Raw genomic sequence first — 72,089 nt, 5'->3', positions numbered from 1 at the left:
CTCAGAAAGTTTCTTTCCAGATTTCATCTGAGGATATTTCCTTTTTCACCATAACCCTCTCTGGGCTTCCAAATATCACTTTGCCAATTCCACAAGAAATATCTTAGCGAAAGGCTTCTTGTGGGGAAAGCTGTAACTCTGTGAGATGATTTCACCGAACACAAAGAAGTTGCTCAGAAAGCTTCTTTCTCTTTTTTATCGGAGGATATTTCCTTTCTCCCTATAGTCTTCAAAGGGATCCGAAATATCTGTTCTCAGATTCCACTGAAATAAGGCTAGCAAAGAGATCCACGAAATACAGATGTAACTCTGTGAGATGAATTAACAGAACACTAAGCATTTTCTCAGAAAGCTTCTTTCCAGATGTCATCTGAGGATATTTCCTTTTTCACCATAGCCATCTACGGGCTTCCAAATATCACTTTGCCAATGCCACAAGAACTGTCATAGCGAAAGGCTTCTTGAGGGGAAAGCTGTAACTCTGTGCGATGATTTCACAGAACACAAAGAAGTTTTTCAGAAAGCTTCTTTCTCTTTGTTTTCGGGTCATATTTCCTTTGGCCCTATAGTCGTCAAAGTGATCCGAAATATCTGTTCTCAGATTCCACATAAATAAGGCTAGCAAAGAGATCCACGAAATACAGATGTAACTCTGTGAGATGAATTAACAGAACACTAAGCAGTTTCTCAGAAAGCTTCTTTCCAGATTTCATCTGAGAATATATCCTTTTTCACCATAGCCCACTATGGGCTTCCAAATATCACTTTGCCAATTCCACAAGAACTGTCTTAGCGAAAGTCTTCTTTAGGGGAAAGCTCTAAATCCGTGCGATGATTTCACAGAACACAAAGATGTTTCTCAGAAAGCTTCTTTCCCTTTGTTATCGGAGGATATTTCCTTTGGCCCTATTGTCTTCAAAGGGATCCGAAATATCTGTTCTCAGATTCCACAGAAATAAGGCTAGCAAAGAGATCCACGAAAAACAGATGTAGCTCTGTGAGATGAATTAACAGAACACTAAGCAGTTTCTGAGAAAGTTTCTTTCCAGATTTCATCTGAGGATATTTCCTTTTTCACCATAACCCTCTCTGGGCTTCCAAATATCACTTTGCCAATTCCACAAGAAATATCTTAGCGAAAGGCTTCTTGTGGGGAAATCTGTAACTCTGTGAGATGATTTCACCGAACACAAAGAAGTTTCTCAGAAAGCTTCTTTCTCTTTTTTATCGGAGGATATTTCCTTTCACCCTATAGTCTTCAAAGGGATCCGAAATATCTGTTCTCAGATTCCACTGAAATAAGGCTAGCAAAGAGATCCACGAAATACAGATGTAACTCTGTGAGATGAATTAACAGAACACTAAGCATTTTCTCAGGAAGCTTCTTTCCAGATGTCATCTGAGGATATTTCCTTTTTCACCATAGCCATCTACGGGCTTCCAAATATCACTTTGCCAATGCCACAAGAACTGTCATAGCGAAAGGCTTCTTGAGGGGAAAGCTGTAACTCTGTGCGATGATTTCACAGAACACAAAGAAGTTTTTCAGAAAGCTTCTTTCTCTTTGTTTTCGGGTCATATTTCCTTTGGCCCTATAGTCGTCAAAGGGATCCGAAATATCTGTTCTCAGATTCCACATAAATAAGGCTAGCAAAGAGATCCACGAAATACAGATGTAACTCTGTGAGATGAATTAACAGAACACTAAGCAGTTTCTCAGAAAGCTTCTTTCCAGATTTCATCTGAGAATATATCCTTTTTCACCATAGCCCACTATGGGCTTCCAAATATCACTTTGCCAATTCCACAAGAACTGTCTTAGCGAAAGTCTTCTTTAGGGGAAAGCTCTAAATCCGTGCGATGATTTCACAGAACACAAAGAAGTTTCTCAGAAAGCTTCTTTCCCTTTGTTATCGGAGGATATTTCCTTTGGCCCTATTGTCTTCAAAGGGATCCGAAATATCTGTTCTCAGATTCCACAGAAATAAGGCTAGCAAAGAGATCCACGAAAAACAGATGTAGCTCTGTGAGGTGAATTAACAGAACACTAAGCAGTTTCTCAGAAAGCTTTTTTCCAGATTTCATCTGAGGATAATTCCTTCTTCACCATAGCCCTCTATGGGCTTCCAAATATCACTTTGCCAATTCCACAAGAACTGTATTAGCGAAAGGCTTCTTGAGGGGAAAGCTGTAACTCTGTGCGATGATTTTACAGAACACAAAGAAGTTACTCAGAAAGCTTCTTTCTCTTTGTTATCGGAGGATATTTCCTTTGGCCCTATAGTCTTCAAAGGGATCCGAAATATCTGTTCTCAGATTCCACAGAAATAAGGTTAGCAAAGAGATCCACGAAATACAGATTTAACTCTGTGAGATGAATTAACAGAACACTAAGCAGTTTCTCAGAAATATTCTTTCCAGATTTCATCTGAGGATATTTCCTTTTTCAGCATAGCCCTCTATGGGCTTCCAAATATCACTTTGCCAATTCCACAAGAAATATCTTAGCGAAAGGCTACCTGTGGGGAAAGCTGTAACTCTGTGAGATGATTTCACAGAATTCAAAGAAGTTTTTCAGAAAGCTTCTTTCTCTTTTTTATCGGAGGATATTTCCTTTGGCCCTATAGTCTTCAAAGGGATCCGAAATATCTGTTCTCAGATTCCACTGAAATAAGGCTGGCAAAGAGATCCACGAAATACAGATTTAACTCTGTGAGATGAATTAACAGAACACTAAGCAGTTTCTCAGAAAGCTTCTTTCCAGATTTCATCTGAGGATATTTCCTTTTTCACCATAGCCATCTACGGGCGTCCAAATATCACTTTGCCAATTCCACAAGAACTGTCATAGCGAAAGGCTTCTTGAGGGGAAAGCTGTAACTCTGTGCGATGATTTCACAGAACACAAAGAAGTTTCTCAGAAAGCTTCTTTCTCCTTCTTAGTGGGGGATATTTCCTTTGGCCCTATAGTCTTCAAACGGATCCGAAATATCTGTTCTCAGATTCCACAGAAATAAGGCTAGCAAAGAGATCCACGAAATACCGATATAACTCTGTGAGATGAATTAACAAAACACTAAGCAGTTTCTCATAAAGCTTCTTTCCAGATTTCTTCTGAGGATATTTCCTTTTTCACCATAGCCCTCTATGGGCTTCCAAATATCACTTTGCCAATTCCACAAAAACTGTCTTAGCGAAAGGCTTCTTGAGGGGAAAGCTGTAACTCTGTGAGATGATTTCACAAAACACAAAGAAGTTTCTCAGAAAGCTTCTTTCTCTTTGTTATCAGAGGATATTTCCTTTGGCTCTGTAGTCTTCAAAGGGATCCGAAATATCTTTTCTCAGATTCCACAGAAATAAGGCTAGCAAAGACATCCACGAAATACAGATGTAACTCTGTGAGATGAATTAACAGTACACTAAACAGTTTCTCAGAAAGCTACTTTCCAGATTTCATCTGAGGATATTTCCTTTTTCACCATAGCCCTCTATGGGCTTCCAAATATCACTCTGCCAATTCCCCAACATCTTTCTTAGCGAGAGGCTTCTTGAGGGGAAAGCTGTAACTCTGTGAGATGATTTCACAGAACACAAAGAAGTTTCTCAGAAAGTTTCTTTCTCTTTGTTTTCGGGGGATATTTCCTTTGGCCCTATAATCTTCAAAGGGATCCGAAATATATGTTCTCAGATTCCACAGAAATAAGGCCGGCAAAGAGATCCATGAAATGCCGATATAACTCTGTGAGATGAATTAACAGAACACTAAGCAGTTTCTCATAAAGCTTCTTTCCAGATTTCTTCTGAGGATATTTCCTTTTTCACCATAGCCCTCTATGGGCTTCCAAATATCACTTTGCCAATTCCACAAGAACTGTTTTAGCGAAAGGCTTCTTGAGGGGAAAGCTGTAACTCTGTGAGATGATTTCACAGAACACAAAGAAGTTTCTCAGAAAGCTTCTTCCTCTTTGTTATCGGAGGATATTTCCTAGGCTCTGTAGTCTTCAAAGGGATCCGAAATATCTGTTCTCAGATTCCACAGAAATAAGGCTAGCAAAGAGATCCACTAAATACAGATGTAACTCTGTGAGATGAATTAACAGAATACTAAACAGTTTCTCAGAAGGCTACTTTCCAGATTTCATCTGAGGATCTTTCCTTTTTCACCATAGCCCTCTATGGGCTTCCAAATATCACTTTGCCAATTCCACAAGAACTGTTTTAGCGAATGTCTTCTTCAGGGGAAAGCTGTAACTCTGTGAGATGATTTCACAGAACACAAAGAAGTTTCTCAGAAAGCTTCTTTCTCTTTGTTATCGGAGGATATTTCCTTTGGCCGTATAGTCTTCAAAGGGATCCAAATATCTGTTCTCAGATTCCACAGAAATAAGGCTAGCAAAGAGATCCACTAAATACAGATGTAACTCTGTGAGATGAATTAACAGAACACTAAGCAGTTTCTCAGAAAGATTCTTTCCAGATTTCATCTGAGGTTATTTCCTTTTTCACCATAGCCCTCTATGGGCTTCCAAATATCACTTTGCCAATTCCACAAGAAATATCTTAGCGAAAGGCTTCTTCTGGGGAAAGCTGTAACTCTGTGAGATGATTTCACAGAACACAAAGAAGTTTCTCAGAAAGCTTCTTTCTCTTTTTTCTCGGAGGATATTTCCTTTGGCCCTATAGTCTTCAAAGGGATCCGAAATATCTGTTCTCAGATTCCACTGAAATACGATTAGCAAAGAGATCGACGAAATACAGATTTAACTCTGTGAGATGAATTAACAGAACACTAAGCAGTTTCTCAGAAAGCTTCTTTCCAGATTTCAACTGAGGATATTTCCTTTTTCACCATAGCCATCTACGGGCTGCCAAATATCACTTTGCCTATTCCAGAAGAACTGTCATAGCGAAAGGCTTCTTGAGGGGAAAGCTGTAATTCTGTGCGATGATTTCACAGAACACAAAGAAGTTTCTCAGAAAGTTTCTTTCTCTTTGTTATCGGAGGATATTTCCTTTGGCTCTATAGTCTTCAATGGGATCCGAAATATCTGTTCTCAGATTCCACAGAAATAAGGCTAGCAAAGAGATCCACGAAATACAGATGTAACTCTGTGAGATGAATTAACAGAACACTAAGCAGTTTCTCAGAAAGCTTCTTTGCAGATTTAATTTGAGGATATTTCCTTTTTCACCATAGCCCTCTAAGGGTTTCCAAATATCACTTTGCAAATTCCACAAGAACTGTCTTAGCGAAAGGCTTCTTGAGGGGAGAGCTGTAAGTCTGTGAGATGATTTCACAGAACACAAAGAAGTTTCTCAGAGAGCTTCTTTCTCTTTGTTGTCGGAGGATATTTCCTTTGGCCGTAGAGTCTTCAAAGGGATCCGAAATGTCTGTTCTCAGAATCCACAGAAATAAGGCTTGCAAAGAGATCCAGGAAATACAGATGTAACTCTGTGAGATGAATTAACAGAACACTAAGCAGTTTCTCAGAAAGCTTCTTTCCAGATTTCATCTGAGGATATTTCCTTTTTCACCATAGCCCTCTAAGGGCTTCCAAATATCACTTTGCCAATTCCACAAGAACTGTTTTAGCGAAAGGCTTCTTGAGGGGAAAGCTGTAACACTGTGAGATGATTTCACAGAACACAAAGAAGTTTCTCCGAAAGCTTCTTTCTCTTTGTTATCGGAGGATATTTCCTTTGGCACTATAGTCTTCAAAGGGATCCGAAATATCTGTTCTCAAATTCCACAGAAATAAGGATAGCAAAGAGATCCACGAAATACAGATGTAGCTCTGTGAGATGAATTAACAGAACACTAAGCAGTTTCTCAGAAAGCTTCTTTCCAGATTTCATCTGAGGATATTTCCTTTTTCTCCATACCCCTCTATGGGCTTCCAAATATCACTTTGCCAATTCCACAAGAACTGTCTTAGCGAAAGGCTTCCTGAGCGGAAAGCTGTAACTCTGTGAGATGATTTCACAGAACTCAAAGAAGTTTCTCAGAAAGCTTCTTTCTCTTTGTTATCGGAGGATATATCCTTTTGCCCAATAGTCTTCAAAGGGATCCGAAATATGTGTTCTCAGATTCCACAGAAATAAGGCTAGCAAAGAGATCCACGAAATACAGATGTAACTCTGTGAGATGAATTAACAGAACACTAAGCAGTTTCTCAGAAAGCTTCTTTCCAGATTTCATCTGAGGATATTTCCATTTTCGCCATAGCCATCTACGGGCTTCCAAATATCACTTTGCCAATTCCACAAGAACTGTCATAGCGAAAGGCTTCTTGAGGGGAAAGCTGTAATTCTGTGAGATGATTTCACAGAACACAAAGAAGTTTCTCAGAGAGCTTCTTTCTCTTTGTTGTCGGAGGATATTTCCTTTGGCCGTAGAGTCTTCAAAGGGATCCGAAATATCTGTTCTCAGAATCCACAGAAATAAGGCTAGCAAAGAGATCCACGAAATACAGATGTAACTCTGTGAGATGAATTAACAGAACACTAAGTAGTTTCTCAGAAAGCTTCTTTCCAGATTTCATCTGAGGATATTTCCTTTTTCACCATAGCCCTCTATGGGCTTCCAAATATCACTTTGCCAATTCCACAAGAACTGTTTTAGCGAAAGGCTTCTTGAGGGGAAAGCTGTAACTCTGTGAGATGATTTCACAGAACACAAAGAAGTTTCTCAGAAAGCTTCTTTCTCTTTGTTATCGGAGGATATTTCCTTTGGCCCTATAGTCTTCAAAGGGATCCGAAATATCTGTTCTCAGATTCCACAGAAATAAGGCTAGCAAAGAGATCCACGAAATACAGATGTAACTCTGTGAGATGAATTAACAGAACACTAAGAAATTGCTCAGAAAGCTTCGTTCCAGATTTCATCTGAGGATCTTTCCTTTTTCACCATAGCCCTCTATGGGCTTCCAAATATCACTTCGCCAATTCCACAAGAAATGTCTTAGTGAAAGGCTTCTTGAGGGGAAAGCTGTAACTCTGTGACATGATTTTACAGAACACAAAGAAGTTTCTCAGAAAGCTTCTTTCTCTTTTTTTCGGAGGATATTTCCTTTGGCCCTATAGTCTTCAAAGGGATCCGAAATATCTGTTCTCAGATTCCACATAAATAAGGCTAGCAAAGAGATCCACGAAATACAGATGTAACTCTGTGAGATGATTTAGCAGAACACTAAGCAGTTTCTCAGAAAGCTTCTTTCCAGATTTCATCTGAGGATATTTCCTTTTTCACCATAGCCTTCTACGGGCTTCCAAATATCACGTTGCCAATTCCACAAGAACTGTCCTAGCGAAAGGCTTCTTGAGGGGAAAGCTGTAACTCTGTGAGATGATTTCACAGAACACAAAGAAGTTTCTCAGAAAGCTTCTTTCTCTTTGTTATCGGAGGATATTTCCTTTGGCTCTGTAGTCTTCAAAGGGATCCGAAATATCTGTTCTCAGATTCCACAGAAATAAGGCTAGCAAAGAGATCCACTAAACACAGATGTAACTCTGTGAGATGAATTAACAGAACACTAAACAGTTTCTCAGAAGGCTACTTTCCAGATTTCATCTGAGGATCTTTCCTTTTTCACCATAGCCCTCTATGGGCTTCCAAATATCACTTTGCCAATTCCACAAGAACTGTTTTAGCGAAAGTCTTCTTCAGGGGAAAGCTGTAACTCTGTGAGATGATTTCACAAAACACAAAGAAGTTTCTCAGAAAGCTTCTTTCTCTTTGTTATTGGAGGATATTTAATTTGACTCTATAGTCTTCAGTGGGATCCGAAATATCTGTTCTCAGATTCCACAGAAATAAGGCTAGCAAAGAGATCCACGAAATACAGATGTAACTCTGTGAGATGAATTAACAGAACACTAAACAGTTTCTAAGAAAGCTACTTTCCAGATTTCATCTGAGGATATTTCCTTTTTCACCATAGCCCTCTATGGGCTTCCAAATATCACTTTGCCAATTCCCCAAGATCTGTCTTAGCGAAAGGCTTCTTGAGGGGAAAGCTGTAACTCTGTGAGATGATTTCACAGAACACAAAGAAGTTTCTCAGATAGCTTCTTTCTCTTTGTTATCGGAGGATATTTCCTTTGGCCCTATAGTCTTCAAAGGGATCCGAAATATCTGTTCTCAGATTCCACAGAAATAAGGCTAGCAAAGAGATCCACGAAATACAGATGTAGCTCTGTGAGATGAATTAACAGAACACTAAGCAGTTTCTCAGAAAGATTCTTTCCAGATTTCATCTGAGGATATTTCCTTTTTCACCATAACCCTCTATGGGCTTCCAAATATCACTTTGCCAATTCCACAAGAAATATCTTAGCGAAAGGCTTCTTGTGGGGAAAGCTGTAACTCTGTGAGATGATTTCACAGAACACAAAGAAGTTTCTCAGAAAGCTTCTTTCTCTTTGTTATCGGAGGATATTTCCTTTCTCCCTATAGTCTTCAAAGGGATCCGAAATATCTGTTCTCAGATTCCACTGAAATAAGGCTAGCAAAGAGATCCACGAAATACAGATTTAACTCTGTGAGATGAATTAACAGAACACTAAGCATTTTCTCAGAAAGCTTCTTTCCAGATGTCATCTGAGGATATTTCCTTTTTCACCATAGCCATCTACGGGCTTCCAAATATCACTTTGCCAATTCCACAACACCTGTCATAGCGAAAGGCTTCTTGAGGGGAAAGCTGTAACTCTGTGCGATGATTTCACAGAACACAAAGAAGTTTCTCAGAAAGCTTCTTTCTCCTTGTTAGTGCAGGATATTTCCTTTGGCCCTATAGTCTTCAAAGGGATCCGAAATATCTGTTCTCAGATTCCACAGAAATAAGGCTAGCAAAGAGATCCACGAAATGCCGATATAACTCTGTGAGATGAATTAACAGAACACTAAGCAGTTTCTCATAAAGCTTCTTTCCAGATTTCTTCTGAGGATATTTCCTTTTTCACCATAGCCCTCTATGGGCTTCCAAATATCACTTTGCCAATTCCACAAGAACTGTCTTAGCGAAAGACTTCTTGAGGGGAAAGCTGTAACTCTGTGAGATGATTTCACAGAACACAAAGAAGTTTCTCAGAAAGCTTCTTTCTCTTTGTTTTCAGAGGATATTTCCTTTGGCTCTGTAGTCTTCAAAGGGATCCGAAATATCTTTTCTCAGATTCCACAGAAATAAGGCTAGCAAAGACATCCACGAAATACAGATGTAACTCTGTGAGATGAATTAACAGTACACTAAACAGTTTCTCAGAAAGCTACTTTCCAGGTTTCATCTGAGGATATTTCCTTTTTCACCATAGCCCTCTATGGGCTTCCAAATATCACATTGCCAATTCCCCAAGAACTGTCTTAGCGAAAGGCTTCTTGAGGGGAGAGCTGTAAGTCTGTGAGATGATTTCACAGAACACAAAGAAGTTTCTCAGAGAGCTTCTTTCTCTTTGTTGTCGGAGGATATTTCTTTTGGCCGTAGAGTCTTCAAAGGGATCCGAAATATCTGTTCTCAGAATGCACAGAAATAAGGCGAGCAAAGAGATCCATGAAATACAGATGTAACTCTGTGAGATGAATTAACAGAACACTAAGCAGTTTCTCAGAAAGCTTCTTTCCAGATTTCATCTGAGGATATTTCCTTTTTCACCTTAGCCCTCTATGGGCTTCCAAATATCACTTCGCCAATTCCACAAGAAATGTCTTAGTGAAAGGCTTCTTGATGGGAAAGCTGTAACTCTGTGACATGATTTTACAGAACACAAAGAAGTTTCTCAGAAAGCTCCTTTCTCTTTTTTATCGGAGGATATTTCCTTTGGCCCTATAGTCTTCAAAGGGATCCGAAATATCTGTTCTCAGATTCCACAGAAATAAGGCTAGCAAAGAGATCCACGAAATACAGATGTAACTCTGTGAGATGAATTAACAGAACACTAAGCAGTTTCTCAGAAAGCTTCTTTCCAGATTTCATCTGAGGATATTTCCTTTTTCACCATAACCTTCTACGGGCTTCCAAATATCACGTTGCCAATTCCACAAGAAGTGTCCTAGCGAAAGGCTTCTTGAGGGGAGAGCTGTAACTCTGTGAGATGATTTCACAGAACACAAAGAAGTTTCTCAGAAAGATTCTTTGTCTTTGTTATCGGAGGATATTTCCTTTGGCCCTATAGTCTTCAAAGGGATCCGAAATATCTCTTCTCAGATTCCACAGAAATAAGGCTAGCAAAGAGATACACGAAATACAGATGTAACTCTGTGACATGAATTAACAGAACACTAAGCAATTTCTCAGAAAGCTTCTTTCCAGATTTCATCTGAGGATATTTCCTTTATCACCATAGCCCTCTATGGGCTTCCAAATATCACTTTGCCAATTCCACAAGAACTATCTTAGCGAAAGGCTTCTTGAGGGGAAAGCTGTAACTCTGTGAAATGATTTCACAGAACACAAAGAAGATTCTCAGAAAGCTTCTTTCTCTTTGTTATCGGAGGATATTTCCTTTGGCCGTAGAGTCTTCAAAGGGATCCGAAATATCTGTTCTCAGAATCCACAGAAATAAGGCTAGCAAAGAGATCCACGAAATACAGATGTAACTCTGTGAGTTGAATTAACAGAACACTAAGTAGTTTCTCAGAAAGCTTCTTTCCAGATTTCATCTGAGGATATTTCCTTTTTCACCATAGCCCTCTATGGGCTTCCAAATATCACTTTGCCAATTCCACAAGAACTGTTTTAGCGAAAGGCTTCTTGAGGGGAAAGCTGTAACTCTGTGAGATGATTTCACAGAACACAAAGAAGTTTCTCAGAAAGCTTCTTTCTCTTTGTTATCGGAGGATATTTCCTTTGGCCCTATAGTCTTCAAAGGGATCCGAAATATCTGTTCTCAGATTCCACAGAAATAAGGCTAGCAAAGAGATCCACGAAATACAGATGTAACTCTGTGAGATGAATTAACAGAACACTAAGAAGTTTCTCAGAAAGCTTCTTTCCAGATTTCATCTGAGGATCTTTCCTTTTTCACCATAGCCCTCTATGGGCTTCCAAATATCACTTCGCCAATTCCACAAGAAATGTCTTAGTGAAAGGCTTCTTGAGGGGAAAGCTGTAACTCTGTGACATGATTTTACAGAACACAAAGAAGTTTCTCAGAAAGCTTCTTTCTCTTTTTTTCGGAGGATATTTCCTTTGGCCCTATAGTCTTCAAAGGGATCCGAAATATCTGTTCTCAGATTCCACATAAATAAGGCTAGCAAAGAGATCCACGAAATACAGATGTAACTCTGTGAGATGATTTAACAGAACACTAAGCAGTTTCTCAGAAAGCTTCTTTCCAGATTTCATCTGAGGATATTTCCTTTTTCACCATAGCCTTCTACGGGCTTCCAAATATCACGTTGCCAATTCCACAAGAACTGTCCTAGCGAAAGGCTTCTTGAGGGGAAAGCTGTAACTCTGTGAGATGATTTCACAGAACACAAAGAAGTTTCTCAGAAAGCTTCTTTCTCTTTGTTATCGGAGGATATTTCCTTTGGCTCTGTAGTCTTCAAAGGGATCCGAAATATCTGTTCTCAGATTCCACAGAAATAAGGCTAGCAAAGAGATCCACTAAACACAGATGTAACTCTGTGAGATGAATTAACAGAACACTAAACAGTTTCTCAGAAAGCTACTTTCCAGATTTCATCTGAGGATCTTTCCTTTTTCACCATAGCCCTGTATGGGCTTCCAAATATCACTTTGCCAATTCCACAAGAACTGTTTTAGCGAAAGTCTTCTTCAGGGGAAAGCTGTAACTCTGTGAGATGATTTCACAAAACACAAAAAAGTTTCTCAGAAAGCTTCTTTCTCTTTGTTATTGGAGGATATTTCCTTTGACTCTATAGTACTCAGTGGGATCGGAAATATCTGTTCTCAGATTCCACAGAAATAAGGCTAGCAAAGAGATCCACGAAATACAGATGTAACTCTGTGAGATGAATTAACAGAACACTAAACAGTTTCTAAGAAAGCTACTTTCCAGATTTCATCTGAGGATATTTCCTTTTTCACCATAGCCCTCTATGGGCTTCCAAATATCACTTTGCCAATTCCCCAAGATCTGTCTTAGCGAAAGGCTTCTTGAGGGGAAAGCTTTAACTCTGTGAGATGATTTCACAGAACACAAAGAAGTTTCTCAGATAGCTTCTTTCTCTTTGTTATCGGAGGATATTTCCTTTGGCCCTATAGTCTTCAAAGGGATCCGAAATATCTGTTCTCAGATTCCACAGAAATAAGGCTAGCAAAGAGATCCACGAAATACAGATGTAGCTCTGTGAGATGAATTAACAGAACACTAAGCAGTTTCTCAGAAAGATTCTTTCCAGATTTCATCTGAGGATATTTCCTTTTTCACCATAACCCTCTATGGGCTTCCAAATATCACTTTGCCAATTCCACAAGAAATATCTTAGCGAAAGGCTTCTTGTGGGGAAAGCTGTAACTCTGTGAGATGATTTCACAGAACACAAAGAAGTTTCTCAGAAAGCTTCTTTCTCTTTTTTATCGGAGGATATTTCCTTTCTCCCTATAGTCTTCAAAGGGATCCGAAATATCTGTTCTCAGATTCCACTGAAATAAGGCTAGCAAAGAGATCCACGAAATACCGATATAACTCTGTGAGATGAATTAACAGAACACTAAGCAGTTTCTCATAAAGCTTCTTTCCAGATTTCTTCTGAGGATATTTCCTTTTTCACCATAGCCCTCTATGGGCTTCCAAATATCACTTTGCCAATTCCACAAGAACTGTCTTAGCGAAAGACTTCTTGAGGGGAAAGCTGTAACTCTGTGAGATGATTTCACAGAACACAAAGAAATTTCTCAGAAAGCTTCTTTCTCTTTGTTTTCAGAGGATATTTCCTTTGGCTCTGTAGTCTTCAAAGGGATCCGAAATATCTTTTCTCAGATTCCACAGAAATAAGGCTAGCAAAGACATCCACGAAATACAGATGTAACTCTGTGAGATGAATTAACAGTACACTAAACAGTTTCTCAGAAAGCTACTTTCCAGGTTTCATCTGAGGATATTTCCTTTTTCACCATAGCCCTCTATGGGCTTCCAAATATCACATTGCCAATTCCCCAAGAACTGTCTTAGCGAAAGGCTTCTTGAGGGGAGAGCTGTAAGTCTGTGAGATGATTTCACAGAACACAAAGAAGTTTCTCAGAGAGCTTCTTTCTCTTTGTTGTCGGAGGATATTTCTTTTGGCCGTAGAGTCTTCAAAGGGATCCGAAATATCTGTTCTCAGAATCCACAGAAATAAGGCGAGCAAAGAGATCCATGAAATACAGATGTAACTCTGTGAGATGAATTAACAGAACACTAAGCAGTTTCTCAGAAAGCTTCTTTCCAGATTTCATCTGAGGATATTTCCTTTTTCACCATAGCCCTCTATGGGCTTCCAAATATCACTTCGCCAATTCCACAAGAAATGTCTTAGTGAAAGGCTTCTTGATGGGAAAGCTGTAACTCTGTGACATGATTTTACAGAACACAAAGAAGTTTCTCAGAAAGCTTCTTTCTCTTTTTTATCGGAGGATATTTCCTTTGGCCCTATAGTCTTCAAAGGGATCCGAAATATCTTTTCTCAGATTCCACAGAAATAAGGCTAGCAAAGAGATCCACGAAATACAGATGTAACTCTGTGAGATGAATTAACAGAACACTAAGCAGTTTCTCAGAAAGCGTCTTTCCAGATTTCATCTGAGGATATTTCCTTTTTCACCATAACCTTCTACGGGCTTCCAAATATCACGTTGCCACTTCCACAAGAAGTGTCCTAGCGAAAGGCTTCTTGAGGGGAGAGCTGTAACTCTGTGAGATGATTTCACAGAACACAAAGAAGTTTCTCAGAAAGATTCTTTGTCTTTGTTATCGGAGGATATTTCCTTTGGCCCTATAGTCTTCAAAGGGATCCGAAATATCTGTTCTCAGATTCCACAGAAATAAGGCTAGCAAAGAGATACACGAAATACAGATGTAACTCTGTGACATGAATTAACAGAACACTAAGCAATTTCTCAGAAAGCTTCTTTCCAGATTTCATCTGAGGATATTTCCTTTATCACCATAGCCCTCTATGGGCTTCCAAATATCACTTTGCCAATTCCACAAGAACTATCGTAGCGAAAGGCTTCTTGAGGGGAAAGCTGTAACTCTGTGAAATGATTTCACAGAACACAAAGAAGATTCTCAGAAAGCTTCTTTCTCTTTGTTATCGGAGGATATTTCCTTTGGCTCTGTAGTCTTCAAAGGGATCTGAAATATCTGTTCTCAGATTCCACAGAAATAAGGCTAGCAAAGAGATCCACGAAATACATATGTAACTCTGTGAAATGAATTAACAGAATACTAAACAGTTTCTCAAAAAGCTACTTTCCACATTTCATCTGAGGATGTTTCCTTTTCACCATAGCCCTCTATGGGCTTCCAAATATCACTTTGCCAATTCCCCAAGATCTGTCTTAGCGAAAGGCTTCTTGAAAGGAAAGCTGTAACTCTGTGCGATGACTTCACAGAACACAAAGAAGTTTCTCAGAAAGCTTCTTTCTCCTTGTTAGTGGAGGATATTTCCTTTGGCCCTATAGTCTTCAAAGGGATCCGAAATATCTGTTCTCAGATTCCACAGAAATAAGGCTAGCAAAGAGATCCACGAAATACAGATGTAACTCTGTGAGATGAATTAACAGAACACTAAGAAGTTTCTCAGAAAGCTTCTTTCCAGATTTCATCTGAGGATCTTTCCTTTTTCACCATAGCCCTCTATGGGCTTCCAAATATCACTTCGCCAATTCCACAAGAAATGTCTTAGTGAAAGGCTTCTTGAGGGGAAAGCTGTAACTCTGTGACATGATTTTACAGAACACAAAGAAGTTTCTCAGAAAGCTTCTTTCTCTTTTTTTCGGAGGATATTTCCTTTGGCCCTATAGTCTTCAAAGGGATCCGAAATATCTGTTCTCAGATTCCACATAAATAAGGCTAGCAAAGAGATCCACGAAATACAGATGTAACTCTGTGAGATGATTTAACAGAACACTAAGCAGTTTCTCAGAAAGCTTCTTTCCAGATTTCATCTGAGGATATTTCCTTTTTCACCATAGCCTTCTACGGGCTTCCAAATATCACGTTGCCAATTCCACAAGAACTGTCCTAGCGAAAGGCTTCTTGAGGGGAAAGCTGTAACTCTGTGAGATGATTTCACAGAACACAAAGAAGTTTCTCAGAAAGCTTCTTTCTCTTTGTTATCGGAGGATATTTCCTTTGGCTCTGTAGTCTTCAAAGGGATCCGAAATATCTGTTCTCAGATTCCACAGAAATAAGGCTAGCAAAGAGATCCACTAAACACAGATGTAACTCTGTGAGATGAATTAACAGAACACTAAACAGTTTCTCAGAAAGCTACTTTCCAGATTTCATCTGAGGATCTTTCCTTTTTCACCATAGCCCTCTATGGGCTTCCAAATATCACTTTGCCAATTCCACAAGAACTGTTTTAGCGAAAGTCTTCTTCAGGGGAAAGCTGTAACTCTGTGAGATGATTTCACAAAACACAAAAAAGTTTCTCAGAAAGCTTCTTTCTCTTTGTTATTGGAGGATATTTCCTTTGACTCTATAGTACTCAGTGGGATCGGAAATATCTGTTCTCAGATTCCACAGAAATAAGGCTAGCAAAGAGATCCACGAAATACAGATGTAACTCTGTGAGATGAATTAACAGAACACTAAACAGTTTCTAAGAAAGCTACTTTCCAGATTTCATCTGAGGATATTTCCTTTTTCACCATAGCCCTCTATGGGCTTCCAAATATCACTTTGCCAATTCCCCAAGATCTGTCTTAGCGAAAGGCTTCTTGAGGGGAAAGCTTTAACTCTGTGAGATGATTTCACAGAACACAAAGAAGTTTCTCAGATAGCTTCTTTCTCTTTGTTATCGGAGGATATTTCCTTTGGCCCTATAGTCTTCAAAGGGATCCGAAATATCTGTTCTCAGATTCCACAGAAATAAGGCTAGCAAAGAGATCCACGAAATACAGATGTAGCTCTGTGAGATGAATTAACAGAACACTAAGCAGTTTCTCAGAAAGATTCTTTCCAGATTTCATCTGAGGATATTTCCTTTTTCACCATAACCCTCTATGGGCTTCCAAATATCACTTTGCCAATTCCACAAGAAATATCTTAGCGAAAGGCTTCTTGTGGGGAAAGCTGTAACTCTGTGAGATGATTTCACAGAACACAAAGAAGTTTCTCAGAAAGCTTCTTTCTCTTTTTTATCGGAGGATATTTCCTTTCTCCCTATAGTCTTCAAAGGGATCCGAAATATCTGTTCTCAGATTCCACTGAAATAAGGCTAGCAAAGAGATCCACGAAATACCGATATAACTCTGTGAGATGAATTAACAGAACACTAAGCAGTTTCTCATAAAGCTTCTTTCCAGATTTCTTCTGAGGATATTTCCTTTTTCACCATAGCCCTCTATGGGCTTCCAAATATCACTTTGCCAATTCCACAAGAACTGTCTTAGCGAAAGACTTCTTGAGGGGAAAGCTGTAACTCTGTGAGATGATTTCACAGAACACAAAGAAATTTCTCAGAAAGCTTCTTTCTCTTTGTTTTCAGAGGATATTTCCTTTGGCTCTGTAGTCTTCAAAGGGATCCGAAATATCTTTTCTCAGATTCCACAGAAATAAGGCTAGCAAAGACATCCACGAAATACAGATGTAACTCTGTGAGATGAATTAACAGTACACTAAACAGTTTCTCAGAAAGCTACTTTCCAGGTTTCATCTGAGGATATTTCCTTTTTCACCATAGCCCTCTATGGGCTTCCAAATATCACATTGCCAATTCCCCAAGAACTGTCTTAGCGAAAGGCTTCTTGAGGGGAGAGCTGTAAGTCTGTGAGATGATTTCACAGAACACAAAGAAGTTTCTCAGAGAGCTTCTTTCTCTTTGTTGTCGGAGGATATTTCTTTTGGCCGTAGAGTCTTCAAAGGGATCCGAAATATCTGTTCTCAGAATCCACAGAAATAAGGCGAGCAAAGAGATCCATGAAATACAGATGTAACTCTGTGAGATGAATTAACAGAACACTAAGCAGTTTCTCAGAAAGCTTCTTTCCAGATTTCATCTGAGGATATTTCCTTTTCACCATAGCCCTCTATGGGCTTCCAAATATCACTTCGCCAATTCCACAAGAAATGTCTTAGTGAAAGGCTTCTTGATGGGAAAGCTGTAACTCTGTGACATGATTTTACAGAACACAAAGAAGTTTCTCAGAAAGCTTCTTTCTCTTTTTTATCGGAGGATATTTCCTTTGGCCCTATAGTCTTCAAAGGGATCCGAAATATCTTTTCTCAGATTCCACAGAAATAAGGCTAGCAAAGAGATCCACGAAATACAGATGTAACTCTGTGAGATGAATTAACAGAACACTAAGCAGTTTCTCAGAAAGCGTCTTTCCAGATTTCATCTGAGGATATTTCCTTTTTCACCATAACCTTCTACGGGCTTCCAAATATCACGTTGCCACTTCCACAAGAAGTGTCCTAGCGAAAGGCTTCTTGAGGGGAGAGCTGTAACTCTGTGAGATGATTTCACAGAACACAAAGAAGTTTCTCAGAAAGATTCTTTGTCTTTGTTATCGGAGGATATTTCCTTTGGCCCTATAGTCTTCAAAGGGATCCGAAATATCTGTTCTCAGATTCCACAGAAATAAGGCTAGCAAAGAGATACACGAAATACAGTTGTAACTCTGTGACATGAATTAACAGAACACTAAGCAATTTCTCAGAAAGCTTCTTTCCAGATTTCATCTGAGGATATTTCCTTTATCACCATAGCCCTCTATGGGCTTCCAAATATCACTTTGCCAATTCCACAAGAACTATCGTAGCGAAAGGCTTCTTGAGGGGAAAGCTGTAACTCTGTGAAATGATTTCACAGAACACAAAGAAGATTCTCAGAAAGCTTCTTTCTCTTTGTTATCGGAGGATATTTCCTTTGGCTCTGTAGTCTTCAAAGGGATCTGAAATATCTGTTCTCAGATTCCACAGAAATAAGGCTAGCAAAGAGATCCACGAAATACATATGTAACTCTGTGAAATGAATTAACAGAATACTAAACAGTTTCTCAAAAAGCTACTTTCCACATTTCATCTGAGGATGTTTCCTTTTCACCATAGCCCTCTATGGGCTTCCAAATATCACTTTGCCAATTCCCCAAGATCTGTCTTAGCGAAAGGCTTCTTGAAAGGAAAGCTGTAACTCTGTGCGATGACTTCACAGAACACAAAGAAGTTTCTCAGAAAGCTTCTTTCTCCTTGTTAGTGGAGGATATTTCCTTTGGCCCTATAGTCTTCAAAGGGATCCGAAATATCTGTTCTCAGATTCCACAGAAATAAGGCTAGCAAAGAGATCCACGAAATACTGATATAACTCTATGAGATGAATTAACAGAACACTAAGCAGTTTCTCATAAAGCTTCTTTCCAGATTTCTTCTGAGGATATTTCCTTTTTCACCATAGCCCTCTATGGGCTTCCAAATATCACTTTGCCAATTCCACAAGAACTGTCTTAGTGAAAGGCTTCTTGAGGGGAAAGCTGTAACTCTGTGAGATGATTTCACAGAACACAAAGAAGTTTCTCAGAAAGCTTCTTTCTCTTTGTTATCGGAGGATATTTCCTTTGGCTCTATAGTCTTCAATGGGATCCCAAATATCTGTTCTCAGATTCCACAGAAATAAGGCTAGCAAAGAGATCCACGAAATACAGATGTAACTCTGTGAGATGAATTAACAGAACACTAAGCAGTTTCTCAGAAAGCTTCTTTGCAGATTTCATTTGAGGATATTTCCTTTTTCACCATAGCCCTCTAAGGGTTTCCAAATATCACTTTGCAAATTCCACAAGAACTGTCTTAGCAAAAGGCTTCTTGAGGGGAGAGCTGTAAGTCTGTGAGATGATTTCACAGAACACAAAGAAGTTTCTCAGAGAGCTTCTTTCTCTTTGTTGTCGGAGGATATTTCCTTTGGCCGTAGAGTCTTCATAGAGATCCGAAATATCTGTTCTCAGAATCCACAGAAATAAGGCTAGCAAAGAGATCCACGAAATACAGATGTAACTCTGTGAGATGAATTAACAGAACACTAAGAAGTTTCTCAGAAAGCTTCTTTCCAGATTTCATCTGAGGAAATTTCCTTTTTCGCCATAGCCCTCTATGGGCTTCCAAATATCACTTTGCCAATTCCACAAGAACTGTTTTAGCGAAAGGCTCCTTGAGGGGAAAGCTGTAACTCTGTGAGATGATTTCACAGAACACAAAGAAGTTTCTCAGAAAGCTTCTTTCTCTTTGTTATCGGAGGATATTTCCTTTGGCCCTATAGTCTTCAAAGGGATCCGAAATATCTGTTCTCAGATTCCACATAAAAAAGGCTAGAAAAGAGATCCACGCAATACAGATGTAACTCTGTGAGATGAATTAACAGAACACTAAGCAGTTTCTCAGAAAGCTTCTTTCCAGATTTCATCTGAGGATATTTCCTTTTTCACCATAGCCTTCTACGGGCTTCCAAATATCACGTTGCCAATTCCACAAGAACTGTCCTAGCGAAAGGCTTCTTGAGGGGAAAGCTGTAACTCTGTGAGATGATTTCACAGAACACAAAGAAGTTTCTGAGAAACATTCTTTGTCTTTGTTATCGGAGGATATTTCCTTTGGCCCTATAGTCTTCAAAGGGATCCAAAATATCTCTTCTCAGATTCCACAGAAATAAGGCTAGCAAAGAGATCCACGAAATACAGATGTAACTCTGTGACATGAATTAACAGAACACTAAGCAATTTCTCAGAAAGCTTCTTTCCAGATTTCATCTGAGGATATTTCCTTTATCACCATAGCCCTCTATGGGCTTACAAATATCACTTTGCCAATTCCACAAGAACTATCTTATCGAAAGGCTTCTTGAGGGGAAAGCTGTAACTCTGTGAGATGATTTCACAGAACACAAAGAAGATTCTCAGAAAGCTTCTTTCTCTTTGTTATCGGAGGATATTTCCTTTGGCTCTGTAGTCTTCAAAGGGATCCGAAATATCTGTTCTCATATTCCACAGAAATAAGGCTAGCAAAGAGATCCACGAAATACATATGTAACTCTGTGAGATGAATTAACAGAATACTAAACAGTTTCTCAGAAAGCTACTTTCCACATTTCATCTGAGGATGTTTCCTTTTCACCATAGCCCTCTATGGGCTTCCAAATATCACTTTGCCAATTCCCCAAGATCTGTCTTAGCGAAAGGCTTCTTGAGGGGAAAGCTGTAACTCTGTGAGATGATTTCACAGAACACAAAGAAGTTTCTCAGAAAGCTTCTTTCTCTTTGTTAGTGGAGGATATTTCCTTTGGCCCTATAGTCTTCAAAGGGATCCGAAATATCTGTTCTCAGATTACACAGAAATAAGGCCAGCAAAGAGATCCATGAAATACCGATATAACTCTGTGAGATGAATTAACAGAACACTAAGCAGTTTCTCATAAATCTTCTTTCCAGATTTCTTCTGAGGATATTTCCTTTTTCACCATAGCCCTCTACGGGCTTCGTAATATCACTTTGCCAATTCCACAAGAACTGTCTTAGCGAAAGGCTTCGTGAGGGGAAAGCTGTAACTCTGTGAGATGATTTCACAGAACACAAAGAAGTTTCTCAGAAAGCTTCTTTCTCTTTGTTATCGGAGGATATTTCCTTTGGCTCTGTAGTCTTCAAAGGGATCCGAAATATCTGTTCTCAGATTCCACAGAAATAAGGCTAGCAAAGAGATCCACTAAATACAGATGTAACTGTGTGAGATGAATTAACAGAACACTAAACAGTTTCTCAGAAAGCTACTTTCCAGATTTCATCTGAGGATCTTTCCTTTTTCACCATAGCCCTCTATGGGCTTCCAAATATCACTTTGCCAATTCCACAAGAACTGTTTTAGCGAAAGTCTTCTTGAGGGGAAAGCTGTATCTCTGTGAGATGATTTCACAGAACACAAAGTAGTTTCTCAGAAAGCTTCTTTCTCTTTTTTATCGGAGGATATTTCCTTTGGCACTAGAGTCTTCAAAGGGATCCGAAATATCTGTTCTCAGATTCCACTGAAATAAGGCTAGCAAAGAGATCCACGAAATACAGATTTAACTCTGTGAGATGAATTAACAGAACACTAAGCAGTTTCTCAGAGAGCTTCTTTCCAGATTTCATCTGAGGATATTTCCTTTTTCGCCAAAGCCATCTACGGGCTTCCAAATATCACTTTGCCAATTCCACAAGAACTGTCATAGTGAAAGCCTTCTTGAGGGGAAAGCTGTAACTCTGTGCGATGATTTCACAGAACACAAAGAAGTTTCTCAGAAAGCTTCTTTCTCCTTGTTAGTGGAGGATATTTCCTTTGGCCCTATAGTCTTCAAAGGGATCCGAAATATCTGTTCTCAGATTCCACAGAAATAAGGCTAGCAAAGAGATCCACGAAATACCGATATAACTCTATGAGATGAATTAACAGAACACTAAGCAGTTTCTCAGAAAGCTTCTTTGCAGATTTCATTTGAGGATATTTCCTTTTTCACCATAGCCCTCTAAGGGTTTCCAAATATCACTTTGCAAATTCCACAAGAACTGTCTTAGCGAAAGGCTTCTTGAGGGGAGAGCTCTAAGTCTGTGAGATGATTTCACAGAACACAAAGAAGTTTCTCAGAGAGCTTCTTTCTCTTTGTTGTCGGAGGATATTTCCTTTGGCCGTAGAGTCTTCAAAGGGATCCGAAATATCTGTTCTCAGAATCCACAGAAATAAGGCTAGCAAAGAGATCCACGAAATACAGATGTAACTCTGTGAGATGAATTAACATAACACTAAGCAGTTTCTCAGAAAGCTTCTTTCCAGATTTCATCTGAGGATATTTCCTTTTTCACCATAGCCCTCTATGGGCTTCCAAATATCACTTTGCCAATTCCACAAGAACTGTTTTAGCGAAAGGCTTCTTGAGGGGAAAGCTGTAACTCTGTGAGATGATTTCACAGAACACAAAGAAGTTTCTCAGAAAGCTTCTTTCTCTTTGTTATCGGAGGATATTTCCTTTGGCCCTATAGTCTTCAAAGGGATCCGAAATATCTGTTCTCAGATTCCACAGAAATAAGGCTAGCAAAGAGATCCACGAAATACAGATGTAACTCTGTGAGATGAATTAACAGAACACTAAGAAGTTGCTCAGAAAGCTTCTTTCCAGATTTCATCTGAGGATCTTTCCTTTTTCACCATAGCCCTCTATGGGCTTCCAAATATCACTTCGCCAATTCCACAAGAAATGTCTTAGTGAAAGGCTTCTTGAGGGGAAAGCTGTAACTCTGTGACATGATTTTACAGAACACAAAGAAGTTTCTCAGAAAGCTTCTTTCTCTTTTTTTCGGAGGATATTTCCTTTGGCCCTATAGTCTTCAAAGGGATCCGAAATATCTGTTCTCAGATTCCACATAAATAAGGCTAGCAAAGAGATCCACGAAATACAGATGTAACTCTGTGAGATGATTTAACAGAACACTAAGCAGTTTCTCAGAAAGCTTCTTTCCAGATTTCATCTGAGGATATTTCCTTTTTCACCATAGCCTTCTACGGGCTTCCAAATATCACGTTGCCAATTCCACAAGAACTGTCCTAGCGAAAGGCTTCTTGAGGGGAAAGCTGTAACTCTGTGAGATGATTTCACAGAACACAAAGAAGTTTCTCAGAAAGCTTCTTTCTCTTTGTTATCGGAGGATATTTCCTTTGGCTCTGTAGTCTTCAAAGGGATCCGAAATATCTGTTCTCAGATTCCACAGAAATAAGGCTAGCAAAGAGATCCACTAAACACAGATGTAACTCTGTGAGATGAATTAACAGAACACTAAACAGTTTCTCAGAAGGCTACTTTCCAGATTTCATCTGAGGATCTTTCCTTTTTCACCATAGCCCTCTATGGGCTTCCAAATATCACTTTGCCAATTCCACAAGAACTGTTTTAGCGAAAGTCTTCTTCAGGGGAAAGCTGTAACTCTGTGAGATGATTTCACAAAACACAAAGAAGTTTCTCAGAAAGCTTCTTTCTCTTTGTTATTGGAGGATATTTAATTTGACTCTATAGTCTTCAGTGGGATCCGAAATATCTGTTCTCAGATTCCACAGAAATAAGGCTAGCAAAGAGATCCACGAAATACAGATGTAACTCTGTGAGATGAATTAACATAACACTAAACAGTTTCTAAGAAAGCTACTTTCCAGATTTCATCTGAGGATATTTCCTTTTTCACCATAGCCCTCTATGGGCTTCCAAATATCACTTTGCCAATTCCCCAAGATCTGTCTTAGCGAAAGGCTTCTTGAGGGGAAAGCTGTAACTCTGTGAGATGATTTCACAGAACACAAAGAAGTTTCTCAGATAGCTTCTTTCTCTTTGTTATCGGAGGATATTTCCTTTGGCCCTATAGTCTTCAAAGGGATCCGAAATATCTGTTCTCAGATTTCACAGAAATAAGGCTAGCAAAGAGATCCACGAAATACAGATGTAGCTCTGTGAGATGAATTAACAGAACACTAAGCAGTTTCTCAGAAAGATTCTTTCCAGATTTCATCTGAGGATATTTCCTTTTTCACCATAACCCTCTATGGGCTTCCAAATATCACTTTGCCAATTCCACAAGAAATATCTTAGCGAAAGGCTTCTTGTGGGGAAAGCTGCAACTCTGTGAGATGATTTCACAGAACAGAAAGAAGTTTCTCAGAAAGCTTCTTTCTCTTTTTTATCGGAGGATATTTCCTTTCTCCCTATAGTCTTCAAAGGGATCCGAAATATCTGTTCTCAGATTCCACTGAAATAAGGCTAGCAAAGAGATCCACGAAATACAGATTTAACTCTGTGAGATGAATTAACAGAACACTAAGCATTTTCTCAGAAAGCTTCTTTCCAGATGTCATCTGAGGATATTTCCTTTTTCACCATAGCCATCTACGGGCTTCCAAATATCACTTTGCCAATTCCACAAGAACTGTTTTAGCGAAAGGCTTCTTGAGGGGAAAGCTGTAACTCTGTGAGATGATTTCACAGAACACAAAGAAGTTTCTCAGAAAGCTTCTTTCTCTTTGTTATCGGAGGATATTTCCTTTGGCCCTATAGTCTTCAAAGGGATCCGAAATATCTGTTCTCAGATTCCACAGAAATAAGGCTAGCAAAGAGATCCACGAAATACAGATGTAACTCTGTGAGATGAATTAACAGAACACTAAGAAGTTGCTCAGAAAGCTTCTTTCCAGATTTCATCTGAGGATCTTTCCTTTTTCACCATAGCCCTCTATGGGCTTCCAAATATCACTTCGCCAATTCCACAAGAAATGTCTTAGTGAAAGGCTTCTTGAGGGGAAAGCTGTAACTCTGTGACATGATTTTACAGAACACAAAGAAGTTTCTCAGAAAGCTTCTTTCTCTTTTTTTCGGAGGATATTTCCTTTGGCCCTATAGTCTTCAAAGGGATCCGAAATATCTGTTCTCAGATTCCACATAAATAAGGCTAGCAAAGAGATCCACGAAATACAGATGTAACTCTGTGAGATGATTTAACAGAACACTAAGCAGTTTCTCAGAAAGCTTCTTTCCAGATTTCATCTGAGGATATTTCCTTTTTCACCATAGCCTTCTACGGGCTTCCAAATATCACGTTGCCAATTCCACAAGAACTGTCCTAGCGAAAGGCTTCTTGAGGGGAAAGCTGTAACTCTGTGAGATGATTTCACAGAACACAAAGAAGTTTCTCAGAAAGCTTCTTTCTCTTTGTTATCGGAGGATATTTCCTTTGGCTCTGTAGTCTTCAAAGGGATCCGAAATATCTGTTCTCAGATTCCACAGAAATAAGGCTAGCAAAGAGATCCACTAAACACAGATGTAACTCTGTGAGATGAATTAACAGAACACTAAACAGTTTCTCAGAAGGCTACTTTCCAGATTTCATCTGAGGATCTTTCCTTTTTCACCATAGCCCTCTATGGGCTTCCAAATATCACTTTGCCAATTCCACAAGAACTGTTTTAGCGAAAGTCTTCTTCAGGGGAAAGCTGTAACTCTGTGAGATGATTTCACAAAACACAAAGAAGTTTCTCAGAAAGCTTCTTTCTCTTTGTTATTGGAGGATATTTAATTTGACTCTATAGTCTTCAGTGGGATCCGAAATATCTGTTCTCAGATTCCACAGAAATAAGGCTAGCAAAGAGATCCACGAAATACAGATGTAACTCTGTGAGATGAATTAACAGAACACTAAACAGTTTCTAAGAAAGCTACTTTCCAGATTTCATCTGAGGATATTTCCTTTTTCACCATAGCCCTCTATGGGCTTCCAAATATCACTTTGCCAATTCCCCAAGATCTGTCTTAGCGAAAGGCTTCTTGAGGGGAAAGCTGTAACTCTGTGAGATGATTTCACAGAACACAAAGAAGTTTCTCAGATAGCTTCTTTCTCTTTGTTATCGGAGGATATTTCCTTTGGCCCTATAGTCTTCAAAGGGATCCGAAATATCTGTTCTCAGATTTCACAGAAATAAGGCTAGCAAAGAGATCCACGAAATACAGATGTAGCTCTGTGAGATGAATTAACAGAACACTAAGCAGTTTCTCAGAAAGATTCTTTCCAGATTTCATCTGAGGATATTTCCTTTTTCACCATAACCCTCTATGGGCTTCCAAATATCACTTTGCCAATTCCACAAGAAATATCTTAGCGAAAGGCTTCTTGTGGGGAAAGCTGCAACTCTGTGAGATGATTTCACAGAACAGAAAGAAGTTTCTCAGAAAGCTTCTTTCTCTTTTTTATCGGAGGATATTTCCTTTCTCCCTATAGTCTTCAAAGGGATCCGAAATATCTGTTCTCAGATTCCACTGAAATAAGGCTAGCAAAGAGATCCACGAAATACAGATTTAACTCTGTGAGATGAATTAACAGAACACTAAGCATTTTCTCAGAAAGCTTCTTTCCAGATGTCATCTGAGGATATTTCCTTTTTCACCATAGCCATCTACGGGCTTCCAAATATCACTTTGCCAATTCCACAACACCTGTCATAGCGAAAGGCTTCTTGAGGGGAAAGCTGTAACTCTGTGCGATGATTTCACAGAACACAAAGAAGTTTCTCAGAAAGCTTCTTTCTCCTTGTTAGTGCAGGATATTTCCTTTGGCCCTATAGTCTTCAAAGGGATCCGAAATATCTGTTCTCAGATTCCACAGAAATAAGGCTAGCAAAGAGATCCACGAAATGCCGATATAACTCTGTGAGATGAATTAACAGAACACTAAGCAGTTTCTCATAAAGCTTCTTTCCAGATTTCTTCTGAGGATATTTCCTTTTTCACCATAGCCCTCTATGGGCTTCCAAATATCACTTTGCCAATTCCACAAGAACTGTCTTAGCGAAAGACTTCTTGAGTGGAAAGCTGTAACTCTGTGAGATGATTTCACAGAACACAAAGAAGTTTCTCAGAAAGCTTCTTTCTCTTTGTTTTCAGAGGATATTTCCTTTGGCTCTGTAGTCTTCAAAGGGATCCGAAATATCTTTTCTCAGATTCCACAGAAATAAGGCTAGCAAAGACATCCACGAAATACAGATGTAACTCTGTGAGATGAATTAACAGTACACTAAACAGTTTCTCAGAAAGCTACTTTCCAGGTTTCATCTGAGGATATTTCCTTTTTCACCATAGCCCTCTATGGGCTTCCAAATATCACATTGCCAATTCCCCAAGAACTGTCTTAGCGAAAGGCTTCTTGAGGGGAGAGCTGTAAGTCTGTGAGATGATTTCACAGAACACAAAGAAGTTTCTCAGAGAGCTTCTTTCTCTTTGTTGTCGGAGGATATTTCTTTTGGCCGTAGAGTCTTCAAAGGGATCCGAAATATCTGTTCTCAGAATCCACAGAAATAAGGCGAGCAAAGAGATCCATGAAATACAGATGTAACTCTGTGAGATGAATTAACAGAACACTAAGCAGTTTCTCAGAAAGCTTCTTTCCAGATTTCATCTGAGGATATTTCCTTTTTCACCATAGCCCTCTATGGGCTTCCAAATATCACTTCGCCAATTCCACAAGAAATGTCTTAGTGAAAGGCTTCTTGATGGGAAAGCTGTAACTCTGTGACATGATTTTACAGAACACAAAGAAGTTTCTCAGAAAGCTTCTTTCTCTTTTTTATCGGAGGATATTTCCTTTGGCCCTATAGTCTTCAAAGGGATCCGAAATATCTTTTCTCAGATTCCACAGAAATAAGGCTAGCAAAGAGATCCACGAAATACAGATGTAACTCTGTGAGATGAATTAACAGAACACTAAGCAGTTTCTCAGAAAGCTTCTTTCCAGATTTCATCTGAGGATATTTCCTTTTTCACCATAACCTTCTACGGGCTTCCAAATATCACGTTGCCAATTCCACAAGAAGTGTCCTAGCGAAAGGCTTCTTGAGGGGAGAGCTGTAACTCTGTGAGATGATTTCACAGAACACAAAGAAGTTTCTCAGAAAGATTCTTTGTCTTTGTTATCGGAGGATATTTCCTTTGGCCCTATAGTCTTCAAAGGGATCCGAAATATCTCTTCTCAGATTCCACAGAAATAAGGCTAGCAAAGAGATACACGAAATACAGATGTAACTCTGTGACATGAATTAACAGAACACTAAGCAATTTCTCAGAAAGCTTCTTTCCAGATTTCTTCTGAGGATATTTCCTTTATCACCATAGCCCTCTATGGGCTTCCAAATATCACTTTGCCAATTCCACAAGAACTATCTTAGCGAAAGGCTTCTTGAGGGGAAAGCTGTAACTCTGTGAAATGATTTCACAGAACACAAAGAAGATTCTCAGAAAGCTTCTTTCTCTTTGTTATCGGAGGATATTTCCTTTGGCCGTAGAGTCTTCAAAGGGATCCGAAATATCTGTTCTCAGAATCCACAGAAATAAGGCTAGCAAAGAGATCCACGAAATACAGATGTAACTCTGTGAGATGAATTAACAGAACACTAAGTAGTTTCTCAGAAAGCTTCTTTCCAGATTTCATCTGAGGATATTTCCTTTTTCACCATAGCCCTCTATGGGCTTCCAAATATCACTTTGCCAATTCCACAAGAACTGTTTTAGCGAAAGGCTTCTTGAGGGGAAAGCTGTAACTCAGTGAGATGATTTCACAGAACACAAAGAAGTTTCTCAGAAAGCTTCTTTCTCTTTGTTATCGGAGGATATTTCCTTTGGCCCTATAGTCTTCAAAGGGATCCGAAATATCTGTTCTCAGATTCCACAGAAATAAGGCTAGCAAAGAGATCCACGAAATACAGATGTAACTCTGTGAGATGAATTAACAGAACACTAAGAAGTTTCTCAGAAAGCTTCTTTCCAGATTTCATCTGAGGATCTTTCCTTTTTCACCATAGCCCTCCATGGGCTTCCAAATATCACTTCGTCAATTCCACAAGAAATGTCTTAGTGAAAGGCTTCTTGAGGGGAAAGCTGTAACTCTGTGACATGATTTTACAGAACACAAAGAAGTTTCTCAGAAAGCTTCTTTCTCTTTTTTTCGGAGGATATTTCCTTTGGCCCTATAGTCTTCAAAGGGATCCGAAATATCTGTTCTCAGATTCCACATAAATAAGGCTAGCAAAGAGATCCACGAAATACAGATGTAACTCTGTGAGATGATTTAACAGAACACTAAGCAGTTTCTCAGAAAGCTTCTTTCCAGATTTCATCTGAGGATATTTCCTTTTTCACCATAGCCTTCTACGGGCTTCCAAATATCACGTTGCCAATTCCACAAGAACTGTCCTAGCGAAAGGCTTCTTGAGGGGAAAGCTGTAACTCTGTGAGATGATTTCACAGAACACAAAGAAGTTTCTCAGAAAGCTTCTTTCTCTTTGTTATCGGAGGATATTTCCTTTGGCTCTGTAGTCTTCAAAGGGATCCGAAATATCTGTTCTCAGATTCCACAGAAATAAGGCTAGCAAAGAGATCCACTAAACACAGATGTAACTCTGTGAGATGAATTAACAGAACACTAAACAGTTTCTCAGAAAGCTACTTTCCAGATTTCATCTGAGGATATTTCCTTTTTCACCATAGCCCTCTATGGGCTTCCAAATATCACTTTGCCAATTCCACAAGAACTGTTTTAGCGAAAGTCTTCTTCAGGGGAAAGCTGTAACTCTGTGAGATGATTTCACAAAACACAAAGAAGTTTCTCAGAAAGCTTCTTTCTCTTTGTTATTGGAGGATATTTCCTTTGACTCTATAGTCTTCAGTGGGATCCGAAATATCTGTTCTCAGATTCCACAGAAATAAGGCTAGCAAAGAGATCCACGAAATACAGATGTAACTCTGTGAGATGAATTAACAGAACACTAAGCAGTTTCTCAGAAAGCTTCTTTCCAGATTTCATCTGAGGATATTTCCTTTTTCACCATAGCCCTCTATGGGCTTCCAAATATCACTTCGCCAATTCCACAAGAAATGTCTTAGTGAAAGGCTTCTTGATGGGAAAGCTGTAACTCTGTGACATGATTTTACAGAACACAAAGAAGGTTCTCAGAAAGCTTCTTTCTCTTTTTTATCGGAGGATATTTCCTTTGGCCCTATAGTCTTCAAAGGGATCCGAAATATCTTTTCTCAGATTCCACATAAATAAGGCTAGCAAAGAGATCCACGAAATACAGATGTAACTCTGTGAGATGAATTAACAGAACACTAAGCAGTTTCTCAGAAAGCTTCTTTCCAGATTTCATCTGAGGATATTTCCTTTTTCACCATAACCTTCTACGGGCTTCCAAATATCACGTTGCCAATTCCACAAGAAGTGTCCTAGCGAAAGGCTTCTTGAGGGGAGAGCTGTAACTCTGTGAGATGATTTCACAGAACACAAAGAAGTTTCTCAGAAAGATTCTTTGTCTTTGTTATCGGAGGATATTTCCTTTGGCCCTATAGTCTTCAAAGGGATCCGAAATATCTCTTCTCAGATTCCACAGAAATAAGGCTAGCAAAGAGATACACGAAATACAGATGTAACTCTGTGACATGAATTAACAGAACACTAAGAAATTTCTCAGAAAGCTTCTTTGCAGATTTCATTTGAGGATATTTCCTTTTTCACCATAGCCCTCTAAGGGTTTCCAAATATCACTTTGCAAATTCCACAAGAACTGTCTTAGCAGAAGGCTTCTTGAGGGGAGAGCTGTAAGTCTGTGAGATGATTTCACAGAACACAAAGAAGTTTCTCAGAGAGCTTCTTTCTCTTTGTTGTCGGAGGATATTTCCTTTGGCCGTAGAGTCTTCATAGGGATCCGAAATATCTGTTCTCAGAATCCACAGAAATAAGGCTAGCAAAGAGATCCACGAAATACAGATGTAACTCTGTGAGATGAATTAACAGAACACTAAGAAGTTTCTCAGAAAGCTTCTTTCCAGATTTCATCTGAGGAAATTTCCTTTTTCGCCATAGCCCTCTATGGGCTTCCAAATATCACTTTGCCAATTCCACAAGAACTGTTTTAGCGAAAGGCTCCTTGAGGGGAAAGCTGTAACTCTGTGAGATGATTTCACAGAACACAAAGAAGTTTCTCAGAAAGCTTCTTTCTCTTTGTTATCGGAGGATATTTCCTTTGGCCCTATAGTCTTCAAAGGGATCCGAAATATCTGTTCTCAGATTCCACATAAAAAAGGCTAGAAAAGAGATCCACGCAATACAGATGTAACTCTGTGAGATGAATTAACAGAACACTAAGCAGTTTCTCAGAAAGCTTCTTTCCAGATTTCATCTGAGGATATTTCCTTTTTCACCATAGCCTTCTACGGGCTTCCAAATATCACTTTGCCAATTCCACAAGAACTGTCCTAGCGAAAGGCTTCTTGAGGGGAAAGCTGTAACTCTGTGAGATGATTTCACAGAACACAAAGAAGTTTCTCAGAAACATTCTTTGTCTTTGTTATCGGAGGATATTTCCTTTGGCCCTATAGTCTTCAAAGGGATCCAAAATATCTCTTCTCAGATTCCACAGAAATAAGGCTAGCAAAGAGATCCACGAAATACAGATGTAACTCTGTGACATGAATTAACAGAACACTAAGCAATTTCTCAGAAAGCTTCTTTCCAGATTTCATCTGAGGATATTTCCTTTATCACCATAGCCCTCTATGGGCTTACAAATATCACTTTGCCAATTCCACAAGAACTATCTTAGCGAAAGGCTTCTTGAGGGGAAAGCTGTAACTCTGTGAGATGATTTCACAGAACACAAAGAAGATTCTCAGAAAGCTTCTTTCTCTTTGTTATCGGAGGATATTTCCTTTGGCTCTGTAGTCTTCAAAGGGATCCGAAATATCTGTTCTCATATTCCACAGAAATAAGGCTAGCAAAGAGATCCACGAAATACATATGTAACTCTGTGAGATGAATTAACAGAATACTAAACAGTTTCTCAGAAAGCTACTTTCCACATTTCATCTGAGGATGTTTCCTTTTCACCATAGCCCTCTATGGGCTTCCAAATATCACTTTGCCAATTCCCCAAGATCTGTCTTAGCGAAAGGCTTCTTGAGGGGAAAGCTGTAACTCTGTGAGATGATTTCACAGAACACAAAGAAGTTTCTCAGAAAGCTTCTTTCTCTTTGTTAGTGGAGGATATTTCCTTTGGCCCTATAGTCTTCAAAGGGATCCGAAATATCTGTTCTCAGATTACACAGAAATAAGGCCAGCAAAGAGATCCATGAAATACCGATATAACTCTGTGAGATGAATTAACAGAACACTAAGCAGTTTCTCATAAATCTTCTTTCCAGATTTCTTCTGAGGATATTTCCTTTTTCACCATAGCCCTCTACGGGCTTCGTAATATCACTTTGCCAATTCCACAAGAACTGTCTTAGCGAAAGGCTTCATGAGGGGAAAGCTGTAACTCTGTGAGATGATTTCACAGAACACAAAGAAGTTTCTCAGAAAGCTTCTTTCTCTTTGTTATCGGAGGATATTTCCTTTGGCTCTGTAGTCTTCAAAGGGATCCGAAATATCTGTTCTCAGATTCCACAGAAATAAGGCTAGCAAAGAGATCCACTAAATACAGATGTAACTGTGTGAGATGAATTAACAGAACACTAAACAGTTTCTCAGAAAGCTAGTTTCCAGATTTCATCTGAGGATCTTTCCTTTTTCACCATAGCCCTCTATGGGCTTCCAAATATCACTTTGCCAATTCCACAAGAACTGTTTTAGCGAAAGTCTTCTTGAGGGGAAAGCTGTATCTCTGTGAGATGATTTCACAGAACACAAAGTAGTTTCTCAGAAAGCTTCTTTCTCTTTTTTATCGGAGGATATTTCCTTTGGCCCTATAGTCTTCAAAGGGATCCGAAATATCTGTTCTCAGATTCCACAGAAATAAGGCTAGCAAAGAGATCCACGAAATACAGATTTAACTCTGTGAGATGAATTAACAGAACACTAAGCAGTTTCTCAGAGAGCTTCTTTCCAGATTTCATCTGAGGATATTTCCTTTTTCGCCAAAGCCATCTACGGGCTTCCAAATATCACTTTGCCAATTCCACAAGAACTGTCATAGTGAAAGCCTTCTTGAGGGGAAAGCTGTAACTCTGTGCGATGATTTCACAGAACACAAAGAAGTTTCTCAGAAAGCTTCTTTCTCCTTGTTAGTGGAGGATATTTCCTTTGGCCCTATAGTCTTCAAAGGGATCCGAAATATCTGTTCTCAGATTCCACAGAAATAAGGCTAGCAAAGAGATCCACGAAATACCGATATAACTCTATGAGATGAATTAACAGAACACTAAGCAGTTTCTCAGAAAGCTTCTTTGCAGATTTCATTTGAGGATATTTCCTTTTTCACCATAGCCCTCTAAGGGTTTCCAAATATCACTTTGCAAATTCCACAAGAACTGTCTTAGCGAAAGGCTTCTTGAGGGGAGAGCTCTAAGTCTGTGAGATGATTTCACAGAACACAAAGAAGTTTCTCAGAGAGCTTCTTTCTCTTTGTTGTCGGAGGATATTTCCTTTGGCCGTAGAGTCTTCAAAGGGATCCGAAATATCTGTTCTCAGAATCCACAGAAATAAGGCTAGCAAAGAGATCCACGAAATACAGATGTAACTCTGTGAGATGAATTAACAGAACACTAAGCAGTTTCTCAGAAAGCTTCTTTCCAGATTTCATCTGAGGATATTTCCTTTTTCACCATAGCCCTCTATGGGCTTCCAAATATCACTTTGCCAATTCCACAAGAACTGTTTTAGCGAAAGGCTTCTTGAGGGGAAAGCTGTAACTCTGTGAGATGATTTCACAGAACACAAAGAAGTTTCTCAGAAAGCTTCTTTCTCTTTGTTATCGGAGGATATTTCCTTTGGCCCTATAGTCTTCAAAGGGATCCGAAATATCTGTTCTCAGATTCCACAGAAATAAGGCTAGCAAAGAGATCCACGAAATACAGATGTAACTCTGTGAGATGAATTAACAGAACACTAAGAAGTTGCTCAGAAAGCTTCTTTCCAGATTTCATCTGAGGATCTTTCCTTTTTCACCATAGCCCTCTATGGGCTTCCAAATATCACTTCGCCAATTCCACAAGAAATGTCTTAGTGAAAGGCTTCTTGAGGGGAAAGCTGTAACTCTGTGACATGATTTTACAGAACACAAAGAAGTTTCTCAGAAAGCTTCTTTCTCTTTTTTTCGGAGGATATTTCCTTTGGCCCTATAGTCTTCAAAGGGATCCGAAATATCTGTTCTCAGATTCCACATAAATAAGGCTAGCAAAGAGATCCACGAAATACAGATGTAACTCTGTGAGATGATTTAACAGAACACTAAGCAGTTTCTCAGAAAGCTTCTTTCCAGATTTCATCTGAGGATATTTCCTTTTTCACCATAGCCTTCTACGGGCTTCCAAATATCACGTTGCCAATTCCACAAGAACTGTCCTAGCGAAAGGCTTCTTGAGGGGAAAGCTGTAACTCTGTGAGATGATTTCACAGAACACAAAGAAGTTTCTCAGAAAGCTTCTTTCTCTTTGTTATCGGAGGATATTTCCTTTGGCTCTGTAGTCTTCAAAGGGATCCGAAATATCTGTTCTCAGATTCCACAGAAATAAGGCTAGCAAAGAGATCCACTAAACACAGATGTAACTCTGTGAGATGAATTAACAGAACACTAAACAGTTTCTCAGAAGGCTACTTTCCAGATTTCATCTGAGGATCTTTCCTTTTTCACCATAGCCCTCTATGGGCTTCCAAATATCACTTTGCCAATTCCACAAGAACTGTTTTAGCGAAAGTCTTCTTCAGGGGAAAGCTGTAACTCTGTGAGATGATTTCACAAAACACAAAGAAGTTTCTCAGAAAGCTTCTTTCTCTTTGTTATTGGAGGATATTTAATTTGACTCTATAGTCTTCAGAGGGATCCGAAATATCTGTTCTCAGATTCCACAGAAATAAGGCTAGCAAAGAGATCCACGAAATACAGATGTAACTCTGTGAGATGAATTAACAGAACACTAAACAGTTTCTAAGAAAGCTACTTTCCAGATTTCATCTGAGGATATTTCCTTTTTCACCATAGCCCTCTATGGGCTTCCAAATATCACTTTGCCAATTCCCCAAGATCTGTCTTAGCGAAAGGCTTCTTGAGGGGAAAGCTGTAACTCTGTGAGATGATTTCACAGAACACAAAGAAGTTTCTCAGATAGCTTCTTTCACTTTGTTATCGGAGGATATTTCCTTTGGCCCTATAGTCTTCAAAGGGATCCGAAATATCTGTTCTCAGATTCCACAGAAATAAGGCTAGCAAAGAGATCCACGAAATACAGATGTAGCTCTGTGAGATGAATTAACAGAACACTAAGCAGTTTCTCAGAAAGATTCTTTCCAGATTTCATCTGAGGATATTTCCTTTTTCACCATAACCCTCTATGGGCTTCCAAATATCACTTTGCCAATTCCACAAGAAATATCTTAGCGAAAGGCTTCTTGTGGGGAAAGCTGTAACTCTGTGAGATGATTTCACAGAACACAAAGAAGTTTCTCAGAAAGCTTCTTTCTCTTTTTTATCGGAGGATATTTCCTTTCTCCCTATAGTCTTCAAAGGGATCCGAAATATCTGTTCTCAGATTCCACTGAAATAAGGCTAGCAAAGAGATCCACGAAATACAGATTTAACTCTGTGAGATGAATTAACAGAACACTAAGCATTTTCTCAGAAAGCTTCTTTCCAGATGTCATCTGAGGATATTTCCTTTTTCACCATAGCCATCTACGGGCTTCCAAATATCACTTTGCCAATTCCACAACACCTGTCATAGCGAAAGGCTTCTTGAGGGGAAAGCTGTAACTCTGTGCGATGATTTCACAGAACACAAAGAAGTTTCTCAGAAAGCTTCTTTCTCCTTGTTAGTGCAGGATATTTCCTTTGGCCCTATAGTCTTCAAAGGGATCCGAAATATCTGTTCTCAGATTCCACAGTAATAAGGCTAGCAAAGAGATCCACGAAATGCCGATATAACTCTGTGAGATGAATTAACAGAACACTAAGCAGTTTCTCATAAAGCTTCTTTCCAGATTTCTTCTGAGGATATTTCCTTTTTCACCATAGCCCTCTATGGGCTTCCAAATATCACTTTGCCAATTCCACAAGAACTGTCTTAGCGAAAGACTTCTTGAGGGGAAAGCTGTAACTCTGTGAGATGATTTCACAGAACACAAAGAAGTTTCTCAGAAAGCTTCTTTCTCTTTGTTTTCAGAGGATATTTCCTTTGGCTCTGTAGTCTTCAAAGGGATCCGAAATATCTTTTCTCAGATTCCACAGAAATAAGGCTAGCAAAGACATCCACGAAATACAGATGTAACTCTGTGAGATGAATTAACAGTACACTAAACAGTTTCTCAGAAAGCTACTTTCCAGGTTTCATCTGAGGATATTTCCTTTTTCACCATAGCCCTCTATGGGCTTCCAAATTTCACATTGCCAATTCCCCAAGAACTGTCTTAGCGAAAGGCTTCTTGAGGGGAGAGCTGTAAGTCTGTGAGATGATTTCACAGAACACAAAGAAGTTTCTCAGAGAGCTTCTTTCTCTTTGTTGTCGGAGGATATTTCTTTTGGCCGTAGAGTCTTCAAAGGGATCCGAAATATCTGTTCTCAGAATCCACAGAAATAAGGCGAGCAAAGAGATCCATGAAATACAGATGTAACTCTGTGAGATGAATTAACAGAACACTAAGCAGTTTCTCAGAAAGCTTCTTTCCAGATTTCATCTGAGGATATTTCCTTTTTCACCATAGCCCTCTATGGGCTTCCAAATATCACTTCGCCAATTCCACAAGAAATGTCTTAGTGAAAGGCTTCTTGATGGGAAAGCTGTAACTCTGTGACATGATTTTACAGAACACAAAGAAGTTTCTCAGAAAGCTTCTTTCTCTTTTTTATCGGAGGATATTTCCTTTGGCCCTATAGTCTTCAAAGGGATCCGAAATATCTTTTCTCAGATTCCACAGAAATAAGGCTAGCAAAGAGATCCACGAAATACAGATGTAACTCTGTGAGATGAATTAACAGAACACTAAGCAGTTTCTCAGAAAGCTTCTTTCCAGATTTCATCTGAGGATATTTCCTTTTTCACCATAACCTTCTACGGGCTTCCAAATATCACGTTGCCAATTCCACAAGAAGTGTCCTAGCGAAAGGCTTCTTGAGGGGAGAGCTGTAACTCTGTGAGATGATTTCACAGAACACAAAGAAGTTTCTCAGAAAGATTCTTTGTCTTTGTTATCGGAGGATATTTCCTTTGGCCCTATAGTATTCAAAGGGATCCGAAATATCTCTTCTCAGATTCCACAGAAATAAGGCTAGCAAAGAGATACACGAAATACAGATGTAACTCTGTGACATGAATTAACAGAACACTAAGCAATTTCTCAGAAAGCTTCTTTCCAGATTTCTTCTGAGGATATTTCCTTTATCACCATAGCCCTCTATGGGCTTCCAAATATCACTTTGCCAATTCCACAAGAACTATCTTAGCGAAAGGCTTCTTGAGGGGAAAGCTGTAACTCTGTGAAATGATTTCACAGAACACAAAGAAGATTCTCAGAAAGCTTCTTTCTCTTTGTTATCGGAGGATATTTCCTTTGGCCGTAGAGTCTTTAAAGGGATCCGAAATATCTGTTCTCAGAATCCACAGAAATAAGGCTAGCAAAGAGATCCACGAAATACAGATGTAACTCTGTGAGATGAATTAACAGAACACTAAGTAGTTTCTCAGAAAGCTTCTTTCCAGATTTCATCTGAGGATATTTCCTTTTTCACCATAGCCCTCTATGGGCTTCCAAATATCACTTTGCCAATTCCACAAGAACTGTTTTAGCGAAAGGCTTCTTGAGGGGAAAGCTGTAACTCTGTGAGATGATTTCACAGAACACAAAGAAGTTTCTCAGAAAGCTTCTTTCTCTTTGTTATCGGAGGATATTTCCTTTGGCCCTATATCTTCAAAGGGATCCGAAATATCTGTTCTCAGATTCCACAGAAATAAGGCTAGCAAAGAGATCCACGAAATACAGATGTAACTCTGTGAGATGAATTAACAGAACACTAAGAAGTTTCTCAGAAAGCTTCTTTCCAGATTTCATCTGAGGATCTTTCCTTTTTCACCATAGCCCTCTATGGGCTTCCAAATATCACTTCGCCAATTCCACAAGAAATGTCTTAGTGAAAGGCTTCTTGAGGGGAAAGCTGTAACTCTGTGACGTGATTTTACAGAACACAAAGAAGTTTCTCAGAAAGCTTCTTACTCTTTTTTTCGGAGGATATTTCCTTTGGCCCTATAGTCTTCAAAGGGATCCGAAATATCTGTTCTCAGATTCCACATAAATTAGGCTAGCAAAGAGATCCACGAAATACAGATGTAACTCTGTGAGATGATTTAACAGAACACTAAGCAGTTTCTCAGAAAGCTTCTTTCCAGATTTCATCTGAGGATATTTCCTTTTTCACCATAGCCTTCTACGGGCTTCCAAATATCACGTTGCCAATTCCACAAGAACTGTCCTAGCGAAAGGCTTCTTGAGGGGAAAGCTGTAACTCTGTGAGATGATTTCACAGAACACAAAGAAGTTTCTCAGAAAGCTTCTTTCTCTTTGTTATCGGAGGATATTTCCTTTGGCTCTGTAGTCTTCAAAGGGATCCGAAATATCTGTTCTCAGATTCCACAGAAATAAGGCTAGCAAAGAGATCCACTAAACACAGATGTAACTCTGTGAGATGAATTAACAGAACACTAAACAGTTTCTCAGAAAGCTACTTTCCAGATTTCATCTGAGGATCTTTCCTTTTTCACCATAGCCCTCTATGGGCTTCCAAATATCACTTTGCCAATTCCACAAGAACTGTTTTAGCGAAAGTCTTCTTCAGGGGAAAGCTGTAACTCTGTGAGATGATTTCACAAAACACAAAGAAGTTTCTCAGAAAGCTTCTTTCTCTTTGTTATTGGAGGATATTTCCTTTGACTCTATAGTCTTCAGTGGGATCCGAAATATCTGTTCTCAGATTCCACAGAAATAAGGCTAGCAAAGAGATCCACGAAATACAGATGTAACTCTGTGAGATGAATTAACAGAACACTAAGCAGTTTCTCAGAAAGCTTCTTTCCAGATTTCATCTGAGGATATTTCCTTTTTCACCATAGCCCTCTATGGGCTTCCAAATATCACTTCGCCAATTCCACAAGAAATGTCTTAGTGAAAGGCTTCTTGATGGGAAAGCTGTAACTCTGTGACATGATTTTACAGAACACAAAGAAGATTCTCAGAAAGCTTCTTTCTCTTTGTTATCGGAGGATATTTCCTTTGGCTCTGTAGTCTTCAAAGGGATCTGAAATATCTGTTCTCAGATTCCACAGAAATAAGGCTAGCAAAGAGATCCACGAAATACATATGTAACTCTGTGAAATGAATTAACAGAATACTAAACAGTTTCTCAAAAAGCTACTTTTCACATTTCATCTGAGGATGTTTCCTTTTCACCATAGCCCTCTATGGGCTTCCAAATATCACTTTGCCAATTCCCCAAGATCTGTCTTAGCGAAAGGCTTCTTGAAAGGAAAGCTGTAACTCTGTGCGATGACTTCACAGAACACAAAGAAGTTTCTCAGAAAGCTTCTTTCTCCTTGTTAGTGGAGGATATTTCCTTTGGCCCTATAGTCTTCAAAGGGATCCGAAATATCTGTTCTCAGATTCCACAGAAATAAGGCTAGCAAAGAGATCCACGAAATACCGATATAACTCTATGAGATGAATTAACAGAACACCAAGCAGTTTCTCATAAAGCTTCTTTCCAGATTTCTTCTGAGGATATTTCCTTTTTCACCATAGCCCTCTATGGGCTTCCAAATATCACTTTGCCAATTCCACAAGAACTGTCTTAGTGAAAGGCTTCTTGAGGGGAAAGCTGTAACTCTGTGAGATGATTTCACAGAACACAAAGAAGTTTCTCAGAAAGCTTCTTTCTCTTTGTTATCGGAGGATATTTCCTTTGGCTCTATAGTCTTCAATGGGATCCCAAATATCTGTTCTCAGATTCCACAGAAATAAGGCTAGCAAAGAGATCCACGAAATACAGATGTAACTCTGTGAGATGAATTAACAGAACACTAAGCAGTTTCTCAGAAAGCTTCTTTCCAAATTTCATCTGAGGATATTTCCTTTTTCACCATAGCCTTCTACGGGCTTCCAAATATCACGTTGCCAATTCCACAAGAACTGTCCTAGCGAAAGGCTTCTTGAGGGGAAAGCTGTAACTCTGTGAGATGATTTCACAGAACACAAAGAAGTTTTTCAGAAACATTCTTTGTCTTTGTTATCGGAGGATATTTCCTTTGGCCCTATAGTCTTCAAAGGAATCCAAAATATCTCTTCTCAGATTCCACAGAAATAAGGCTAGCAAAGAGATCCACGAAATACAGATGTAACTCTGTGACATGAATTAACAGAACACTAAGCAATTTCTCAGAAAGCTTCTTTCCAGATTTCATCTGAGGATATTTCCTTTATCACCATAGCCCTCTATGGGCTTCCAAATATCACTTTGCCAATTCCACAAGAACTATCTTAGCGAAAGGCTTCTTGAGGGGAAAGCTGTAACTCTGTGAGATGATTTCACAGAACACAAAGAAGATTCTCAGAAAGCTTCTTTCTCTTTGTTATCAGAGGATATTTCCTTTGGCTCTGTAGTCTTCAAAGGGATCCGAAATATCTGTTCTCATATTCCACAGAAATAAGGCTAGCAAAGAGATCCACGAAATACATATGTAACTCTGTGAGATGAATTAACAGAATACTAAACAGTTTCTCAGAAAGCTACTTTCCACATTTCATCTGAGGATGTTTCCTTTTCACCATAGCCCTCTATGGGCTTCCAAATATCACTTTGCCAATTCCCCAAGATCTGTCTTAGCGAAAGGCTTCTTGAGGGGAAAGCTGTAACTCTGTGAGATGATTTCACAGAACACAAAGAAGTTTCTCAGAAAGCTTCTTTCTCTTTGTTAGTGGAGGATATTTCCTTTGGCCCTATAGTCTTCAAAGGGATCCGAAATATCTGTTCTCAGATTCCACAGAAATAAGGCCAGCAAACAGATCCATGAAATACCGATATAACTCTGTGAGATGAATTAACAGAACACTAAGCAGTTTCTCATAAATCTTCTTTCCAGATTTCTTCTGAGGATATTTCCTTTTTCACCATAGCCCTCTACGGGCTTCGTAATATCACTTTGCCAATTCCACAAGAACTGTCTTAGCGAAAGGCTTCATGAGGGGAAAGCTGTAACTCTGTGAGATGATTTCACAGAACACAAAGAAGTTTCTCAGAAAGCTTCTATCTCTTTGTTATCGGAGGATATTTCCTTTGGCTCTGTAGTCTTCAAAGGGATCCGAAATATCTGTTCTCAGATTCCACAGAAATAAGGCTAGCAAAGAGATCCACTAAATACAGATGTAACTGTGTGAGATGAATTAACAGAACACTAAACAGTTTCTCAGAAAGCTACTTTCCAGATTTCATCTGAGGATCTTTCCTTTTTCACCATAGCCCTCTATGGGCTTCCAAATATCACTTTGCCAATTCCACAAGAACTGTTTTAGCGAAAGTCTTCTTCAGGGGAAAGCTGTAACTCTGTGAGATGATTTCACAGAACACAAAGTAGTTTCTCAGAAAGCTTCTTTCTCTTTTTTATCGGAGGATATTTCCTTTGGCCCTATAGTCTTCAAAGGGATCCGAAATATCTGTTCTCAGATTCCACAGAAATAAGGCTAGCAAAGAGATCCACGAAATACAGATTTAACTCTGTGAGATGAATTAACAGAACACTAAGCAGTTTCTCAGAAAGCTTCTTTCCAGATTTCATCTGAGGATATTTCCTTTTTCGCCATAGCCATCTACGGGCTTCCAAATATCACTTTGCCAATTCCACAAGAACTGTCATAGTGAAAGCCTTCTTGAGGGGAAAGCTGTAACTCTGTGCGATGATTTCACAGAACACAAAGAAGTTTCACAGAAAGCTTCTTTCTCCTTGTTAGTGGAGGATATTTCCTTTGGCCCTATAGTCTTCAAAGGGATCCGAAATATCTGTTCTCAGATTCCACAAAAATAAGGCTAGCAAAGAGATCCACGAAATACCGATATAACTCTATGAGATGAATTAACAGAACACTAAGCAGTTTCTCAGAAAGCTTCTTTGCAGATTTCATTTGAGGATATTTCCTTTTTCACCATAGCCCTCTAAGGGTTTCCAAATATCACTTTGCAAATTCCACAAGAACTGTCTTAGCGAAAGGCTTCTTGAGGGGAGAGCTCTAAGTCTGTGAGATGATTTCACAGAACACAAAGAAGTTTCTCAGAGAGCTTCTTTCTCTTTGTTGTCGGAGGATATTTCCTTTGGCCGTAGAGTCTTCAAAGGGATCCGAAATATCTGTTCTCAGAATCCACAGAAATAAGGCTAGCAAAGAGATCCACGAAATACAGATGTAACTCTGTGAGATGAATTAACAGAACACTAAGCAGTTTCTCAGAAAGCTTCTTTCCAGATTTCATCTGAGGATATTTCCTTTTTCACCATAGCCTTCTACGGGCTTCCAAATATCACGTTGCCAATTCCACAAGAACTGTCCTAGTGAAAGGCTTCTTGAGGGGAAAGCTGTAACTCTGTGAGATGATTTCACAGAACACAAAGAAGTTTCTCAGAAAGATTCTTTGTCTTTGTTATCGGAGGATATTTCCTTTGGCCCTATAGTCTTCAAAGGGATCCGAAATATCTCTTCTCAGATTCCACAGAAATAAGGCTAGCAAAGAGATCCACGAAATACAGATGTAACTCTGTGACATGAATTAACAGAACACTAAGCAATTTCTCAGAAAGCTTCTTTCCAGATTTCATCTGAGGATATTTCCTTGATCACCATAGCCCTCTATGGGCTTACAAATATCACTTCGCCAATTCCACAAGAAATATCGTAGCGAAAGGCTTCTTGAGGGGAAAGCTGTAACTCTGTGAGATGATTTCACAGAACACAAAGAAGATTTTCAGAAAGCTTCTTTCTCTTTGTTATCGGAGGATATTTCCTTTGGCTCTGTAGTCTTCAAAGGGATCCGAAATATCTGTTCTCAGATTCCACAGAAATAAGGCTAGCAAAGAGATCCACGAAATACATATGTAACTCTGTGAGATGAATTAACAGAATACTAAACAGTTTCTCAGAAAGCTACTTTCCACATTTCATCTGAGGATGTTTCCTTTTCACCATAGCCCTCTATGGGCTTCCAAATATCACTTTGCCAATTCCCCAAGATCTGTCTTAGCGAAAGGCTTCTTGAGGGGAAAGCTGTAACTCTGTGAGATGATTTCACAGAACACAAAGAAGTTTCTCAGAAAGCTTCTTTCTCTTTGTTAGTGGAGGATATTTTCTTTGGCCCTATAGTCTTCAAAGGGATCCGAAATATCTGTTCTCAGATTCCACAGAAATAAGGCCAGCAAAGAGATCCATGAAATACCGATATAACTCTGTGAGATGAATTAACAGAACACTAAGCAGTTTCTCATAAATCTTCTTTCCAGATTTCTTCTGAGGATATTTCCTTTTTCACCATAGCCCTCTACGGGCTTCGTAATATCACTTTGCCAATTCCACAAGAACTGTCTTAGCGAAAGGCTTCATGAGGGGAAAGCTGTAACTCTGTGAGATGATTTCACAGAACACAAAGAAGTTTCTCAGAAAGCTTCTTTCTCTTTGTTATCGGAGGATATTTCCTTTGGCTCTGTAGTCTTCAAAGGGATCCGAAATATCTGTTCTCAGATTCCACAGAAATAAGGCTAGCAAAGAGATCCACTAAATACAGATGTAACTGTGTGAGATGAATTAACAGAACACTAAACAGTTTCTCAGAAAGCTACTTTCCAGATTTCATCTGAGGATCTTTCCTTTTTCACCATAGCCCTCTATGGGCTTCCAAATATCACTTTGCCAATTCCACAAGAACTGTTTTAGCGAAAGTCTTCTTGAGGGGAAAGCTGTAACTCTGTGAGATGATTTCACAGAACACAAAGTAGTTTCTCAGAAAGCTTCTTTCTCTTTTTTATCGGAGGATATTTCCTTTGGCCCTATAGTCTTCAAAGGGATCCGAAATATCTGTTCTCAGATTCCACAGAAATAAGGCTAGCAAAGAGATCCACGAAATACAGATTTAACTCTGTGAGATGAATTAACAGAACACTAAGCAGTTTCTCAGAAAGCTTCTTTCCAGATTTCATCTGAGGATATTTCCTTTTTCGCCATAGCCATCTACGGGCTTCCAAATATCACTTTGCCAATTCAACAAGAACTGTCATAGTGAAAGCCTTCTTGAGGGGAAAGCTGTAACTCTGTGCGATGATTTCACAGAACACAAAGAAGTTTCTCAGAAAGCTTCTTTCTCCTTGTTAGTGGAGGATATTTCCTTTGGCCCTATAGTCTTCAAAGGGATCCGAAATATCTGTTCTCAGATTCCACAAAAATAAGGCTAGCAAAGAGATCCACGAAATACCGATATAACTCTATGAGATGAATTAACAGAACACTAAGCAGTTTCTCAGAAAGCTTCTTTGCAGATTTCATTTGAGGATATTTCCTTTTTCACCATAGCCCTCTAAGGGCTTCCAAATATCACTTTGCAAATTCCACAAGAACTGTCTTAGCGAAAGGCTTCTTGAGGGGAGAGCTCTAAGTCTGTGAGATGATTTCACAGAACACAAAGAAGTTTCTCAGAGAGCTTCTTTCTCTTTGTTGTCGGAGGATATTTCCTTTGGCCGTAGAGTCTTCAAAGGGATCCGAAATATCTGTTCTCAGAATCCACAGAAATAAGGCTAGCAAAGAGATCCACGAAATACAGATGTAACTCTGTGAGATGAATTAACAGAACACTAAGCAGTTTCTCAGAAAGCTTCTTTCCAGATTTCATCTGAGGATATTTCCTTTTTCACCATAGCCTTCTACGGGCTTCCAAATATCACGTTGCCAATTCCACAAGAACTGTCCTAGTGAAAGGCTTCTTGAGGGGAAAGCTGTAACTCTGTGAGATGATTTCACAGAACACAAAGAAGTTTCTCAGAAAGATTCTTTGTCTTTGTTATCGGAGGATATTTCCTTTGGCCCTATAGTCTTCAAAGGGATCCGAAATATCTCTTCTCAGATTCCACAGAAATAAGGCTAGCAAAGAGATCCACGAAATACAGATGTAACTCTGTGACATGAATTAACAGAACACTAAGCAATTTCTCAGAAAGCTTCTTTCCAGATTTCATCTGAGGATATTTCCTTGATCACCATAGCCCTCTATGGGCTTACAAATATCACTTTGCCAATTCCACAAGAAATATCGTAGCGAAAGGCTTCTTGAGGGGAAAGCTGTAACTCTGTGAGATGATTTCACAGAACACAAAGAAGATTTTCAGAAAGCTTCTTTCTCTTTGTTATCGGAGGATATTTCCTTTGGCTCTGTAGTCTTCAAAGGGATCCGAAATATCTGTTCTCAGATTCCACAGAAATAAGGCTAGCAAAGAGATCCACGAAATACATATGTAACTCTGTGAGATGAATTAACAGAATACTAAACAGTTTCTCAGAAAGCTACTTTCCACATTTCATCTGAGGATGTTTCCTTTTCACCATAGCCCTCTATGGGCTTCCAAATATCACTTTGCCAATTCCCCAAGATCTGTCTTAGCGAAAGGCTTCTTGAGGGGAAAGCTGTAACTCTGTGAGATGATTTCACAGAACACAAAGAAGTTTCTCAGAAAGCTTCTTTCTCTTTGTTAGTGGAGGATATTTTCTTTGGCCCTATAGTCTTCAAAGGGATCCGAAATATCTGTTCTCAGATTCCACAGAAATAAGGCCAGCAAAGAGATCCATGAAATACCGATATAACTCTGTGAGATGAATTAACAGAACACTAAGCAGTTTCTCATAAATCTTCTTTCCAGATTTCTTCTGAGGATATTTCCTTTTTCACCATAGCCCTCTATGGGCTTCGAAATATCACTTTGCCAATTCCACAAGAACTGTCTTAGCGAAAGGCTTCATGAGGGGAAAGCTGTAACTCTGTGAGATGATTTCACAGAACACAAAGAAGTTTCTCAGAAAGCTTCTTTCTCCTTGTTATCGGAGGATATTTCCTTTGGCTCCGTAGTCTTCAAAGGGATCCGAAATATCTGTTCTCAGATTCCACAGAAATAAGGCTAGCAAAGAGATCCACTAAATACAGATGTAACTCTGTGAGATGAATTAACAGAACACTAAACAGTTTCTCAGAAAGCTACTTTCCAGATTTCATCTGAGGATCTTTCCTTTTTCACCATAGCCCTCTATGGGCTTCCAAATATCACTTTGCCAATTCCACAAGAACTGTTTTAGCGAAAGTCTTCTTCAGGGGAAAGCTGTAACTCTGTGAGATGATTTCACAGAACACAAAGAAGTTTCTCAGAAAGCTTCTTTCTCTTTTTTATCGGAGGATGTTTCCTTTGGCCCTATAGTCTTCAAAGGGATCCGAAATATCTGTTCTCAGATTCCACTGAAATAAGGCTAGCAAAGAGATCCACGAAATACAGATTTAACTCTGTGAGATGAATTAACAGAACAATAAGCAGTTTCTCAGAAAGCTTCTTTCCAGATTTCATCTGAGGATCTTTCCTTTTTCACAATAGCCCTCTATGGGCTTCCAAATATCACTTCGCCAATTCCACAAGAAATGTCTTAGTGAAAGGCTTCTTGAGGGGAAAGCTGTAACTCTGTGACATGATTTTACAGAACACAAAGAAGTTTCTCAGAAAGCTTCTTTCTCTTTTTTATTGGAGGATATTTCCTTTGGCCCTATAGTCTTCAAAGGGATCCGAAATATCTGTTCTCAGATTCCACATAAATAAGGCTAGCAAAGAGATCCACGAAATACAGATGTAACTCTGTGAGATGATTTAACAGAACACTAAGCAGTTTCTCAGAAAGCTTCTTTCCAGATTTCATCTGAGGATATTTCCTTTTTCACGATAGCCTTCTACGGGCTTCCAAATATCACGTTGCCAATTCCACAAGAACTGTCCTAGCGAAAGGCTTCTTGAGGGGAAAGCTGTAACTCTGTGAGATGATTTCACAGAACACAAAGAAGTTTCTCAGAAAGCTTCTTTCTCTTTGTTATCGGAGGATATTTCCTTTGGCTCTGTAGTCTTCAAAGGGATCCGAAATATCTGTTCTCAGATTCCACAGAAATAAGGCTAGCAAAGAGATCCACTAAACACAAATGTAACTCTGTGAGATAAATTAACAGAACACTAAACAGTTTCTCAGAAAGCTACTTTCCAGATTTCATCTGAGGATCTTTCCTTTTTCACCATAGCCCTCTATGGGCTTCCAAATATCACTTTGCCAATTCCACAAGAACTGTTTTAGCGAAAGTCTTCTTCAGGGGAAATCTGTAACTCTGTGAGATGATTTCACAGAACACAAAGAAGTTTCTCAGAAAGCTTCTTTCTCCTTGTTAGTGGAGGATATTTCCTTTGGCCCTATAGTCTTCAAAGGGATCCGAAATATCTGTTCTCAGATTCCACAGAAATAAGGCTAGCAAAGAGATCCACGAAATAACGATATAACTCTATGAGATGAATTAACAGAAAACTAAGCAGTTTCTCAGAAAGCTTCTTTGCAGATTTCATTTGAGGATATTTCCTTTTTCACGATAGCCCTCTAAGGGTTTCCAAATATCACTTTGCAAATTCTACAAGAACTGTCTTAGCGAAAGGCTTCTTGAGGGGAGAGCTGTAAGTCTGTGAGATGATTTCACAGAACACAAAGAAGTTTCTCAGAGAGCTTCTTTCTCTTTGTTGTCGGAGGATATTTCCTTTGGCCGTAGAGTCTTCAAAGGGATCCGAAATATCTGTTCTCAGAATCCACAGAAATAAGGCTAGCAAAGAGATCCACGAAATACAGATGTAACTCTGTGAGATGAATTAACAGAACACTAAGCAGTTTCTCAGAAAGCTTCTTTCCAGATTTCATCTGAGGATATTTCCTTTTTAACCATAGCCCTCTATGGGCTTCCAAATATCACTTTGCCAATTCCACAAGAACTGTTTTAGCGAAAGGCTTCTTGAGGGGAAAGCTGTAACTCTGTGAGATGATTTCACAGAACACAAAGAAGTTTCTCAGAAAGCTTCTTTCTCTTTGTTATCGGAGGATATTTCCTTTGGCCCTATAGTCTTCAAAGGGATCCGAAATATCTGTTCTCAAATTCCACAGAAATAAGGATAGCAAAGAGATCCACGATATACAGATGTAGCTCTGTGAGATGAATTAACAGAACACTAAGCAGTTTCTCAGAAAGCTTCTTTCCAGATTTCATCTGAGGATATTTCCTTTTTCACCATACCCCTCTATGGGCATCCAAATATCACTTTGCCAATTCCACAAGAACTGTCTTAGCGAAAGGCTTCCTGAGGGTAAAGCTGTAACTCTGTGAGATGATTTCACAGAACACAAAGAAGTTTCTCAGAAAGCTTCTTTCTCTTTGTTATCGGAGAATATATCCTTTTGCCCAATAGTCTTCAAAGGGATCCGAAATATCTGTTCTCAGATTCCACAGAAATAAGGCTAGCAAAGAGATCCACGAAATACAGATGTAACTCTGTGAGATGAATTAACAGAACACTAAGAAGTTTCTCAGAAAGCTTCTTTCCAGATTTCATCTGAGGATCTTTCCTTTTTCACCATAGCCCTCTATGGGCTTCCAAATATCACTTCGCCAATTCCACAAGAAATGTCTCAGTGAAAGGCTTCTTGAGGGGAAAGCTGTAACTCTGTGACATGATTTTACAGAACACAAGAAGTTTCTCAGAAAGCTTCTTTCTCTTTTTTATCGGAGGATATTTCCTTTGGCCCTATAGTCTTCAAAGGGATCCGAAATATCTGTTCTCAGATTCCACATAAATAAGGCTAGCAAAGAGATCCACGAAATACAGATGTAACTCTGTGAGATGAATTAACAGAACACTAAGCAGTTTCTCAGAAAGCTTCTTTCCAGATTTCATCTGAGGATATTTCCTTTTTCACCATAGCCCTCTATGGGCTTCCAAATATCACTTTGCCAATTCCACAAGAACTGTTTTAGCGAAAGTCTTCTTCAGGGGAAAGCTGTAACTCTGTGAGATGATTTCACAGAACACAAAGAAGTTTCTCAGAAACCTTCTTTCTCTTTTTTATCGGAGGATATTTCCTTTGGCCCTATAGTCTTCAAAGGGATCCGAAATATCTGTTCTCAGATTCCACTGAAATAAGGCTAGCAAAGAGATCCACGAAATACAGATTTAACTCTGTGAGATGAATTAACAGAACACTAAGCAGTTTCTCAGAAAGCTTCTTTCCAGATTTCATCTGAGGATATTTCCTTTTTCGCCATAGCCATCTACGGGCTTCCAAATATCACTTTGCCTTTCCACAAGAACTGTCATAGCGAAAGGCTTCTTGAGGGGAAAGCTGTAACTCTGTCCGATGATTTCACAGAACACAAAGAAGTTTCTCAGAAAGCTTCTTTCTCTTGTTAGTGGAGGATATTTCCTTTGGCCCTATTGTCTTCAAAGGGATCCGAAATATCTGTTCTCAGATTCCACAGAAATAAGGCTAGCAAAGAGATCCACGACATAACGATATAACTCTATGAGATGAATTAACAGAACACTAAGCAGTTTCTCAGAAAGCTTCTTTGCAGATTTCATTTGAGGATATTTCCTTTTTTACCATAGCCCTCTAAGGGTTTCCAAATATCACTTTGCAAATTCTACAAGAACTGTCTTAGCGAAAGGCTTCTTGAGGGGAGAGCCGTAAGTCTGTGAGATGATTTCACAGAACACAAAGAAGTTTCTCAGAGAGCTTCTTTCTCTTTGTTGTCGGAGGATATTTCCTTTGGCCATAGAGTCTTCAAAGGGATCCGAAATATCTGTTGTCAGAATCCACAGAAATAAGGCTAGCAAAGAGATCCACGAAATACAGATGTAACTCTGTGAGATGAATTAACAGATCACTAAGCAGTTTCTCAGAAAGCTTCTTTCCAGATTTCATCTGAGGATATTTCCTTTTTAACCATAGCCCTCTATGGGCTTCCAAATATCACTTTGCCAATTCCACAAGAACTGTTTTAGCGAAAGGCTTCTTGAGGGGAAAGCTGTAACTCTGTGAGATGATTTCACAGAACACAAAGAAGTTTCTCAGAAAGCTTCTTTCTCTTTGTTATCGGAGGATATTTCCTTTGGCCCTATAGTCTTCAAAGGGATCCGAAATATCTGTTCTCAAATTCCACAGAAATAAGGATAGCAAAGAGATCCACGATATACAGATGTAGCTCTGTGAGATGAATTAACAGAACACTAAGCAGTTTCTCAGAAAGCTTCTTTCCAGATTTCATCTGAGGATATTTCCTTTTTCACCATACCCCTCTATGGGCATCCAAATATCACTTTGCCAATTCCACAAGAACTGTCTTAGCGAAAGGCTTCCTGAGGGTAAAGCTGTAACTCTGTGAGATGATTTCACAGAACACAAAGAAGTTTCTCAGAAAGCTTCTTTCTCTTTGTTATCGGAGGATATATCCTTTTGCCCAATAGTCTTCAAAGGGATCCGAAATATCTGTTCTCAGATTCCACAGAAATAAGGCTAGCAAAGAGATCCACGAAATACAGATGTAACTCTGTGAGATGAATTAACAGAACACTAAGAAGTTTCTCAGAAAGCTTCTTTCCAGATTTCATCTGAGGATCTTTCCTTTTTCACCATAGCCCTCTACGGGCTTCCAAATATCACTTCGCCAATTCCACAAGAAATGTCTTAGTGAAAGGCTTCTTGAGGGGAAAGCTGTAACTCTGTGACATGATTTTACAGAACACAAAGAAGTTTCTCAGAAAGCTTCTTTCTCTTTTTTATCGGAGGATATTTCCTTTGGCCCTATAGTCTTCAAAGGGATCCGAAATATCTGTTCTTAGGTTCCACATAAATAAGGCTAGCAAAGAGATCCACGAAATACAGATGTAACTCTGTGAGATGAATTAACAGAACACTAAGCAGTTTCTCAGAAAGCTTCTTTCCAGATTTCATCTGAGGATATTTCCTTTTTCACCATAGCCTTCTACGGGAATCCTAATATCACGTTGCCAATTCCACAAGAACTGTCCTAGCGAAAGGCTTATTGAGGGGAAAGCTGTAACTCTGTGAGATGATTTCACAGAACACAAAGAAGTTTCTCAGAAAGTTTCTTTGTCTTTGTTATCGGAGGATATTTCCTTTGGCCCTATAGTCTTCAAAGGGATCCGAAATATCTGTTCTCAGATTCCACAGAAATAAGGCTAGCAAGGAGATCCACGAAATACAGATGTAACTCTGTAACATGAATTAACAGAACACTAAGCAGTTTCTCAGAAAGCTTCTTTCCAGATTTCATCTGAGGATATTTCCTTTTTCACCATAGCCTTCTACGGGAATCCTAATATCACGTTGCCAATTCCACAAGAACTGTCCTAGCGAAAGGCTTCTTGAGGGGAAAGCTGTAACTCTGTCAGATGATTTCCCAGAACACAAAGAAGTTTCTCAGAAAGTTTCTTTGTCTTTGTTATCGGAGGATATTTCCTTTGGCCCTATAGTCTTCAAAGGGATCCGAAATATCTGTTCTCAGATTCCACAGAAATAAGGCTAGCAAAGAGATCCACGAAATACAGATGTAACTCCGTAACATGAATTAACAGAACACTAAGCAATTTCTCAGAAAGCTTCTTTCCAGATTTCATCTGAGGATATTTCCTTTATCACCATAGCCCTCTATGGGTTTCCAAATATCACTTTGCCAATTCCACAAGAACTATCATAGCGAAAGGCTTCTTGAGGGGAAATCTGTAACTCTGTGAGATGATTTCACAGAACACAAAGAAGTTTCTCAGAAAGCTTCTTTCTGTTTGTTATCGGAGGATATTTCCTTTGGCTCTGTAGTCTTCAAAGGGATCCGAAATATCTGTTCTCAGATTCCACAGAAATAAGGCTAGCAAAGAGATCCGCGAAATACATATGTAACTCTGTGAGATGAATTAACAGAACACTAAACAGTTTCTCAGAAAGCTACTTTGCACATTTCATCTGAGGATGTTTCCTTTTCACCATAGCCCTCTATGGGCTTCCAAATATCACTTTGCCGATTCCTCAAGATCTGTCTTAGCGAAAGGCTTCTTGAGGGGAAAACTGTAACTCTGTGAGATGATTTCACAGAACACAAAGAAGTTTCTCAGAAAGCTTCTTTCTCTTTGTTATCGGAGGATATTTCCTTTGGCCCTATAGTCTTCAAAGGGATCCGAAATATCTGTTCTCAGATTCCACAGAAATAAGGCTAGCAAAGAGATCCACGAAATACAGATGTAACTCTGTGAGATGAATTAACAGAACACTAAGAAGTTTCTCAGAAAGCTTCTTTCCAGATTTCATCTGAGGATCTTTCCTTTTTCACAATAGCCCTCTATGGGCTTCCAAATATCACTTCGCCAATTCCACAAGAAATGTCTTAGTGAAAGGCTTCTTGAGGGGAAAGCTGTAACTCTGTGACATGATTTTACAGAACACAAAGAAGTTTCTCAGAAAGCTTCTTTCTCTTTTTTATTGGAGGATATTTCCTTTGGCCCTATAGTCTTCAAAGGGATCCGAAATATCTGTTCTCAGATTCCACATAAATAAGGCTAGCAAAGAGATCCACGAAATACAGATGTAACTCTGTGAGATGATTTAACAGAACACTAAGCAGTTTCTCAGAAAGCTTCTTTCCAGATTTCATCTGAGGATATTTCCTTTTTCACGATAGCCTTCTACGGGCTTCCAAATATCACGTTGCCAATTCCACAAGAACTGTCCTAGCGAAAGGCTTCTTGAGGGGAAAGCTGTAACTCTGTGAGATGATTTCACAGAACACAAAGAAGTTTCTCAGAAAGCTTCTTTCTCTTTGTTATCGGAGGATATTTCCTTTGGCTCTGTAGTCTTCAAAGGGATCCGAAATATCTGTTCTCAGATTCCACAGAAATAAGGCTAGCAAAGAGATCCACTAAACACAGATGTAACTCTGTGAGATGAATTAACAGAACACTAAACAGTTTCTCAGAAAGCTACTTTCCAGATTTCATCTGAGGATCTTTCCTTTTTCACCATAGCCCTCTATGGGCTTCCAAATATCACTTTGCCAATTCCACAAGAACTGTTTTAGCGAAAGTCTTCTTCAGGGGAAAGCTGTAACTCTGTGAGATGATTTCACAGAACACAAAGAAGTTTCTCAGAAAGCTTCTTTCTCTTTTTTATCGGAGGATATTTCCTTTGGCCCTATAGTCTTCAAAGGGATCCGAAATATCTGTTCTCAGATTCCACTGAAATAAGCCTAGCAAAGAGATCCACGAAACACAGATTTAACTCTGTGAGATGAATTAACAGAACACTAAGCAGTTTCTCAGAAAGCTTCTTTCCAGATTTCATCTGAGGATATTTCCTTTTTCGCCATAGCCATCTACGGGCTTCCAAATATCACTTTGCCAATTCCACAAGAACTGTCATAGCGAAAGGCTTCTTGAGGGGAAAGCTGTAACTCTGTGCGATGATTTCACAGAAGACAAAGAAGTTTCTCAGAAAGCCTCTTTCTCCTTGTTAGTGGAGGATATTTCCTTTGGCCGTAGAGTCTTCAAAGGGATCCGAAATATCTGTTCTCAGAATCCACAGAAATAAGGCTAGCAAAGAGATCCACGAAATACAGATGTAACTCTGTGAGATGAATTAACAGAACACTAAGCAGTTTCTCAGAAAGCTTCTTTCCAGATTTCATCTGAGGATATTTCCTTTTTAACCATAGCCCTCTATGGGCTTCCAAATATCACTTTGCCAATTCCACAAGAACTGTTTTAGCGAAAGGCTTCTTGAGGGGAAAGCTGTAACTCTGTGAGATGATTTCACAGAACACAAAGAAGTTTCTCAGAAAGCTTCTTTCTCTTTGTCATCGGAGGATATTTCCTTTGGCCCTATAGTCTTCAAAGGGATCCGAAATATCTGTTCTCAAATTCCACAGAAATAACCATAGCAAAGAGATCCACGATATACAGATGTAGCTCTGTGAGATGAATTAACAGAACACTAAGCAGTTTCTCAGAAAGCTTCTTTCCAGATTTCATCTGAGGATATTTCCTTTTTCACCATACCCCTCTATGGGCATCCAAATATCACTTTGCCAATTCCACAAGAACTGTCTTAGCGAAAGGCTTCCTGAGGGTAAAGCTGTAACTCTTTGAGATGATTTCACAGAACACAAAGAAGTTTCTCAGAAAGCTTCTTTCTCTTTGTTATCGGAGAATATATCCTTTTGCCCAATAGTCTTCAAAGGGATCCGAAATATCTGTTCTCAGATTCCACAGAAATAAGGCTAGCAAAGAGATCCACGAAATACAGATGTAACTCTGTGAGATGAATTAACAGAACACTAAGAAGTTTCTCAGAAAGCTTCTTTCCAGATTTCATCTGAGGATCTTTCCTTTTTCACCATAGCCCTCTACGGGCTTCCAAATATCACTTCGCCAATTCCACAAGAAATGTCTTAGTGAAAGGCTTCTTGAGGGGAAAGCTGTAACTCTGTGACATGATTTTACAGAACACAAAGAAGTTTCTCAGAAAGCTTCTTTCTCTTTTTTATCGGAGGATATTTCCTTTGGCCCTATAGTCTTCAAAGGGATCCGAAATATCTGTTCTCAGATTCCACATAAATAAGGCTAGCAAAGAGATCCACGAAATACAGATGTAACTCTGTGAGATGAATTAACAGAACACTAAGCAGTTTCTCAGAAAGCTTCTTTCCAGATTTCATCTGAGGATATTTCCTTTTTCACCATAGCCCTCTATGGGCTTCCAAATATCACTTTGCCAATTCCACAAGAACTGTTTTAGCGAAAGTCTTCTTCAGGGGAAAGCTGTAACTCTGTGAGATGATTTCACAGAACACAAAGAAGTTTCTCAGAAACCTTCTTTCTCTTTTTTATCGGAGGATATTTCCTTTGGCCCTATAGTCTTCAAAGGGATCCGAAATATCTGTTCTCAGATTCCACTGAAATAAGGCTAGCAAAGAGATCCACGAAATACAGATTTAACTCTGTGAGATGAATTAACAGAACACTAAGCAGTTTCTCAGAAAGCTTCTTTCCAGATTTCATCTGAGGATATTTCCTTTTTCGCCATAGCCATCTACGGGCTTCCAAATATCACTTTGCCAATTCCACAAGAACTGTCATAGCGAAAGGCTTCTTGAGGGGAAAGCTGTAACTCTGTGCGATGATTTCACAGAACACAAAGAAGTTTCTCAGAAAGCTTCTTTCTCCTTGTTAGTGGAGGATATTTCCTTTGGCCCTATTGTCTTCAAAGGGATCCGAAATATCTGTTCTCAGATTCCACAGAAATAAGGCTAGCAAAGAGATCCACGACATAACGATATAACTCTATGAGATGAATTAACAGAACACTAAGCAGTTTCTCAGAAAGCTTCTTTGCAGATTTCATTTGAGGATATTTCCTTTTTTACCATAGCCCTCTAAGGGTTTCCAAATATCACTTTGCAAATTCTACAAGAACTGTCTTAGCGAAAGGCTTCTTGAGGGGAAAGCTGTAAGTCTGTGAGATGATTTCACAGAACACAAAGAAGTTTCTCAGAGAGCTTCTTTCTCTTTGTTGTCGGAGGATATTTCCTTTGGCCATAGAGTCTTCAAAGGGATCCGAAATATCTGTTCTCAGAATCCACAGAAATAAGGCTAGCAAAGAGATCCACGAAATACAGATTTAACTCTGTGAGATGAATTAACAGAACACTAAGAAGTTTCTCAGAAAGCTTCTTTCCAGATTTCATCTGAGGATATTTCCTTTGTCACCATAGCCCTCTATGGGCTTCCAAATATCACTTTGCCAATTCCACAAGAACTGTTTTAGCGAAAGGCTTCTTGAGGGGAAAGCTGTAACTCTGTGAGATGATTTCACAGAACACAAAGAAGTTTCTCAGAAAGCTTCTTTCTCTTTGTTATCGGAGGATATTTCCTTTGGCCCTATAGTCTTCAAAGGGATCCGAAATATCTGTTCTCAAATTCCACAGAAATAAGGATAGCAAAGAGATCCACGATATACAGATGTAGCTCTGTGAGATGAATTAACAGAACACTAAGCAGTTTCTCAGAAAGCTTCTTTCCAGATTTCATCTGAGGATATTTCCTTTTTCACCATACCCCTCTATGGGCATCCAATTATCACTTTGCCAATTCCACAAGAACTGTCTTAGCGAAAGGCTTCCTGAGGGTAAAGCTGTAACTCTGTGAGATGATTTCACAGAACACAAAGAAGTTTCTCAGAAAGCTTCTTTCTCTTTGTTATCGGAGGATATATCCTTTTGCCCAATAGTCTTCAAAGGGATCCGAAATATCTGTTCTCAGATTCCACAGAAATAAGGCTAGCAAAGAGATCCACGACATACAGATGTAACTCTGTGAGATGAATTAACAGAACACTAAGAAGTTTCTCAGAAAGCTTCTTTCCAGATTTCATCTGAGGATCTTTCCTTTTTCACCATAGCCCTCTATGGGCTTCCAAATATCACTTCGCCAATTCCACAAGAAATGTCTTAGTGAAAGGCTTCTTGAGGGGAAAGCTGTAACTCTGTGACATGATTTTACAGAACACAAAGAAGTTTCTCAGAAAGCTTCTTTCTCTTTTTTTCGGAGGATATTTCCTTTGGCCCTATAGTCTTCAAAGGGATCCGAAATATCTGTTCTCAGATTCCACATAAATAAGGCTAGCAAAGAGATCCACGAAATACAGATGTAACTCTGTGAGATGAATTAAGAGAACACTAAGCAGTTTCTCAGAAAGCTTCTTTCCAGATTTCATCTGAGGATATTTCCTTTTTCACCATAGCCTTCTACGGGCTTCCAAATATCACGTTGCCAATTCCACAAGAACTGTCCTAGCGAAAGGCTTCTTGAGGGGAAAGCTGTAACTCTGTGAGATGATTTCACAGAACACAAAGAAGTTTCTCAGAAAGCTTCTTTCTCTTTGTTATCGGAGGATATTTCCTTTGGCTCTGTAGTCTTCAAAGGGATCCGAAATATCTGCTCTCAGATTCCACAGAAATAAGGCTAGCAAAGAGATCCACGAAATACAGATGTAACTCTGTGAGATGAATTAACAGAACACTAAACAGTTTCTAAGAAAGCTACTTTCCAGATTTCATCTGAGGATATTTCCTTTTTCACCATAGCCCTCTATGGGCTTCCAAATATCACTTTGCCAATTCCCCAAGATCTGTCTTAGCGAAAGGCTTCTTGAGGGGAAAGCTGTAACTCTGTGAGATGATTTCACAGAACACAAAGAAGTTTCTCAGATAGCTTCTTTCTCTTTGTTATCGGAGGATATTTCCTTTGGCCCTATAGTCTTCAAAGGGATCCGAAATATCTGTTCTGAGATTCCACAGAAATAAGGCTAGCAAAGAGATCCACGAAATACAGATGTAGCTCTGTGAGATGAATTAACAGAACACTAAGCAGTTTCTCAGAAAGATTCTTTCCAGATTTCATCTGAGGATATTTCCTTTTTCACCATAACCCTCTATGGGCTTCCAAATATCACTTTGCCAATTCCACAAGAAATATCTTAGCGAAAGGCTTCTTGTGGGGAAAGCTGTAACTCTGTGAGATGATTTCACAGAACACAAAGAAGTTTCTCAGAAAGCTTCTTTCTCTTTTTTATCGGAGGATATTTCCTTTCTCCCTATAGTCTTCAAAGGGATCCGAAATATCTGTTCTCAGATTCCACTGAAATAAGGCTAGCAAAGAGATCCACGAAATACAGATTTAACTCTGTGAGATGAATTAACAGAACACTAAGCATTTTCTCAGAAAGCTTCTTTCCAGATGTCATCTGAGGATATTTCCTTTTTCACCATAGCCATCTACGGGCTTCCAAATATCACTTTGCCAATTCCACAACACCTGTCATAGCGAAAGGCTTCTTGAGGGGAAAGCTGTAACTCTGTGCGATGACTTCACAGAACACAAAGAAGTTTCTCAGAAAGCTTCTTTCTCCTTGTTAGTGCAGGATATTTCCTTTGGTCCTATAGTCTTCAAAGGGATCCGAAATATCTGTTCTCAGATTCCACAGAAATAAGGCTAGCAAAGAGATCCACGAAATGCCGATATAACTCTGTGAGATGAATTAACAGAACACTAAGCAGTTTCTCATAAAGCTTCTTTCCAGATTTCTTCTGAGGATATTTCCTTTTTCACCATAGCCCTCTATGGGCTTCCAAATATCACTTTGCCAATTCCACAAGAACTGTCTTAGCGAAAGACTTCTTGAGGGGAAAGCTGTAACTCTGTGAGATGATTTCACAGAACACAAAGAAGTTTCTCAGAAAGCTTCTTTCTCTTTGTTTTCAGAGGATATTTCCTTTGGCTCTGTAGTCTTCAAAGGGATCCGAAATATCTTTTCTCAGATTCCACAGAAATAAGGCTAGCAAAGTCATCCACGAAATACAGATGTAACTCTGTGAGATGAATTAACAGTACACTAAACAGTTTCTCAGAAAGCTACTTTCCAGGTTTCATCTGAGGATATTTCCTTTTTCACCATAGCCCTCTATGGGCTTCCAAATATCACATTGCCAATTCCCCAAGAACTGTCTTAGCGAAAGGCTTCTTGAGGGGAGAGCTGTAAGTCTGTGAGATGATTTCACAGAACACAAAGAAGTTTCTCAGAGAGCTTCTTTCTCTTTGTTGTCGGAGGATATTTCTTTTGGCCGTAGAGTCTTCAAAGGGATCCGAAATATCTGTTCTCAGAATCCACAGAAATAAGGGGAGCAAAGAGATCCATGAAATACAGATGTAACTCTGTGAGATGAATTAACAGAACACTAAGCAGTTTCTCAGAAAGCTTCTTTCCAGATTTCATCTGAGGATATTTCCTTTTTCACCATAGCCCTCTATGGGCTTCCAAATATCACTTCGCCAATTCCACAAGAAATGTCTTAGTGAAAGGCTTCTTGATGGGAAAGCTGTAACTCTGTGACATGATTTTACAGAACACAAAGAAGTTTCTCAGAAAGCTTCTTTCTCTTTTTTATCGGAGGATATTTCCTTTGGCCCTATAGTCTTCAAAGGGATCCGAAATATCTTTTCTCAGATTCCACAGAAATAAGGCTAGCAAAGAGATCCACGAAATACAGATGTAACTCTGTGAGATGAATTAACAGAACACTAAGCAGTTTCTCAGAAAGCTTCTTTCCAGATTTCATCTGAGGATATTTCCTTTTTCACCATAACCTTCTACGGGCTTCCAAATATCACGTTGCCAATTCCACAAGAAGTGTCCTAGCGAAAGGCTTCTTGAGGGGAGAGCTGTAACTCTGTGAGATGATTTCACAGAACACAAAGAAGTTTCTCAGAAAGATTCTTTGTCTTTGTTATCGGAGGATATTTCCTTTGGCCCTATAGTCTTCAAAGGGATCCGAAATATCTCTTCTCAGATTCCACAGAAATAAGGCTAGCAAAGAGATACACGAAATACAGATGTAACTCTGTGACATGAATTAACAGAACACTAAGCAATTTCTCAGAAAGCTTCTTTCCAGATTTCTTCTGAGGATATTTCCTTTATCACCATAGCCCTCTATGGGCTTCCAAATATCACTTTGCCAATTCCACAAGAACTATCTTAGCGAAAGGCTTCTTGAGGGGAAAGCTGTAACTCTGTGAAATGATTTCACAGAACACAAAGAAGATTCTCAGAAAGCTTCTTTGTCTTTGTTATCGGAGGATATTTCCTTTGGCCGTAGAGTCTTCAAAGGGATCCGAAATATCTGTTCTCAGAATCCACAGAAATAAGGCTAGCAAAGAGATCCACGAAATACAGATGTAACTCTGTGAGATGAATTAACAGAACACTAAGTAGTTTCTCAGAAAGCTTCTTTCCAGATTTCATCTGAGGATATTTCCTTTTTCACCATAGCCCTCTATGGGCTTCCAAATATCACTTTGCCAATTCCACAAGAACTGTTTTAGCGAAAGGCTTCTTGAGGGGAAAGCTGTAACTCTGTGAGATGATTTCACAGAACACAAAGAAGTTTCTCAGAAAGCTTCTTTCTCTTTGTTATCGGAGGATATTTCCTTTGGCCCTATAGTCTTCAAAGGGATCCGAAATATCTGTTCTCAGATTCCACAGAAATAAGGCTAGCAAAGAGATCCACGAAATACAGATGTAACTCTGTGAGATGAATTAACAGAACACTAAGAAGTTTCTCAGAAAGCTTCTTTCCAGATTTCATCTGAGGATCTTTCCTTTTTCACCATAGCCCTCTATGGGCTTCCAAATATCACTTCGCCAATTCCACAAGAAATGTCTTAGTGAAAGGCTTCTTGAGGGGAAAGCTGTAACTCTGTGACATGATTTTACAGAACACAAAGAAGTTTCTCAAAAAGCTTCTTTCTCTTTTTTTCGGAGGATATTTCCTTTGGCCCTATAGTCTTCAAAGGGATCCGAAATATCTGTTCTCAGATTCCACATAAATAAGGCTAGCAAAGAGATCCACGAAATACAGATGTAACTCTGTGAGATGATTTAACAGAACACTAAGCAGTTTCTCAGAAAGCTTCTTTCCAGATTTCATCTGAGGATATTTCCTTTTTCACCATAGCCTTCTACGGGCTTCCAAATATCACGTTGCCAATTCCACAAGAACTGTCCTAGCGAAAGGCTTCTTGAGGGGAAAGCTGTAACTCTGTGAGATGATTTCACAGAACACAAAGAAGTTTCTCAGAAAGCTTCTTTCTCTTTGTTATCGGAGGATATTTCCTTTGGCTCTGTAGTCTTCAAAGGGATCCGAAATATCTGTTCTCAGATTCCACAGAAATAAGGCTAGCAAAGAGATCCACGAAATACAGATGTAACTCTGTGAGATGAATTAACAGAACACTAAGCAGTTTCTCAGAAAGCTTCTTTGCAGATTTCATTTGAGGATATTTCCTTTTTCACCATAGCCCTCTAAGGGTTTCCAAATATCACTTTGCAAATTCCACAAGAACTGTCTTAGCAAAAGGCTTCTTGAGGGGAGAGCTGTAAGTCTGTGAGATGATTTCACAGAACACAAAGAAGTTTCTCAGAGAGCTTCTTTCTCTTTGTTGTCGGAGGATATTTCCTTTGGCCGTAGAGTCTTCATAGGGATCCGAAATATCTGTTCTCAGAATCCACAGAAATAAGGCTAGCAAAGAGATCCACGAAATACAGATGTAACTCTGTGAGATGAATTAACAGAACACTAAGAAGTTTCTCAGAAAGCTTCTTTCCAGATTTCATCTGAGGAAATTTCCTTTTTCGCCATAGCCCTCTATGGGCTTCCAAATATCACTTTGCCAATTCCACAAGAACTGTTTTAGCGAAAGGCTTCTTGAGGGGAAAGCTGTAACTCTGTGAGATGATTTCACAGAACACAAAGAAGTTTCTCAGAAAGCTTCTTTCTCTTTGTTATCGGAGGATATTTCCTTTGGCCCTATAGTCTTCAAAGGGATCCGAAATATCTGTTCTCAGATTCCACATAAAAAAGGCTAGAAAAGAGATCCACGCAATACAGATGTAACTCTGTGAGATGAATTAACAGAACACTAAGCAGTTTCTCAGAAAGCTTCTTTCCAGATTTCATCTGAGGATATTTCCTTTTTCACCATAGCCTTCTACGGGCTTCCAAATATCACGTTGCCAATTCCACAAGAACTGTCCTAGCGAAAGGCTTCTTGAGGGGAAAGCTGTAACTCTGTGAGATGATTTCACAGAACACAAAGAAGTTTTTCAGAAACATTCTTTGTCTTTGTTATCGTAGGATATTTCCTTTGGCCCTATAGTCTTCAAAGGGATCCAAAATATCTCTTCTCAGATTCCACAGAAATAAGGCTAGCAAAGAGATCCACGAAATACAGATGTAACTCTGTGACATGAATTAACAGAACACTAAGCAATTTCTCAGAAAGCTTCTTTCCAGATTTCATCTGAGGATATTTCCTTTATCACCATAGCCCTCTATGGGCTTCCAAATATCACTTTGCCAATTCCACAAGAACTATCTTAGCGAAAGGCTTCTTGAGGGGAAAGATGTTACTCTGTGAGATGATTTCACAGAACACAAAGAAGATTCTCAGAAAGCTTCTTTCTCTTTGTTATCGGAGGATATTTCCTTTGGCTCTGTAGTCTTCAAAGGGATCCGAAATATCTGTTCTCATATTCCACAGAAATAAGGCTAGCAAAGAGATCCACGAAATACATATGTAACTCTGTGAGATGAATTAACAGAATACTAAACAGTTTCTCAGAAAGCTACTTTCCACATTTCATCTGAGGATGTTTCCTTTTCACCATAGCCCTCTATGGGCTTCCAAATATCACTTTGCCAATTCCCCAAGATCTGTCTTAGCGAAAGGCTTCTTGAGGGGAAAGCTGTAACTCTGTGAGATGATTTCACAGAACACAAAGAAGTTTCTCAGAAAGCTTCTTTCTCTTTGTTAGTGGAGGATATTTCCTTTGGCCCTATAGTCTTCAAAGGGATCCGAAATATCTGTTCTCAGATTCCACAGAAATAAGGCCAGCAAACAGATCCATGAAATACCGATATAACTCTGTGAGATGAATTAACAGAACACTAAGCAGTTTCTCATAAATCTTCTTTCCAGATTTCTTCTGAGGATATTTCCTTTTTCACCATAGCCCTCTACGGGCTTCGTAATATCACTTTGCCAATTCCACAAGAACTGTCTAAGCGAAAGGCTTCATGAGGGGAAAGCTGTAACTCTGTGAGATGATTTCACAGAACACAAAGAAGTTTCTCAGAAAGCTTCTTTCTCTTTGTTATCGGAGGATATTTCCTTTGGCTCCGTAGTCTTCAAAGGGATCCGAAATATCTGTTCTCAGATTCCACAGAAATAAGGCTAGCAAAGAGATCCACTAAATACAGATGTAACTGTGTGAGATGAATTAACAGAACACTAAACAGTTTCTCAGAAAGCTACTTTCCAGATTTCAACTGAGGATCTTTCCTTTTTCACCATAGCCCTCTATGGGCTTCCAAATATCACTTTGCCAATTCCACAAGAACTGTTTTAGCGAAAGTCTTCTTGAGGGGAAAGCTGTAACTCTGTGAGATGATTTCACAGAACACAAAGTAGTTTCTCAGAAAGCTTCTTTCTCTTTTTTATCGGAGGATATTTCCTTTGGCCCTATAGTCTTCAAAGGGATCCGAAATATCTGTTCTCAGATTCCACAGAAATAAGGCTAGCAAAGAGATCCACGAAATACAGATTTAACTCTGTGAGATGAATTAACAGAACACTAAGCAGTTTCTCAGAAAGCTTCTTTCCAGATTTCATCTGAGGATATTTCCTTTTTCGCCATAGCCATCTACGGGCTTCCAAATATCACTTTGCCAATTCCACAAGAACTGTCATAGTGAAAGCCTTCTTGAGGGGAAAGCTGTAACTCTGTGCGATGATTTCACAGAACACAAAGAAGTTTCTCAGAAAGCTTCTTTCTCCTTGTTAGTGGAGGATATTTCCTTTGGCCCTATAGTCTTCAAAGGGATCCGAAATATCTGTTCTCAGATTCCACAAAAATAAGGCTAGCAAAGAGATCCACGAAATACCGATATAACTCTATGAGATGAATTAACAGAACACTAAGCAGTTTCTCAGAAAGCTTCTTTGCAGATTTCATTTGAGGATATTTCCTTTTTCACCATAGCCCTCTAAGGGTTTCCAAATATCACTTTGCAAATTCCACAAGAACTGTCTTAGCGAAAGGCTTCTTGAGGGGAGAGCTCTAAGTCTGTGAGATGATTTCACAGAACACAAAGAAGTTTCTCAGAGAGCTTCTTTCTCTTTGTTGTCGGAGGATATTTCCTTTGGCCGTAGAGTCTTCAAAGGGATCCGAAATATCTGTTCTCAGAATCCACAGAAATAAGGCTAGCAAAGAGATCCACGAAATACAGATGTAACTCTGTGAGATGAATTAACAGAACACTAAGCAGTTTCTCAGAAAGCTTCTTTCCAGATTTCATCTGAGGATATTTCCTTTTTCACCATAGCCTTCTACGGGCTTCCAAATATCACGTTGCCAATTCCACAAGAACTGTCCTAGTGAAAGGCTTCTTGAGGGGAAAGCTGTAACTCTGTGAGATGATTTCACAGAACACAAAGAAGTTTCTCAGAAAGATTCTTTGTCTTTGTTATCGGAGGATATTTCCTTTGGCCCTATAGTCTTCAAAGGGATCCGAAATATCTCTTCTCAGATTCCACAGAAATAAGGCTAGCAAAGAGATCCACGAAATACAGATGTAACTCTGTGACATGAATTAACAGAACACTAAGCAATTTCTCAGAAAGCTTCTTTCCAGATTTCATCTGAGGATATTTCCTTGATCACCATAGCCCTCTATGGGCTTCCAAATATCACTTCGCCAATTCCACAAGAAATATCGTAGCGAAAGGCTTCTTGAGGGGAAAGCTGTAACTCTGTGAGATGATTTCACAGAACACAAAGAAGATTTTCAGAAAGCTTCTTTCTCTTTGTTATCGGAGGATATTTCCTTTGGCTCTGTAGTCTTCAAAGGGATCCGAAATATCTGTTCTCAGATTCCACAGAAATAAGGCTAGCAAAGAGATCCACGAAATACATATGTAACTCTGTGAGATGAATTAACAGAATACTAAACAGTTTCTCAGAAAGCTACTTTCCACATTTCATCTGAGGATGTTTCCTTTTCACCATAGCCCTCTATGGGCTTCCAAATATCACTTTGCCAATTCCCCAAGATCTGTCTTAGCGAAAGGCTTCTTGAGGGGAAAGCTGTAACTCTGTGAGATGATTTCACAGAACACAAAGAAGTTTCTCAGAAAGCTTCTTTCTCTTTGTTAGTGGAGGATATTTTCTTTGGCCCTATAGTCTTCAAAGGGATCCGAAATATCTGTTCTCAGATTCCACAGAAATAAGGCCAGCAAAGAGATCCATGAAATACCGATATAACTCTGTGAGATGAATTAACAGAACACTAAGCAGTTTCTCATAAATCTTCTTTCCAGATTTCTTCTGAGGATATTTCCTTTTTCAACATAGCCCTCTATGGGCTTCGAAATATCACTTTGCCAATTCCACAAGAACTGTCTTAGCGAAAGGCTTCATGAGGGGAAAGCTGTAACTCTGTGAGATGATTTCACAGAACACAAAGAAGTTTCTCAGAAAGCTTCTTTCTCCTTGTTATCGGAGGATATTTCCTTTGGCTCCGTAGTCTTCAAAGGGATCCGAAATATCTGTTCTCAGATTCCACAGAAATAAGGCTAGCAAAGAGATCCACTAAATACAGATGTAACTGTGTGAGATGAATTAACAGAACACTAAACAGTTTCTCAGAAAGCTACTTTCCAGATTTCATCTGAGGATCTTTCCTTTTTCACCATAGCCCTCTATGGGCTTCCAAATATCACTTTGCCAATTCCACAAGAACTGTTTTAGCGAAAGTCTTCTTCAGGGGAAAGCTGTAACTCTGTGAGATGATTTCACAGAACACAAAGAAGTTTCTCAGAAAGCTTCTTTCTCTTTTTTATCGGAGGATGTTTCCTTTGGCCCTATAGTCTTCAAAGGGATCCGAAATATCTGTTCTCAGATTCCACTGAAATAAGGCTAGCAAAGAGATCCACGAAATACAGATTTAACTCTGTGAGATGAATTAACAGAACAATAAGCAGTTTCTCAGAAAGCTTCTTTCCAGACTTCATCTGAGGATATTTCCTTTTTCGCCATAGCCATCTACGGGCTTCCAAATATCACTTTGCCAATTCCACAAGAACTGTCATAGCGAAAGGCTTCTTGAGCGGAAAGCTGTAACTCTGTGCGATGATTTCACAGAACACAAAGAAGTTTCTCAGAAAGCCTCTTTCTCCTTGTTAGTGGAGGATATTTCCTTTGGCCCTATACTCTTCAAAGGGATCCGAAATATCTGTTCTCAGATTCCACAGAAATAAGGCTAGCAAAGAGATCCACGAAATACCGATATAACTCTATGAGATGAATTAACAGATCACTAAGCAGTTTCTCAGAAAGCTTCTTTGCAGATTTCATTTGAGGATATTTCCTTTTTCACCATAGCCCTCTAAGGGTTTCCAAATATCACTTTGCAAATTCCACAAGAACTGTCTTAGCGAAAGGCTTCTTGAGGGGAGAGCTGTAAGTCTGTGAGATGATTTCACAGAACACAAAGAAGTTTCTCAGAGAGCTTCTTTCTCTTTGTTGTCGGAGGATATTTCCTTTGGCTGTAGAGTCTTCAAAGGGATCCGAAATATCTGTTCTCAGAATCCACAGAAATAAGGCTAGCAAAGAGATCCACGAAATACAGATATAACTCTGTGAGATGAATTAACAGAACACTAAGTAGTTTCTCAGAAAGCTTCTTTCCAGATTTCATCTGAGGATATTTCCTTTTTCACCAGAGTCCTCTGTGGGCTTCCAAATATCACTTTGCCAATTCCACAGAACTGTTTTAGCGAAAGGCTTCTTGAGGGGAAAGCTGTAACTCTGTGAGATGATTTCACAGAACACAAAGAAGTTTCTCAGAAAGCTTCTTTCTCTTTGTTATCGGAGGATATTTCCTTTGGCCCTATAGTCTTCAAAGGGATCCGAAATATCTGTTCTCAGATTCCACAGAAATAAGGCTAGCAAAGAGATCCACGAAATACAGATGTAACTCTGTGAGATGAATTAACAGAACACTAAGAAGTTTCTCAGAAAGCTTCTTTCCAGATTTCATCTGAGGATCTTTCCTTTTTCACAATAGCCCTCTATGGGCTTCCAAATATCACTTCGCCAATTCCACAAGAAATGTCTTAGTGAAAGGCTTCTTGAGGGGAAAGCTGTAACTCTGTAACATGATTTTACAGAACACAAAGAAGTTTCTCAGAAAGCTTCTTTCTCTTTTTTATTGGAGGATATTTCCTTTGGCCCTATAGTCTTCAAAGGGATCCGAAATATCTGTTCTCAGATTCCACATAAATAAGGCTAGCAAAGAGATCCACGAAATACAGATGTAACTCTGTGAGATGATTTAACAGAACACTAAGCAGTTTCTCAGAAAGCTTCTTTCCAGATTTCATCTGAGGATATTTCCTTTTTCACGATAGCCTTCTACGGGCTTCCAAATATCACGTTGCCAATTCCACAAGAACTGTCCTAGCGAAAGGCTTCTTGAGGGGAAAGCTGTAACTCTGTGAGATGATTTCACAGAACACAAAGAAGTTTCTCAGAAAGCTTCTTTCTCTTTGTTATCGGAGGATATTTCCTTTGGCTCTGTAGTCTTCAAAGGGATCCGAAATATCTGTTCTCAGATTCCACAGAAATAAGGCTAGCAAAGAGATCCACTAAACACAAATGTAACTCTGTGAGATGAATTAACAGAACACTAAACAGTTTCTCAGAAAGCTACTTTCCAGATTTCATCTGAGGATCTTTCCTTTTTCACCATAGCCCTCTATGGGCTTCCAAATATCACTTTGCCAATTCCACAAGAACTGTTTTAGCGAAAGTCTTCTTCAGGGGAAATCTGTAACTCTGTGAGATGATTTCACAGAACACAAAGAAGTTTCTCAGAAAGCTTCTTTCTCTTTTTTATCGGAGGATATTTCCTTTGGCCCTATAGTCTTCAAAGGGATCCGAAATATCTGTTCTCAGATTCCACAGAAATAAGGCTAGCAAAGAGATCCACGAAATAACGATATAACTCTATGAGATGAATTAACAGAAAACTAAGCAGTTTCTCAGAAAGCTTCTTTGCAGATTTCATTTGAGGATATTTCCTTTTTCACGATAGCCCTCTAAGGGTTTCCAAATATCACTTTGCAAATTCTACAAGAACTTTCTTAGCGAAAGGCTTCTTGAGGGGAGAGCTGTAAGTCTGTGAGATGATTTCACAGAACACAAAGAAGTTTCTCAGAGAGCTTCTTTCTCTTTGTTGTCGGAGGATATTTCCTTTGGCCGTAGAGTCTTCAAAGGGATCCGAAATATCTGTTCTCAGAATCCACAGAAATAAGGCTAGCAAAGAGATCCACGAAATACAGATGTAACTCTGTGAGATGAATTAACAGAACACTAAGCAGTTTCTCAGAAAGCTTCTTTCCAGATTTCATCTGAGGATATTTCCTTTTTAACCATAGCCCTCTATGGGCTTCCAAATATCACTTTGCCAATTCCACAAGAACTGTTTTAGCGAAAGGCTTCTTGAGGGGAAAGCTGTAACTCTGTGAGATGATTTCACAGAACACAAAGAAGTTTCTCAGAAAGCTTCTTTCTCTTTGTTATCGGAGGATATTTCCTTTGGCCCTATAGTCTTCAAAGGGATCCGAAATATCTGTTCTCAAATTCCACAGAAATAAGGATAGCAAAGAGATCCACGATATACAGATGTAGCTCTGTGAGATGAATTAACAGAACACTAAGCAGTTTCTCAGAAAGCTTCTTTCCAGATTTCATCTGAGGATATTTCCTTTTTCACCATACCCCTCTATGGGCATCCAAATATCACTTTGCCAATTCCACAAGAACTGTCTTAGCGAAAGGCTTCCTGAGGGTAAAGCTGTAACTCTGTGAGATGATTTCACAGAACACAAAGAAGTTTCTCAGAAAGCTTCTTTCTCTTTGTTATCGGAGAATATATCCTTTTGCCCAATAGTCTTCAAAGGGATCCGAAATATCTGTTCTCAGATTCCACAGAAATAAGGCTAGCAAAGAGATCCACGACATACAGATGTAACTCTGTGAGATGAATTAACAGAACACTAAGAAGTTTCTCAGAAAGCTTCTTTCCAGATTTCATCTGAGGATCTTTCCTTTTTCACCATAGCCCTCTATGGGCTTCCAAATATCACTTCGCCAATTCCACAAGAAATGTCTCAGTGAAAGGCTTCTTGAGGGGAAAGCTGTAACTCTGTGACATGATTTTACAGAACACAAAGAAGTTTCTCAGAAAGCTTCTTTCTCTTTTTTATCGGAGGATATTTCCTTTGGCCCTATAGTCTTCAAAGGGATCCGAAATATCTGTTCTCAGATTCCACATAAATAAGGCTAGCAAAGAGATCCACGAAATACAGATGTAACTCTGTGAGATGAATTAACAGAACACTAAGCAGTTTCTCAGAAAGCTTCTTTCCAGATTTCATCTGAGGATATTTCCTTTTTCACCATAGCCCTCTATGGGCTTCCAAATATCACTTTGCCAATTCCACAAGAACTGTTTTAGCGAAAGTCTACTTCAGGGGAAAGCTGTAACTCTGTGAGATGATTTCACAGAACACAAAGAAGTTTCTCAGAAACCTTCTTTCTCTTTTTTATCGGAGGATATTTCCTTTGGCCCTATAGTCTTCAAAGGGATCCGAAATATCTGTTCTCAGATTCCACTGAAATAAGGCTAGCAAAGAGATCCACGAAATACAGATTTAACTCTGTGAGATGAATTAACAGAACACTAAGCAGTTTCTCAGAAAGCTTCTTTCCAGATTTCATCTGAGGATATTTCCTTTTTCGCCATAGCCATCTACGGGCTTCCAAATATCACTTTGCCAATTCCACAAGAACTGTCATAGCGAAAGGCTTCTTGAGGGGAAAGCTGTAACTCTGTGCGATGATTTCACAGAACACAAAGAAGTTTCTCAGAAAGCTTCTTTCTCTTCTTAGTGGAGGATATTTCCTTTGGCCCTATTGTCTTCAAAGGGATCCGAAATATCTGTTCTCAGATTCCACAGAAATAAGGCTAGCAAATAGATCCACGACATAACGATATAACTCTATGAGATGAATTAACAGAACACTAAGCAGTTTCTCAGAAAGCTTCTTTGCAGATTTCATTTGAGGATATTTCCTTTTTTACCATAGCCCTCTAAGGGTTTCCAAATATCACTTTGCAAATTCTACAAGAACTGTCTTAGCGAAAGGCTTCTTGAGGGGAGAGCTGTAAGTCTGTGAGATGATTTCACAGAACACAAAGAAGTTTCTCAGAGAGCTTCTTTCTCTTTGTTGTCGGAGGATATTTCCTTTGGCCATAGAGTCTTCAAAGGGATCCGAAATATCTGTTCTCAGAATCCACAGAAATAAGGCTAGCAAAGAGATCCACGAAATACAGATGTAACTCTGTGAGATGAATTAACAGATCACTAAGCAGTTTCTCAGAAAGCTTCTTTCCAGATTTCATCTGAGGATATTTCCTTTTTAACCATAGCCCTCTATGGGCTTCCAAATATCACTTTGCCAATTCCACAAGAACTGTTTTAGCGAAAGGCTTCTTGAGGGGAAAGCTGTAACTCTGTGAGATGATTTCACAGAACACAAAGAAGTTTCTCAGAAAGCTTCTTTCTCTTTGTTATCGGAGGATATTTCCTTTGGCCCTATAGTCTTCAAAGGGATCCGAAATATCTGTTCTCAAATTCCACAGAAATAAGGATAGCAAAGAGATCCACGATATACAGATGTAGCTCTGTGAGATGAATTAACAGAACACTAAGCAGTTTCTCAGAAAGCTTCTTTCCAGATTTCATCTGAGGATATTTCCTTTTTCACCATACCCCTCTATGGGCATCCAAATATCACTTTGCCAATTCCACAAGAACTGTCTTAGCGAAAGGCTTCCTGAGGGTAAAGCTGTAACTCTGTGAGATGATTTCACAGAACACAAAGAAGTTTCTCAGAAAGCTTCTTTCTCTTTGTTATCGGAGGATATATCCTTTTGCCCAATAGTCTTCAAAGGGATCCGAAATATCTGTTCTCAGATTCCACAGAAATAAGGCTAGCAAAGAGATCCACGAAATACAGATGTAACTCTGTGAGATGAATTAACAGAACACTAAGAAGTTTCTCAGAAAGCTTCTTTCCAGATTTCATCTGAGGATCTTTCCTTTTTCACCATAGCCCTCTATGGGCTTCCAAATATCACTTCGCCAATTCCACAAGAAATGTCTTAGTGAAAGGCTTCTTGAGGGGAAAGCTGTAACTCTGTGACATGATTTTACAGAACACAAAGAAGTTTCTCAGAAAGCTTCTTTCTCTTTTTTATCGGAGGATATTTCCTTTGGCCCTATAGTCTTCAAAGGGATCCGAAATATCTGTTCTTAGGTTCCACATAAATAAGGCTAGCAAAGAGATCCACGAAATACAGATGTAACTCTGTGAGATGAATTAACAGAACACTAAGCAGTTTCTCAGAAAGCTTCTTTCCAGATTTCATCTGAGGATATTTCCTTTTTCACCATAGCCTTCTACGGGAATCCTAATATCACGTTGCCAATTCCACAAGAACTGTCCTAGCGAAAGGCTTATTGAGGGGAAAGCTGTAACTCTGTGAGATGATTTCACAGAACACAAAGAAGTTTCTCAGAAAGTTTCTTTGTCTTTGTTATCGGAGGATATTTCCTTTGGCCCTATAGTCTTCAAAGGGATCCGAAATATCTGTTCTCAGATTCCACAGAAATAAGGCTAGCAAGGAGATCCACGAAATACAGATGTAGCTCTGTAACATGAATTAACAGAACACTAAGCAGTTTCTCAGAAAGCTTCTTTCCAGATTTCATCTGAGGATATTTCCTTTTTCACCATAGCCTTCTACGGGAATCCTAATATCACGTTGCCAATTCCACAAGAACTGTCCTAGCGAAAGGCTTCTTGAGGGGAAAGCTGTAACTCTGTCAGATGATTTCCCAGAACACAAAGAAGTTTCTCAGAAAGTTTCTTTGTCTTTGTTATCGGAGGATATTTCCTTTGGCCCTATAGTCTTCAAAGGGATCCGAAATATCTGTTCTCAGATTCCACAGAAATAAGGCTAGCAAAGAGATCCACGAAATACAGATGTAACTCCGTAACATGAATTAACAGAACACTAAGCAATTTCTCAGAAAGCTTCTTTCCAGATTTCATCTGAGGATATTTCCTTTATCACCATAGCCCTCTATGGGTTTCCAAATATCACTTTGCCAATTCCACAAGAACTATCATAGCGAAAGGCTTCTTGAGGGGAAATCTGTAACTCTGTGAGATGATTTCACAGAACACAAAGAAGTTTCTCAGAAAGCTTCTTTCTGTTTGTTATCGGAGGATATTTCCTTTGGCTCTGTAGTCTTCAAAGGGATCCGAAATATCTGTTCTCAGATTCCACAGAAATAAGGCTAGCAAAGAGATCCGCGAAATACATATGTAACTCTGTGAGATGAATTAACAGAACACTAAACAGTTTCTCAGAAAGCTACTTTCCACATTTCATCTGAGGATGTTTCCTTTTCACCATAGCCCTCTATGGGCGTCCAAATATCACTTTGCCGATTC

This window comes from Macaca mulatta, chromosome 20, assembly GCF_049350105.2.
Source record: "Macaca mulatta isolate MMU2019108-1 chromosome 20, T2T-MMU8v2.0, whole genome shotgun sequence".
NCBI classification, from domain to species: domain Eukaryota; kingdom Metazoa; phylum Chordata; class Mammalia; order Primates; family Cercopithecidae; genus Macaca; species Macaca mulatta.
This window is presented reverse-complemented; position numbering follows the sequence as displayed.